This window comes from Ictalurus punctatus, chromosome 8 (assembly GCF_001660625.3).
Source record: "Ictalurus punctatus breed USDA103 chromosome 8, Coco_2.0, whole genome shotgun sequence".
In the NCBI taxonomy this organism is placed as follows: Eukaryota; Metazoa; Chordata; class Actinopteri; order Siluriformes; family Ictaluridae; genus Ictalurus; species Ictalurus punctatus.
Genome location: NC_030423.2, coordinates 2,628,085 through 2,700,173, shown reverse-complemented (window position 1 = coordinate 2,700,173; position 72,089 = coordinate 2,628,085). Strand labels below are relative to the sequence as shown.

General features: G+C 40.7%; 4 protein-coding genes across 4 annotated transcripts; 3 read left to right on the top strand and 1 right to left on the bottom strand.

Annotated features, from left to right (window-relative positions):
* The first annotated feature begins 12,460 nt into the window (after nt 1-12,460).
* Nucleotides 12,461-22,449, top strand: lpar4 (lysophosphatidic acid receptor 4). Its single transcript, XM_017473399.3, has 2 exons — nt 12,461-13,283; nt 20,483-22,449. The coding sequence occupies exon 2, from the start codon at nt 20,639-20,641 to the stop codon at nt 21,698-21,700; it is 1,062 nt and encodes a 353-aa protein (XP_017328888.1). The 5' UTR covers nt 12,461-13,283; nt 20,483-20,638; the 3' UTR covers nt 21,701-22,449.
* Nucleotides 22,450-31,477: 9,028 nt separating this feature from the next.
* On the top strand, nt 31,478-39,100 carry p2ry10 (P2Y receptor family member 10). Its single transcript, XM_017475075.3, has 3 exons — nt 31,478-31,846; nt 36,643-36,863; nt 37,092-39,100. The coding sequence occupies exons 2-3, from the start codon at nt 36,682-36,684 to the stop codon at nt 37,933-37,935; spliced, it is 1,026 nt and encodes a 341-aa protein (XP_017330564.1). The 5' UTR covers nt 31,478-31,846; nt 36,643-36,681; the 3' UTR covers nt 37,936-39,100.
* A 2,722-nt stretch (nt 39,101-41,822) lies between these two features.
* On the top strand, nt 41,823-52,246 carry gpr174 (G protein-coupled receptor 174). Its single transcript, XM_017474736.3, has 2 exons — nt 41,823-43,068; nt 50,531-52,246. Exon 2 carries the CDS (start codon nt 50,755-50,757, stop codon nt 51,778-51,780), a length of 1,026 nt encoding a protein of 341 aa, XP_017330225.1. The 5' UTR covers nt 41,823-43,068; nt 50,531-50,754; the 3' UTR covers nt 51,781-52,246.
* A 1,656-nt stretch (nt 52,247-53,902) lies between these two features.
* LOC108269136 (integral membrane protein 2A) lies at nt 53,903-60,039 on the bottom strand. Its single transcript, XM_017474733.3, has 6 exons — nt 59,824-60,039; nt 58,710-58,844; nt 57,369-57,566; nt 56,978-57,088; nt 56,243-56,387; nt 53,903-55,676 (listed from the first exon to the last, which is right to left on the bottom strand). The coding sequence occupies exons 1-6, from the start codon at nt 59,893-59,895 to the stop codon at nt 55,588-55,590; spliced, it is 750 nt and encodes a 249-aa protein (XP_017330222.1). The 5' UTR covers nt 59,896-60,039; the 3' UTR covers nt 53,903-55,587.
* Nucleotides 60,040-72,089: the final 12,050 nt, after the last annotated feature.

Here is a 72,089-nt window from a genome sequence, read left to right as displayed (position 1 = left end):
ATTATTATTATTATTATTATTATTATTAAATGGCTACAAAAAAAGTTTGAATTAAATGACCGATATTTTAATCCAAGACGAACGTGTGTGATCTTTAAGTGGCCTCCAGGAACCGAGAGCTAAGGAGTTAGTGTACTTGTCCATTCTGTCCTCGCTGCTAGGTTACCGTGCCAATTAGCATGGCCACCACAGAGCGAGAATTGTTCACGAGTTCCCGGAACAAATCCATTAAAGCGAGGGCCTGGGGGGAGGGTCGTGGGTAGAATCATGCTTTTCTCTGTATGCTCTTTTAGGGCCTGACAATAGTAGCCTAAGTGGTACGGTATGCTAACGTCTTAAGTAGTGTACAGCCTCAAGATGCATCTTTCGCTTCACTACGACTATTCTGTTCACCCTGGAATTTCTCCAGCATTCCTTTTTTGAGAACGTTTTTGTTCTTGTTAGTATGTTTTAAGGCTTATTTCACACAAATTGGTGAGCAGTACGCATCTGAAGCTTTGCAGACACAGCTAGCATGTATTTGGAAGCAAGTATTTTTAGAAGACTTGCTTCACAGCCGTGGTTCTTCGTTGCATTTTTGCGTGGTTTAATGTTCTTCTACGTTACATTCACGTTTACTTTTATTCATTCAGCAGACACTTTTATCCGAAGCGACTTACGAATGAGAAAATGCAAGCAAAGCGATATATCAAGCGGAGAACGATACAGGCAAAGCGCGCAGAGTAGAGGTGTAAGAGCCAGAGTAAGTATTTTTTATATTTTATTTTGGTTATTTTTAAAGGATAATGTGAGGGCTGGCGTTTTAGGGGGTGAGTTACGTGCTCACGGAAGAGGTGGGTGTTTAGCTGGGTTTTTTTGAAGATAGTGACAGATTCTACGGTCCGGATTGAGGTTGGAAGTTCATTCCACCATTGAAGGACAGTTAGTGTGAAGGTTCCGGAAAGAGACCTTGAGCCACGCCGAGTAGGCACTACTCATTGATCGATCGCGGGTTGCGTGAGGGAACGTAAGCGTTCAGGAGAGTGTCGAGGTAGGACGGTGCCGTTCCAGACAAGATCTTGTACGTGAGCATCAAGGCGTTGAATTTGATCCGTGCGGCTACAGGAAGCCGGTGGAAGGAGATGACGAGGGGTGTGACGTGGGTTCTTTTGGGCTGGTTGAAGACGATGCGTGCTGCTGCATTCTGAATCATCTGAAGGGCTTCCACGGCGCTTCTATATCTACCCGTGAAGAGTTTGATAGTTTCATGGCATGCCCAGGCATTTCCGTGCAGTTTTCTTGCGTTCGTTGTTACTCGATGCTTACTCTGTCATAGGATTCAATGATCTGAATTTAGGAGTAAATCTTTTGAAATGTAAACAAAAAAAAAAATGTCTAGGATTGTCACAAACTTGATGTGTATTACTCGCTCAAATGGTTGTGATGATCGGTGAAGCGCTTATTTGTGTCTGTCATGTGTGCTGAATGGCAAAAACTACGGTGAAAATTGGCTACGTTTGTGGTAGATACATATTAAATGATAGAGGCTGATGATAAAATATAGCCAGAGTATGTTGCTTTATTGTATAAGATGCAGCGCCTACTGGATTATTATCTGCCAGTAATTAATAGCACGACACACGTTTGTATCTCTGTAAGCAGTTTGAACCTGAGATCCTGCTGGATGGGAAGGGCGTGGAGAACTAGTGTCTATAGAGGGAAGGGGAAAAGCTGTATTCAGCATTCAGGGTAGGGTAGGCCCACTAGCTTTCCTCATGTTACTCATATCCTTTTCACTAAATACGGCTCCCGTGTTATGACTAGACGCAGGGCTGTGTCATGTGAGGGAATTTTAGAGGAGTATATTAGCACGTGCACATGCACACACACGCACAATATCCACTGAGTATTTCAGAATGGTAGTAGGGTATGTGGGCATTATAGGAGAAGACTAAGAGCTGTTATCTGAGAGTACTAAGAGTGAGGTAGCACCAAGTATTGACTAAAAGGGTGCCAATAATTGATGCACGCCCATATTTAATAAAGAGATTTTTTTTTTTTTTTATAAACCTGTGTTTTGTTTTGTCAATTGTTTGATCTCCATGACAACAGATTAAAAGGTTAAACAATGAAGAGAATTTTTCACTGCTTTCTTTGCTCATATTTACCAAGTGTGCCAATATTAGTAGAGTAGACTGTAGCATTGAGTCATCTAGTGAATGCCAATGCCTTTGCGTTTCATGGCATTGTGAATTGTTTTCAGACAATTCGCCATCCTTGGGCAGGTCAGAGATCAGGTCTGAATGACAGGAAAAGAGAGCCACCCTTAACAACAAGGAACAGAGGAGATGGACCTTGGCAGCCAGGGGTTATAAATACCCACTCTGGTCTAGTAATGCAGATCAGAACAGCAGAGGAAGCAGCACACTGGAAAAGTAAGTCAGCCACCTCCCGTGTGTAGCGTATTTAATTTGAGAGCATTAGCTCAGCAACGTGTCACGTGTTTAACTTAAGATGAGTAGTGTTTGATTAAAAAAAAGAAAAGCTCCACTTCGTTGGTGTAATAAGGAATACAAAAAGAATCTGTTATTCAGTAGAGGTTTGGGTTGACATTCTGCAAATTGGCTCGTCACTGGAGACTGGAAAGCAAAAAATACCTTGTCCCAGGTTCTCCTGCTTACTGAAGTTTACAAAATCAATCGTTACATATTCCACCCTTAAAGGCAGTACAGTTTTCCATCCGACCAATGTTTTACGCACTGTAGAACCTTGAAAAATGAAACAAAATTTTAGTCTCACGAAACGTGTGACATTTCTACCTACGTGCTTTTATCAGACATGCACATGTCCCGAATCATAGCCAATAAATACCCCACACATCTAAATAGAACTCACAACTGGGAGTTCTATCAGAGAAGGTTCCATGAAGAACTTATATAACCACTCTTCATAAATAAGAAGTCCTGAGTCTTCTCCTGTAATGTTTGACGAGGTTGGAGAATACATGGCAAGGGATCTGAGACCGTTCCTCCATACAGAATCTCTCCAGATCCTTCACATTTATATCTACGATCATATCTTCATATGTTCATTCTGGTCCTCTGTAGTTTCTATACCAATTCTCAAAGCCCTGTCATTCTCCAGGTCCTCAAAAAAAATAATAAACCACATGGCATGAGAAGTTAGTAGGAGTGGTGACATTAGAATACGATAGAGGTTGACTAGAGTAGACATGGAAATCACGATCAGGAAGCGGTTATCAGAGCCGAGGTGGAGGAAGAGTGAGCCAAGCAGCACTTGAAAGTCACCATGCTATGAGCATTCAGTACGGTATAAGGCATTTAAACAGGGACTGATTTCCTTAGTTCCAGAACCCAGCAGGTTAAGACAGGTGGGTCTACTTTTGAAAAAAAATATTACTTCAAATCTTCTCCTAAACATCTGGAAGACAAAGGAGATGTCTATTGATTTCAGACAGCAAAAAATATCACATCCTACATGAATTAGGATGAGCGGCTGGGGCTCAGGTGGTAGAGCGGGTCGTCCACTAATCGTAGGGTTGGTGGTTCGATTCCCGGCCCACGTGACTCCACATACCGAAGTGTCCTTGGGCGAGATGCTGAACCCCAAGTTGCTCCCGATGGTAAGTTAGCGCCTTGCACGGCAGCTCTGCTACCGTTGCTATGGGTGAATGAGACACGGTGTAAAGCGCTTTGGATAAAAGCGCTATATAAGTGCACCATTTGGGGGGCCAAATCTTTCAAACTTATAAATACCTAGATATAGTGCTTGACCACAAGCTTATATGGGACATATGGACCAATTATATAAATAAGCAGACACAAAATATGTCTTTAATGTCCACAACAGAATGCTTTTGATGTTGTATGGTGCTTTTAGTGAAAGTGTTATGACATTCTGTATTATTAATTGTTACGCTAATGCTACCGAGGTGCAGAAGATATCAGCAAGGAAAGTGGTAACTATGGCAAGATAATTGTTATCGATTACGTTACCGAGTATATAAAGCATTTATAAAGAGAGAGTGTTAAATAAGGCAAATGATATCGTGAGTGACAAGAGGCATCCTTCGGCCTCTGCTTTCGAATCGTTGCCGTCTGGTCGACGGTATCGTGTTCGCAGTTGTATGAAAAACAGGTCCGGATGATCTTTTATCGCTCGAGCTATTACATTTTTAAATCCTTCTTTTAATAGTTGTCCACCGATGACCAGCTGTTCTCATCATCCATTCATTCCATTCATTATTCTATTTATTTATTTATTTATTTATTTATTATACTGTGTATGTTGTTTATATATGCCAATCGTGATTTCTGATGTCTGTGTGATTATGCTGCAAACTAACTAACTAGCTAACTAACACACAAAGCTGACATCCTGATTGACAGGAACCTGTGTGGCACTTGGGAAGCTCACCTCAGCCTCTGACCCACAGAACTAGAATTCCACGACGTTCTCTTCTGCTCTCTACCCCAGCGATCGCACATCTCCTGGGAAGCTCCGAAAGTTTTCTGTAAACAGAACCCAAGAACAGCTGGCGTCCTGCTATATTTTCAAGTGAAACGCTCGGTGCGAATGCTCATGGAATCCAGGATAAAACCTTCGTCTCCGTTTCCCCTAATTATCAGCGTCTCGCTTGTCACCCCAGTAAAAGTCTTTTGAAATCACCGGATCAATGTCGTGGACGAACAACAAGGATTACTTCAAAAGGAAGGCGTTAATGACAGAAGTCTATTCAGCAACTCTGTCTTTCCTCACATCATATCGGAATGCTAACTGGTCTAAGAGCACAATGAGAAAGGCGGAAACGTTAGCCCATCTGAACTTTTACCACCACTTTTAACTTCAAATCCAACATAATTAGAGACCAGTTAACATCAAAACCAGCTGCGTTTGCAGCCTTTGTCTTTAACGATGAAGTGCCAAGGCATACTAACAAGCACAGCAAGGGACCGAAACCTCAAGTGAGGATAAAATCCCACAGCATTAACATTACAATACAGTATTCCTGCTTGTATATTTATTACACCACATTTATTGTTTGGTGGAACCTTTTATAGACCAGTGCATCTCTGGCAGGCTTGTGATTTCACTGACATTCTTCTGACAATTCATTTTCAAATGCTTTTAAAGAGTAGACATCATCACAACGAAGCTTTACAGAAATTTTTGTAATGATTTCGTAATGATTAAACCAGAGGTGACGGTGGGAAGAAAAAAACAACACCGCCCCCAGAGAAAGAAGCTTTGTGAGGAACCAGACTCAAAAAGGGAATATTAGATCTCTTCTGGGTTCGTTACGGTATACAGTCATGTAAAGTAAAGTAAAACCAAGCGACGCTAAATAAGTTAAACGGATGCACAATGATTGAGCTTATTATTAAAAGGGATCCTGGGATGAACATAGGATAGTGTTTATGACTACAGCAGCAGCTTTTAGGTACAAGTCTATAATGCGTATGATGGGGGGATTATGCATTGAAGCATAAACTGTTTTTTTTTTTTTTTTTGGGGGGGGTGCAGATCCTTGTGAGATTATCCACAACTACAATCACGAGTGCAGAAATATCCAGTCGAAGAAGCAGGAGTAAAGAATCAGGATAAATCATTGAGGTACAGTGCATCAGGATCTGGCATCTAAGTCCTGTGTACAGCTATATAGAATACACACGTACTTAGTTTAAATACTTTCAATAAAGTACAAAGTGCAATATATTGGCTCTAGGTGTGACTCTCAGGACACCCTAGATGAGACCAGTACCCAGAACACCACACAGCTGGGTTTAATATCCCAAATCTTCAAGTCCATGCTAGAACATGTTTAAATAGTGGGAAGAAAAGGCTGCGTATGCACCATCGATGTGTTACAGTCCCCCCAACTGTGAGCAGCTGCTGGCAGTTTTAACTTGGCCAATGGGTAGTTTTCTTTCATCTCTTCTTACCTTTGACCTCATCGTGAGTGGCCCCTGGTGACCAAAGAGATTTTAAGCACTGTTGAAGAGCTCATTCCACACTCAACCCAGTCTAACCCTAGGACCTTGGTAGGTTGTATACAAACACAAATACCACCCCCCACCCCCCCAACCACTCCCCACCCCCATCTCCTTTTCCTCTTCTATCCATCCAAATGCTCTCACGAAAATTTTGCAGGAAATCGTATAAATATACAGCTCTACGTTGTCAGGATTTGTTTATACACCATGTTAGGCCTCGGGAATGTATCTACGTGTTAAACTGCTGTAATGTATCATGTAAGCAAGAGACACATGGGCCACCGCTCTCATTGTTTCAGCTTCCCCTTTCGTTCGAGATCTCCCCCATTAGGTCACTACCCAGCCCTGACACACACACACACACACACACACACACACACACACACACACACACACACACACACACACACACACACACACACACACACACACAACCCAACCTTAGACCCTATGTACAATACCAAAAAGCTGCCATGGAGGTCAAGTGCCTCTGTCCCAAATCCTAAGCAGCCTTGCAGCGTATACAAACATCCCTTGAAATACATAAAGGCCACTACGGGAATTTAGAGAGTTTTGCCTTTGGCCACGATCCCAGCAGTGCATCTTATCAGCCAGGAAAAGAGCTTGCACTTCAATTTAGGTCAGGGGTGTTCAAAATTGTATTATTGAGATACCGATGAAATGGAGTAACACGCCATAGATGATCTATTATTATCAAAATGAACAGTCATTTTGCAATATTTACCAGGGGTCAAGTCTTCTTCATTCCTCTCATCACATGCAGCGGGAATGTTAGGAATGAAATATTGTTCCACCAGAACAGTACCATGGACTGAGTCGTCGATTCGACGAATCGCTCTCACGGACAGTCAGTCCAATCTTGAACCACAGGACCGACCTGTTTTTTATTTGTTAATGGTCCACATTACACTAAGTCCAATGTCGAGATGTTCCATCGGTCGAACTCCGCTTAAATGCGTCCGTTTATCAGCATTCTGAAAGCTGCATTATGAATGCACAAATGGATCAAATCTATATATCACCTCCAAAACACGTGAACACACTGCAGCTCATTATATATATATATATATATATATATATATATATATATATATATAAAGCGCTAATAAAACCCATTATACTGAAGTTGGATCATTAAACCCCCATTTTGGTTCTTTTGAAAAGAAACATGGTTACTGCATCAAATGTTCTGCTTGCTAATGAAGAATTACATATTTTAGCACATTTTCTCACTAGCTTATGCTTAGGACCATGGGTTTACTGCTGTTTATTTTTTTTTTTACCCCTAATGGAATAACAGAGACCCCCCCTCCCCCTCCCATCCCCCAACCTCCACCCTCTCCCCAATCCATCCCGCCCGCACCCCCCTTCTGCCAAAATCTTTTAATTCATTTAAAGTTCATAGGAGGGTTTTATTTCGCTCTAAATTCATTTGGTGGGGCAGATTAGAAACTTTATCCGGCTGGTCCAGATAGCGTTTGACACCTCAGGACTAGAGGACACAGTGGCAGTATGAAAAGTGTAACGCGACATAGACGTGTGGATTTGGTAAATGACTTTTAACGTTTACTCTGGTAAATAACTTTGGTAAATAACTCTTAAAATATGATTGCTTTTCTTTTTTTCCTAGCTTATTGCACATCCACTCTGACTAAAATCTAAGGACGGACGTGCACCTGCATTGATAAGCAAATCAACCTGAACAAAGAATGTTGGCTGAACCCAAGGCGCATTGCTGAATCACAGGCAACCCCCAAATGTCAGCCTTTACAAGCTCACGGGTCGGTTCAAGCTCAACTTTTAAAGATGTTGTCAAGCTGAAACTATGTGTGCAAATGTAGACAGCTTGGGAATGGTGGTCTGTGGCACGGTGTTTCGAATCCAAGCACTAACTGACATCCAAACAGTCAAATATACTGTACTGCTAGAGCTGGAGAAGGAGAACTGTGTGGACTTTGTGGGCAGCAAGAGCTAAGTGCAAACAGAGGACCTGCTGTACTCAGACTGTTACAAGGGAACAGTTCAGGTGTCTGTGTTAAAAAAAAACCCAAACGGTTAATGCATGCATTAACAGTGAATGTACGTCTGTGTCCATAACATTTGATGGGTCTCTCTTACAATGAACCATATTCAGCGATGGATGGTCAAGATATTAGATGGGAGGGCGAAAATCGAATTCTTTCGATCTAAATCTTTCAATAGTTCAACAATGAAATTATTAAGGTGAGCAATGCGTTACATCCTAAAGAGTCGATGATATAATAAGAATGATGTGAGTCAAACTATTACACACAAAGCAAATAGTCCGCTCCATTCATGATTTATACATTTTAAGTGTTTTCAATTCATACCAGGGCCTACTGGCTTCATGCTGTGTTTACTCTGAATACCAAACCAAACATGTTAAACTGACATCGGTCACTGCTGATGTTATGGGTGTGTTAGCGAAATGGTCTGGAAAAATATCAGCGCAAATGGAGATCAAATCTAGGGGTGGGATCACCTGACATGACTGTCACTGATAGGTTGTATGCATTTATAGTCTTAGTTAGAGAGAAGTCAGCCCCAACATTGCTATTCTGTGTTTTCCTTATGACCGTATTTGGTTCTTAAAAAAAGAAAACATCCCTTAGACGTCTTCTATCAACGTCTTTTTATGTTTGAAAGATAAATCCGTGGCGCTGACCCCGCTCAGGAGTTCCAGTTTCACACGTACACACTAGAATTTACACACGCTGACTGATATTTTTCCAGTAAACAAGATAAAGCAGATCTAAATCTTTGCATCTGGATGCTGTAAACAAGATTAGAAACAGCTGGATCCGACTCGAGCGCAGTATTCTCTAATGAAAGACTCAAAGACTCAAACATAGTTCATTTCGTGATCATATCAAATCCGTAAAGCACTACAGAAATTGCTTTACGGGACTTTAGAATGGTCCGTCTACAGGCCCGCTGAACGATTTCCATTTTTATGGAAATCTGCGCTCGGTTAAACAATGAATCCTTTCTTTGTGCAGAGGTTTGCAAATAATTGGCCCTTGTTTTTGTTGATAATCCATTAAATCCCCTTGATTACAGTTGAGCTGTGGTTGTGTTTCGGTGAACCGGACACAGGAAAGACGATCATCGGAATATTTTCGCTTGTATTATGAAACAGTTAACAATGCAAAAGACTATCGGGGATGGTTTAATACTTTAGTGTCGGAGTCTGGCGGAAGCATTTTCTCTGGTTAGCGCTGAGCAAATCTGAAAAAGGATGAACTTCTTAAAGCCAATATGTCGCGTCATGACTCAAAAGAAAGCCAAGATTTCCAAGGGGGGATTTATAAAGTGTTTAACACCCATGGGTAAACTAGCGTAGGCTCCAGCCCCCTCGACTGGGAATTCATCTGCCAAGAAAACAGATCCCGCCAAACCCGGACTTCCATGAAAACAAGCAATAAAAGACACCAGGCTTTCACTGCATGCTTCCTGATATCAATCTTTTGACATCTGGGGCCTCCCTGGTCCACCTCAAAAAGCTTACTCAGGGTCTTTCTCAGAGAGATTCACTCACAGGAATAAACAAATAAAGGCACGTGAAGGGTGTATAATTCCCAGCCATTCTCACAGCATATAGTCTCTTATATAGCCATAAAGTGTATATCAGCATGATGGCTTGGTAGTATTTGGTTCACATGCTACGATTATCCTACCGGTTCTTCTGTGTACTTCCAGATGTATTTATGCAATGCTGCATCTTGGTATAATTATGACTCCAAAGCAAATCTGCTTTCGAATTTGAAAAGAACTGTTTACATTCAGTTACACTCGGATTGACTGCCCTTTCTCTTTTCGGTGCGCTTTCTCTACTGAAACAGCAAGACAGAGAGGACAGCCATGACGGAAGGCTCGGTTTGCAGAATAGGGCTGGAGGTGAGTGGAGAACAGGATGTCCTGTGCTCTCCAGCACCATTGTGCAGAATCTCTGCCTACATGAGTCCCGGGCTCAAGGACAACATCCCGTCTGTCACCGAGCCCCCTACTACTACACATACACACACACACACATATAGACTCACAATCACTCTCAGACCCATGCTGGCTATCACACAATGGGAACTTCTCCAAAAACACCCCATGGCAGGCTATAAATAGAGCGCTTAGATTAGCTTACTACAGTTTTACAGAAGTGGAAGTTAATGGTAGGTTTTAATCGGCTATTTTGGGACAGATTTGTCACACCTAAAATTAGTGTGAGACTCAAAATAACTCAGCATTTCATCTGAGAAAAACACAGTCGAGTGTTTGCTGAGGTAAAGCTTATTATTCAAGGTTTGTAAGGGTTTGGACATATGGGTGGCAGTTGAAATAGGCCTTACTACCCCAGGTCCATTAGTCCTACAGGTATGTTTTTCATACATATACAATATATGGTAAAAAGTTTGTGGACACCTGACCTTTATACCCAAATTTTTCCTTGAACATCCTATCCCATACCCATGAGCATTAATGTGGACCCACAATGCTCCACTCTTCTGGGAAGGCTTTGCGTTAGATTTTAGAGCGTGGCTCAGTGGCTCATTCAACCACTGAGGGTAGGTTCTGATGTCGCGTAAGGAAGAGTTCCAGTTCATCTCATATGTGTTCAGTTGAGGTGAAGTCAGGGTTCTGTGTAGGCCACTCCAGTTCTTACACACCGACCTTGGGAAACCACGTCTTTATGGAGCTTGCATTATCACATAATGTACACATATTACTGAGACGGAGGTGTATTGTCTCTCGGATTAATTCAGCCGTTTTTCAGGGATGAGCTTTTTCCAACAATTCCAACAGGCGCTCTGAAATTTCTTACAGTATACATGCTTCTTCCACCCCTGCTGTGAGTTAGTGTAGCCAATCCTAAGTCAGGATCGAACTAGAGACCCTGGAGCAATGGGGCACCAACACTATCTGGTACACTACGCAACCACAATGCGGCAGAAATCACGGACCCCCTGTCTATGCCTCCCAGACAATATTTTGAGAACTATAGCTCTAAAGAATGAATGCAAACACCATCTATTTTGCTAAAGGTGTGTATTTTTACGGGAATCATAAATCTATTTTAAACTAGGTACACAAAATAGTTACACTCAGGACCTTAAGGACAAAAATGGCCCCATTGAAACCCATTCAAACTGCAATTTTTAATCCCTGTGACGTTTAAGTACAAAATTATGTGTTCTGTGTTAACAGGCTTTTATTTTGTTGACAAGGTTTTAAAACATTTTTTAAAAATGAATTTAAAAAAAATTATTAATTCTGAAATGTGTAGTATTTTCTCAGGTTTATCCTGTGGGGAAAATCCAGAAATCCAGAGCGCCGTAGACCAACTGAATAAATGATGCAGGGGCAGTGGTGGCTTCTGGGTTACTGATCAGAAGGTCAGGGGTTCAAGCTGCCACTGTTGGGCCCTTGAGCAAGGTCCTTAACCCTCTCTGCTGTATCATGGCTGACCCCAACTTCCCGGCATGCTAGGGTATGTGAAGAAAAGAATTTCACTTTGCTGTAATGTATACGCCATCAGTAAAGACTCATTATCATTATGCAGCTATAATTGTGTGGATGTGTTTATATGGATATCTGAGTTGTGGTTTGTTTGTGTGTGTGTGTACTGAAAATTTTATGTGTGTGTCAACAGTTTGAAAGAAAGAAAGGATGTCGTACTGGAAATCACAAAGGCCACCCCATGTATACGAGTCAAAGAAGCTTCCTGAGCTTTGAAGATTTTTGCATTATGTAAAGAAGCCGGCGATTAAAAGGTTAAAATTCTGAAAATGAACGAATGTTTGGTAACTTTGATCAGAACTGATTGATGAAAGTGGAAATTTTTTTTAAAATATAAGCTATATTTCTATGACAGTTTTTTTTGACATGGACATTTTTGTCCTTTATGGACCTGAGTGATAGGATTTTTTTTTTTTTTTTCATTTTTAACTATCCATCCATCCATCCATCCATCTTCTATACCGCTTTATGCTTTTCAGGGTCACGGGGAAACCTGGAGTCTATCCCAGGGAGCATCGGGTACAAGGCGGGGTACACCCTGGACAGGGTGCCAGTCCATCGCAGGGCACAATCACATACACACTCACACACCCATTCATACACTATGGACACTTTAGACACGCCGATCAGCCTACCGTGCATGTCTTTGGACTGGGGGAGGAAACCGGAGTACCCGGAGGAAACCCCCGCAACACGGGGAGAACATGCAAACTCCGCACACACAGGGCCACGGTGGGAATTGAACATTATGCATTATGTAAACAAACCAGCATTTAAAGGGTTACAATTCTGAAAATGACTGAATGTTTGGTAACTATCAGAACTGTCGCTGGTAAAAATAAGTAAATAAATAAATAAATAAATAAATCTAAGTCAGTGAAAGCGGAAAGAGAGTATTCATATATAATATTTGTTATGGCAGGTTTTGGACATATTTGTCCTCTATGGACCTATGCGTAACGTTTTCTAATTGACGCACGAGGGTTAAGCAATGACTCCAGTATATAATCTCAATATGTGGCCATTCATTTCATACCAAATCAGATCTATAGCCTACACAGTGAGATCATAGTTCATTTAAAAACCTCAACATATGACAAATTGAAATTAAACTTGGCTTTTCCATTATTTTTCAGAGCAGCGCATCATCCATCTATCTATTTATTTATTTATTTATTTATTTATTTACATGTAGGCCTACTATAGAGGGACGACACTAATTTGGAAACCTCCACTGGAGGCACCTTCTCGCCTCATTTGTGCTCCTCCCCTCCTCCTAACCTCAGAGGCTCAATCCTAAATCGTGCCCTGCTCCCTATATAAGTGCACTCCATCGGCTCGGAATGAATGGTTTCTGCGTCATATGGTGCGCTATATGTCCAATAGGGAGCGATTCGGTATTCAGCTGAAAGTCCTATTGTTTCGTTTCCTGTGGCTGTTCACTTGTCCACTTGACTTGGTTTGGCTGAGAGAAGCTCCACATCTCCAATAGGAGCAGAGTAACGGTTTCTCACAGCTCTCTGCTCCGTCTGCTTCAGAGGTTTAACACAACCGATTATCACCCCTCAACCCCCCTTCCCCCCCAAAACAACAACAACAAAAAAAACAACAAAACAAAACAAAAAAACAACTCTACATAATGCTTTGTGCATTTCTGGAAGCTTAATCAAATCGAATTGTGGTCTTCTCTCAAGAGCTCACTCACTTTTTCAACAACATGAAGGAACTGGAGCAGAGGTAAGTGACACTGTTCCATTAATTGCTTTAAACTACTGTATATTTCACTAAAATGCCTCCTTAAGCTCAGTACTTATTTATTTATTTGCTTGTTTTAGACATACTTTCCTTAAATTTCATTCTTGCCAAAAATCATCCTGAAGCACAAAGTTCTGTATGCTAGGTGTTCATCTCTCAGATATATAAATTGATTAATATATATATATATATATATATATATATATATATATATATATATATATATATATATGTATATATATATCCATGAGAGTATAATATGACTCCATATTCACGATTTCATCACGTCCTCATGTCATCTAGCTTTATTGATTGATTGATTGATTGATTGATGTATTTATTGATTCGTTTATTTATCGATGTATGTATTTATCTAGACAAATAATTCTCAAGTGTCACCACAGGCACAACATAAATATAAACATGATGAAAGACGAATCTGGCGTTTAAAACTGAGGAATGATGTCGAGTAGATTATACCACAGCAGTGTGCATGATAAGATTTTCTATAATAATAATAACGTACACAGGTTATTCGCATCTTTGATATGGTGAAGCAAGGAGATTTTTTATTTTTATTTTTTAAATAAAAAAAAAATGACATTTAAAAAAAAAAAAAAAAAAAAAAGAGATTTATGGAAGGAGTCTCCAGTGTCAGCGTTTGTACGTTCTTTCCTCCATGGGAGAGTTTTCAAGACAGAGGATGCTGTGGTTTCTTGTTTGTTTGTTTGTTTGTGAGTATCATGACAAGTTAAATAGTTTTGTGTATCTATATGTGTGTATTTATACAGTACTGTGCAAAAGTCTTGGGCACCCTATTTTTTTTTTTTTGTTATAGATTTTTTATCTTATGACGTCTACTTTATCGAGTCAGTACAAAAACATTTTAGATTTCCAAGCATTAGTTTTCCAGCACAAAATTCAACGTGTTTGTATGTCTGTAAAGAACGCCACATATTAAGTGGTAAAAGACACTTTTCAGACACAAAAACATAATGAAGGCTGCTGGGTTTTGCTGCAAAAATAAGAATAAAGTGCGACAGTCAAAGTCTCCAGAAGAGCCGTGGCTGGTTATCCAAGACGCTCGATAAACCTTACGCCTCATTTCCCTTATAAAACCGCACTAATTCTACCTGAGACTAAAGGGTCGTCACACCAAATATCATTTAATTCTTCTTGAAGGCGTCTTTCCTTTGCCGCACTTCTTTCCATGTGCCTAAAACTTTTGCGCAACACTGTATAACGTCAAGAGCGAGAAACAAAAGAGAGGCAGGTGAGGAAACGACTGTTTATAGGTGCAATGACATAAGTGATAACAGGAACGAACCTGTTTCCTGGACGTTCCACGACATTCAGTTTAACTACAAACCGACACTAGTATGATGCGTTTAACGTTTACGTGTTGCTGTGGTATAACAGAAGTAAAACACTTTCATTTCAACCAGGACCGTTTGTACCTTGGCATGTCCGTTATACTCTCCCAGAATTCATAATGAAGGCGTCACTACCCGTGTTGCATTCAGAAGAGCTTTCATCTCACAGCTAACCTTTCCTTTATTTATTTATTTATTTTATATTAAGAGTCATTAGCTACAGTAATGCAAACTGACAGGCAGCGTATGACTTACTAGATGATATTATTTAGCATCAGCTGTCTGAATGTGACGGGCAAACACAGGTAACTTTTTAAAGAAGAATCAAAACATAAGATTGTGAGCTGTGGTAAATATTTGGGAGTTTTTATGTGATACGCAGTCATAGCTGGTTTCATTGTGGAGGAATCATGCAGCAAATGAAGTGTTGAGAAGCGCAAGTTGTTTGGGTTTTACTTCATCTAGGAGCAAATGGTCTAACCTTGAAAGCTGCCGGCTGCCAGTGAGTGACTAAATTGGATCCGTTTTGTGGAGGCTGCACCAGTACACTGACTGTATTGTATAGTACAGTACAGTACAGGCTTTGTAAGGGGCATGTGAGAACCCAGTAAAGATGTCACATCTCAGCTGAGCTTGACAGACTGTATGTACTGATATTTCCATTTTCATACGATGATAACCTAGATTTTTAGCATGATTCGCCATATGATCATATTTTAACATATTAACACCGTACAGTACTGTGCAAACTTGCAGCTCTGACCAATGCCTATATGTTTTCATTTTTAACGTAAGTGATGCAGATGCAGCTGGCAAAACGTATTCGTTTGCGCTTCTACAGTAACATTAATGTTATGTCGGGCCATAGCAAAAGTCCACGTACTTTACAGACGTACTTTACTACGTACAAACTTGCTTTTTAATCAGGTGTTTGGCTCATACAACTGACCGAGCCACAGTCATGTTCTATTGCTTAACTCGGTAAAAGATTTTGGCTAATTTTAGCTAAGAGGCTGTCAACGAGACAGCTGTCCTTGTAGCATGGCTTCACTGGAAAGCAACCAAGTGCTGCAAATAGCAAGCGCAGACTCAGAGGGTTAAAACCAGTCACTTTTGTAGAACTAGATAACTAATTTTCTTTACCTAGCAAAAATAGATTGTAATAAAGCAATCTGTAGCTACAAATTTCGAAAACAAAGTTACGTTTTTATTTAAAATGACTTTCATTTTAACTTACCAGTTCTGCAAGTAAAGGCCAATTCTGAGAGCGCCTCTGAAAATCCAAACTGGTATTTATGCTAGCTTTAGTTTGGGCTAAGTCACGCTACGTTTTTCTTTTTTCTTGCGGGACCTCTGGCTTTACTCACAGCCATGTTATATTGTTTAACTAGGTGATTTTAGTCAAGCAGACACCTTGCAATGCTGCCTGGTAGCTTGTGAGAAGGCAGTATAACTGTAGGGAGGAAGAAGAAGGAAGAAAAAGAATGTAGGTAGCACTAGAAAGTGTCCGGGAATAGTAGCTAGCTGGCCAGCTATGCAAGCAATCAATAATTAACTAGACATATATATTTACATAGTGCATTTCTTACACTTGATATTCACTCACTAGTATGGAGGTTTATTGTTTATTCATAATTTTCTGCCCCTTTTTACTTTCTGAGGGACTAAAAGTTTACAAACCTGTTACAATTTGAAATAATTGTTCTCAAAATAAGAACCTAAAATGCTAGCTAAATTCTGACTGGAGAAGCCAAACCTACTACATGACAAATTTTCAGATTCATACCAAACCTGCACATTAGAATAACGACTGTAAATAATGTAGTAGTTGTAAAGTTGTAGTAAGTAACTTTTTAGCTCCTCAGAAAACATGAATAAACAATAAACCGCCACACTAGTAAATGAAATACGGTACAAAAAGTCATTACCTCTGCTGGCAATATTTTTGAAATGTCCACAATGAAATAAATATTGTATATTGTATAGCATACAACTGATTATATAAGGTCTGGAGCCACTAGGTCTGTTGCAAAAGGGAATTTCCAGAATGCTTGAAAGAACAGGCTTGGCCAGACAGCCATAGTTTGGCAAAGAAATAGTCAGCATGATGATGTGTTTTATACAGTTGCCATGCTTCTTCTTAGCAGGCTAGTGGGGCTCTAGAGGCTTGTTTGTATTACTGTCACTGGAAAACTGTTGACAGTTTTGTGCCATGAAAGCAGATCTGTGAGGAAGTATCCTCCCAGTGTCAGACATGCTAAAAGAGCTTAGTCATTTGGATAGTAAACAAGTTAAACAGTTTTGAATCCAAGAAAAAAAAAAAAAAAAAACTTTCTTTCCAGCACAAGTTTAAGTTGTTATATAAAGGCCTGTGCAAAGCTACCACTCAAGTTTCGGTTAAAAGCATTAATTGTAATGCCAAAGCAGTACCAATACTTGTATGTCTACCACCACTCTGTAGAAATGTATTCCCGCATGTAGCATTGTAGCTTCCTAGAATGTAGAAAAAAATATGCTAACACTCTATTTGAGTCTCTTTCCTGATTCTTCTTTCACAGTACCATTCAGCCATGAGGAACATACCATACCATGTGGCCTCATAAAAGCTTTAGGCTTCTATAAGGGTAAAAATAGGGAGAATCATTAACAATGGGATGAATAATATAACGATATATAGTCATGTGATAAAATAAGTACACCCCATGGAAATGGTTGGGTTTTTTTTTTTCTTTCCATATTTGGACAAGCAAACATGTGATCATCTGTGAATCAGTGCCTATTAATAAAGTTGATAGACTTGAATAAAATCACAAGGAATATTAGCTTTTTCAGTCATTTATTCAACAGAAATATATGTGATATTCCTTTATGGAAAAAAGTAAGTACACCCTTGGCCTAAGAAGCTAGTATTGCTCCCTTTAGCAGAAATGATTTCTTGCAGGCTTTATGCATGACTGTCCACCGGTCTCTGACATCGGCTTGCTGGAATTTCTGACCACTCTTCCGTGCAATATTCTTTCAGTTGCAAGATGTTTCAGAATTTTCTTGCATGTACTGTACGTTTCAAACCCCCCCCACAACATTTCAATAGGATTCAAATCCAGGCTTTGACTAGGCCATTCCATAACCCTCCATTTCTTCTTTTTGAGCCGTTCCTTGGTGGATTTGCTCGTGCGCTTAGGATCATTATCCTGTTGCAAGGTCCACTTTCGGTTCAACTTTCGGACAGATGTCGTCACGTTATCTTCAAGCAGTCTTTGATATGATGCAGAATTCATAGTCGAATCAATGAATGCAAGCTGTCCAGTCCCTGAGGCAGTGAAGCAACCCCAAACCGTAACATTTCCACCACCGTGCTTCACAGTTGGTATGAGGTGCTTCTCCTGAAAAGCTGTCTTTGGTCTGTGCGAAACATGTCTGCTGTTACTGTGGCCAAACAACTCTATCTTTGATTCGTATGTCCAGAGCACATTATTCCAAAAGACCTGGTCTTTGCCTATATGCTCACTGGCAAACTGTAGTCTTGCGCTAATGTTCTTTTTAGACAAAGGCTTTTTCCTGGCACGCCTACCATGCAGGTCAAATTTGTGCAATCTCTTCCTGATTGTAGAAGCATGCACTTTGACACCAACTTTTACTAGACTTACTAGCAGATCCTGTGATTAAATTTTGCTGTTCTTGGAGAATTAACTTTGCATCAGACGGTCTGCTCTAGGGCTGAATTTGCTCGGATGGCCAGTCCTGGACAAATTGGCATCAGTTTGAAATCTGCGCCATTTGTAGATGATTTTCCTTACAGTGGAATGATGTATTTCAAATAATTTGGAGATCTTTTTAAATCCTTTGCCAGACTCATAGGCATTTGCAACCTTTTTTCTGAAGGCCTTACAGAACTCTTCAGATCTTGGCATGATGACACCACACACCTCGATAACAAAGGGAACACCAGACACTATATATGAGAGGGGTATAAATAAGACCGGGTTCCACCTGCACTCACTAAGCAGGTTCTAACCACTGGCACCCAATCCTGAACACCTGAATCTAATTTGATAGATTTGAAGGTGTGATAAATGTAGGGGTGTACTTGATTTTTTTTGTTCATTTAAATTGTAAAAATTACTACAAAATGCCAATTTTATGTGTCATTTGATCGAGTGTATCACCTTTATTAACAGGCACTGTTTCAAAGATGATCAAACGTTTGCTTGTCCAAATATGTCAAAAAAGCCAAGCATTTCCATGGGGTGTACTTATTTTTTCACATGACTGTATAACCATGTCCTTGTCTTTTTTCTTTTCTTTTTTTTTTTTTTACAGGAAATGTTATAATTGCTGCAGTACAGAAACAGATGACGTTTCCACAGCTTCAGGGTGTGGAAATCCTATAAATAATTGTTAGCTAATTAATTACCAAAATAGCCTACCACGACTGTACACCATGTTTCCATGGTAGAAATCATAATAATTCTGAATGATAGTTTCCCTTGACGACATTCATTAGTAACATATGTCTAGTGTCCAACGTTAAAAAAGCTTCGAAATAAATGCACACTAACAAGATAAGCATACACTCGCCGGTCACTTTATTAGGAACACCTGTACACCTGCTAATTTATGCGATTATCTAATCAGCCAATCATCACCACCAGATTGGTTTGAGCTATCAGGAAGGATATAGTAACTCAAATAATGAGTCTACAACTGTGGTGAGTAGAAAAGCATCTCAGCACGAACAAAACACTGAGCCGTGAGGTGGATGAGCTACAACAGCAGAAGACCACATCAGGTTCCACTCCTGTCAGCCAAGAACAAGAATCTGAGGCTATTATGGGCACAGACTCACTGAAACTGGACAGTAGAAGATAAGAAGAAGAAAAAAAGTTGTAGCCCATTCACTGCAATGTATTCTGAGTTCTGAGAGTGCTTATTTGAGTACTTCCTGTCTTACTATAGACTTCCTGTCAGCTCAAACCAGTTGGGTCATTGGGTCCTCTGATCTCTCTCATCAACAAGGTGTTTCAGCCTGCAGACCCTCTGCTCACAGGATGTCCCCCCCCCGCTGCATACTGTATAATCTCTAGATACTGTGTTGTGTGACAATCCCAGGAGATCATCCATCCATCCATCCATCTTCTATACCGCTCATCATTCTTCAGGGTCATGGGGGAACCTGGAGCCTATCCCCAGGAGATCATCCGTTTCTGAAATACTCAAACCAGCCCATCAACATGACACCAACAACCATGCCATGATCAAAGTCACAGAGATCACTCTGAGCTCTTGATCTGTATCCGCATGATTTTTTTTTCCCCCCATTGCGCTGCTGCTACACGATTGGCTGAATAGATCACTGCACGAATGTGAAGGTGTTCAGGTGTTCCTAATAAAGTGGATGATGAGTGTAAACGATCAAAGCAAGTCTAGAGCAGTTTCCCGTACACTGATTCCCTTTTCTAATACACCAAATTCCACCTAAGACAGCCTTAGATAGGTGATGAGTTAAATCTGGTTTGTTAAATGAAGTGGAATTTGAAACTCGGCAGTGTTGAGGCCTTAACACGCTTGGACCAAAGTCATATTCAGTCATATTTCTAATTCTATTCTATAGTTTTGAATAATTACTTTAAAACATACTGTCCGCGACAGATTTGAGAATGTCTTCTTTCGTTGATGAATCTGTAAATGGGGGGGGGGGGGTGGGGGGTGGGGGTGGAAATTCACAGATGGCCAGACATCATAATTCTGCCAAGAATGCTCATGTTCTTACTAAAGTTGTCCTTTTTGTTGTTTTGTCCCCTCCTACAGAAAGCAAAAAGTGACCGTCTACGTGCACTAAAGATGATAAGAGCGCATCTGAGTGTGTGTCGATGATGGGCTGGGAAGTACACTGCAGCTAATACACTTTCTGACAGCTGGGAATTCGCCAGAAGCAAAACTCCTCCACTGTCCTCTGATGCCACAATGGCAAGTCTGGCTCTTAACGAGACTGGGCTGGAGGACTGCGGAATTGACGACTCCTTCAAGTACAACTTGTACGGTGTAGTGTACAGCATTGCCTTTGTGTTGGGCCTCATCACCAACTGTGCTTCACTCTTTGTTTTCTGCTGTCGTATGAAGATACGCAACGAGACCACTCTCTTCATGACCAACTTGGCATTATCGGACTTGATATTTGTATTTACTCTACCTTTTAAAATCTACTATAACGTCAGGCGCCACTGGCCGTTTGGCGACGGGCTCTGCAAGATCTCCGGAGGAGCCTTCATCACCAACATCTACGGCAGCATGCTCTTCCTCACCTGCATCAGTGTGGACCGCTTCCTGGCTATAGTTTACCCATTTAGATCGCGCTCCATCCGCACTCGCCGCAACGCTGGCATTGTATGCGCTCTGATCTGGTTGCTGATCCTGGGTGGAGGCATGTCTGTGACCTTCTTCTCTGCAACCAACCAGGCCAAAACCATCACCACTTGCTTCGAGGGCTTCTCCCAGAAAACCTGGAAGACCTACCTGTCTAAGATCACCATTTTCATTGAGGTAGTCGGTTTCCTCATTCCGTTGCTCATCAACCTGGCCTGTTCGTCCATGGTGCTACGAACACTGCGTAAGCCGGCTACACTTTGCCAAATTGGAACCAACAAGAAACGTGTCCTGCGCATGATCGTGGTGCATTTAGCCATCTTCATTGTCTGCTTTGTGCCATATAACTCTGTTCTTTTTGTTTACGCCATGGTGCGCACCCAAGCCTTGGCAAGCTGCTGGCTCGAACGATTGGCACGGACTCTTTATCCTGTAACGCTCTGTGTGGCCACCCTCAACTGCTGCTTTGATCCAGTGGTATACTACTTCACCTCAGAGTCTTTTAAGAAGTCTCTGACCACAGGGAAATGTCAAAATAAGCTGGAAAGTACACCACGCACTGAAGGGCCTGTGTCTAGCAAAGAGAACATAGAGACTGAAAAAGTAGAAGCTAACAGAGTGTCCAGCAATGGAAAAGAACAGGTTACGGAGACTCAGTTCTGAGTGGACGGAATATACAACGGCACCGGTATCCACCAGTAATTAAGAGGAGCTTTGCTAAGGACTTAGCACTAATTATTTTGCTCAGCCAGAGGAAATGTCTGGAATTTGAAGCCTTCAAGCTCTCAGGCTGAATGCTTACAGAGATCAGTATTTAAATTTGACTGTAAAGGTCCAACACTGTTTTATGCCTCTCAACTGTATGTTGAATAAAGTGGCTCCACACAAGTAGTGGCGAATGCTACAGTGCCTTCCACTAATATCGGCACCCTTGGTAAATATCAGTTTGAAATCCGTGAGAGCAGAGTATTTGTGTGAATTTTTTGAACGAAAGACCACAAGGTTAAACGATAAAGACAATTTTTCACAGCCTTCTTTGCTCATGTTTACCAAAAGGGTGCCGATATTAATAGAGCGCACCGTGTATTAATGATTATATTCAGTCGATCAGTCTTTTTTTTTTTTCTTTTAAACGAATTAGCACTCCTTAACTTAACTGATAGACATGTATACATGAAGAGTGTGTGACTGTTAACCGCTAAACATTTAAATATGTTGGTGTGCACTTACACGCACGGATGCACTGAAGTAATGTTCCTTATTTTTATATTATGATCAACGTTTTTGTATGAAAGATAGGATTGAAGAACTGTCGGCTCCTAACGAAGCAGCACTTTTACACGTGGGATCTCCGAATGTCTTTTTACTGTAGATGCTGTAGGTTTTCAGGCAATTAAAAGGTTTAAGACTGATTAAGTCTGTCTTATCATTCCGCTACAGCACGAAGATCGAATACGTTCAGGAACTGTGATTTGAAATTCCTAAGCTGAATCACTGCGACTTCACCCAGCAGCTGCAGAAGTGGCCCACTTGAAATTTTTTTTTATCCGTATACATGCTGACTCCCAGGCTTATCCCCACCCCCAGTGTGCTGATCTAGGGCAAAGCTGGGAGAAATCATATGACTTTAAGGTTTCCCTAAGAGAGCTCAGAGGACAAAATCTACAATGGCTAACTCATGCAAGTGTATGTTGGAGATTAGAAATAAATAAATTACAGGCTTTCTGCAAAGCAAAGGGAAAAAGTTCAGTGTTCCCCAAATGCTTATTAAGATACCAGCAATGGGTTATTGTCTTGGGATTAGTCGTGCTGAGATTCAAGGAGCTGCCTTAATTCTCTTAATCGTGTTGTTATGGGTGCTTTCAGGCACGTACCCTGCACTTGATTAGCATGCGGTCTCCAAATAAATGATTATTTATTGAACCAGACACACGAACACCAGGAGGACTGCAAGCTCTCTGGTTAAACATGTAAGAGCTCACTGAGTGAAGAAAAGTCACGTATTAAAGGGTGAACAAAGGAAGTAAAGATTTAACGTCAGTTACTGGCGATATTAGTGAGACGTGGTATAATCCTGAAGACTTTTTTTGTCAGCGCTCGGACGATTGGAAAATCGTAGACGAGTTTATAACAGTCCGGTCACTTAAATGTGTCAACAGAATGACTGAAAGCTTATGGAGGACCAAACCTGTGGAAATTAAAAATAAATAAATAAATAAATAAATAAATAAATAAATGTAATAGGAAAACAAACAAAGGAATAAATGACTTGATAAAACAAATATACATCATTTTTAATTCAATTGAATCCGAAATGTATTTTTCCTTCATTTATTTTTTTCCTGTATTTCCTTGTAACTTTTATTTGTTTATTCCTTTATCTTTATATTTCTTTATGCGTTCATTTATTTTGATATTTATTGACTCTCGCATGTACCCCCCACCACCACCACCACCACCAATTTTGATTATGTATGCATTTATTTATTTCAACATTTTTTATTTGTTTTTTGTATTTATTCTTACATTTCTCTGTCTTGTATGGTAATTAGGTGGGTTGGTCTTGCCTACCATGGTGAAGTGTGTGAAGAGTGAAGTGTGCGCTCGATGGGTCTTCACTTGTTTTGGAGTGACGCCGGGGCGGACGCTTAGAGAGTTATAGCAAATAGCTAGAGAGTTGCGCAACCCTTAGCAGACGAAGTGGATAACCAGGCATCAGATGACTGTGTTATTTAGAGTAGAGGTGCTTATTGATGTTTTAGGAGAGCTGTGTGCTCATACGAACGTCGAAGTACAGCCTGAACTGTTGCCCTGTATATTCAGAATCTGTTCAGTTCGAGTCCATCTTATTTACTTACGATAAGCACTATTGAAACTTATCTCTCACTGCGTCAAACTGCTGGAAACTTTGCAGTGTTTGGTGGACGTGAAAAGAACTCTCCAGCACCTTTTTTCCAGCAACTTGCACATGTATTCGTGTTCATTTCTGTCTGTGTTGTGTGGTTAATAATGAGTTTGTGATTTATTCTCTTAGACCTGACGCTTATACATGAGCTCTCGACCAATGATAATGAGTCTTTATCGGTCACATATACATTACAGCACATTCGCACACTCCAGCATGTTAGGAGGTTGGGGTCGGAGTGCAGGGTCAGCCATGATACAGCGCCCCCTGGAGCAGAGAGGGTTAAGGGCCTTGCTCACAGGCCCAACAGTGGCAGCTTGGCAGTGCTGGGGCTTGAAGCCCCGACCTTCTGATCAAGCAGGGACCGCCTCCCTCATTTCCATATTGTACAGGTAAAAGTAAAAATAAATGAACGCATAAATAAATACATATTAAAAATAAATGGATTTAAAAAAAAAAAAAAAAGAATAAATAAATGAAAGTTAAAAAGAATTAAAATAAATGGAAAAATAAATCCAGAAAATAATAAATGAAGGAAAAAAGTGATTCAAAAAATACTTGTAGGATTAAATTAAATTAAAAATGAATTATATTTGTTTTATCAAGTTGTTTATTCCTTTATTTATTTTCCTATTATTACATTTATTTATCTAGTTATTTATATATGTATGTATGTATGTATGTATGTATTTATTTATTTATTTATCATTTCTGCAGGTTTGATCCTACATAGAAAGCCCCAAAAACAATGCTTTACTTGCTCTGAGCTTTGGATGCAGTCACATGACGAAGTGCTTAGAGAAATTGGACGAAACCACCCACTCTCCTAAACTTATCTTAAGAAAAAAATCCATATCTGGCTCGGTGTTTAGCAACCTGATATCAGTTGACCTTATTCGTGTTTGAGTGACACACACATCTGTATACGTGCACTGCTAAATTACAAACGCACTAGAAGGGTGTTTCGTGTGGAAATATGAGTTTTATGGAAGAAATTCACCGACCATACAGGAGGTTTTAAGAGCAGCTAGTGTGACAGTAGAGAGCAACAGTTTGGGTTCCTGAGAATTTGTGATGGACAGACAGGAGAAGGAAGCCATATATAGGAAGGCCTTGGCTAATCCAGGGGCAAAGTCAAGGCATGAAGAGGCAACAGAGAGAGCTTGTACATCTCATACTTCTTAAATGGGGCACCTGACAGACAGACAGACAGGTCCCAGGAAGGGATACGTGATCTGCTGATGTGTCTCAGCCGCCTGACACCACACATAAACATCATTGATGGAAGATGTTGCCCAACAGATGTTCCATCAATAGGGGTGTGGCAGAAATAACCATGTTACCAATAACCACTTGAGTGCATACAATTTTCTGCTCTAGCCTACAACATGGTCTCTCTTTATATATATATATATATATATATATATATATATATATATATATATATATATATATATATATATATATAACTGTATTACTGTACTCTATTACTCTATTATGGTGTAATGTAATGTAAAGTGTGTTGTAATGCTTCTCCCGGGAGACTAGTGTAAATTGACCGATAGCGCCATCTGTTGGTTTGGAAGAGGAAGCTGCTTAGCTGCATTTGTGAGAAAATCGCTTTCACAGACTGAAAACACGTTTAAGACTGAAACCAAGCTTAATGGAGCTCTAGGCCTTTTCAGGAACCGATACATTAAAACCAAAGGATTATTTTGAAGCCAGCCCTAATTGGTGGCTGAAAGACAATCATTTCTCTCCTATTAAGAACCTTTTAGAGATAGCGATGATTTTAGCCCCACCTCTTCCGCTTCCATTTTCATCATACAATTGGCCATGGGAAAAGCCTTCTAGCTCCATTACATCACTCTCGTCAGTAGGAGGCGCTGTTTTACAACAATCAAATGCTATTCGTAGCACAAAATATATTTTTTTTATCCGTACAGATTCCTAATTTCTTATTTTCTTTTAGTTACAATGTTGTCTTAGGTCTACATACAGTGGTGCTTGAAGGTTTATGAACCCCTTAGAATTTTCTCGAGTTCTGCATAAATATGACCAAAAAACGTCATCAGATTTTCACACGAGTCCTAAATGTAGACAACAATCAACTAATAAAACCAGTGAGACAAAAATATTATCCGTCTATCTCACTATCTCACTATCTATCTATCTATCTATCTATCTATCTATCTCACTATTTGAATCTATCTACTGTATCCATTTGAATATGGATAAATATATAGTGAACTGTCTAGATAGATAGATAGATAGATAGATAGATAGAGCACTGTTCAGCAACAAACTCATGTCTTGTTTTTGTCGAACGTCTCCTTGGTAACGCACTGCAATTGCATTTGTACATGTGTGCAACGGCATATTTGGTCAATAGAGTAGGTCAAAGGAAGAAAAAAGATTCTGCATTGCTGAGAACAATGAGAAATATGCTTTCTTGGAGGAAAGGTAAATAGTTTCTCAAATTGTTGGTGTGCAAAATGTTCTTCTTAATACATTCCAAAAAAAAAAAAAAAAAAAAAAAGCAAAGTGCTTCTGAATTTGCAGCAGGTGAAACCAGTTGATATTCAAATTTGAGTCGCATTGTTGTGAAGGGAAGTTATTTACATCAAGCTCAATCATCGACCGGAATATTAACTTCACATTTCTTAGCATTTTATGCATTTCTACAGGATATAATGCAACGCTAAACGCAATTATTAATAATAATCAATGTGAAATTTTGCCCTCACATCTTCATGACATGCAGAAGTATTGGGCAACCTTGTGGTTTATTGATTCTCTTGAACAGACAGGGGGTTACAAAACACAAATATGTCAGCACTGAAATCCTGTGGTTAACTTGCAGCTAAGCAGCCACCACTGACTCACATTGAAATACATGTGTAAATGGCGCACTTATATCCAAAGCGCTTTACACTGTGTCTCATTCACTCATTCACACACCAATGGTAGCAGGAGCTGCCACACAAGGCGCTAGCTTACCATCGGGAGCAACTTGGGGTTCAGTGTCTTGCCCAAGGACACTTCTACATGTGGAGTCACCCGGGCCAGGAATCGAACCGCCAACCCTACGATTAGTGGACAACCCGCTCTACCAACGGAGCCACAGCCGCCCCTATGTGTATGTAGTTCCGTACAGTTTTTATACCAACATTTGTATGTGACAGGTTTTGTTTTTTTGTTTTTTTCTTCCAATTGCTAACATGCATCGGTCAAAACTGAAGTCACATTGTCAAAACACTTCACACAGTCAGCGAGACTGAAGTGTATGCGGACCAAACCGTGAGTCGTGTTTCATTGCGTTCTCATTCATACTCCACCACGTTTTTTCAAACGCTATCACACAGTTCCCAAAAACTCTTAAAAACACATTCAAAACAGAACGATGGCCAACATGTCGGTGCGTTTCTGCGGTAACAGGATCGAAATAACAGGTTAGTGTTGAAAGAAGAGTGAGAGGGAGCGGTAGAATACATGGAGGACAAAGGAGAGGAAGACCAAGAGCAGTGGTCTTATCTCTGATGAGATAAGGGGCACAATTATTGACCATGTTGTAAACCGTGGTCTCTTTTTGAGAGATTTACGGATGCAGCCGAATCCGCAGCGTTCACGTTGCATCAGTAGTACAGATTTTCCGGCAAAACAGGTGAGATGTGCACCCTTCAGTGATAATTGAACTACATATTACAGTATGTTCCCTTATTTATTTATTTATTTATTTATTTTTACATGTACTGACATTTTGAAATATATTGATTGTTTTGTGATTTTCAGTTAGGATCCCACATTCAGGTTCCCTCCAACAGGAGGAAGAGGAAGAGTATTATCAGATACGCAGGAAATTGCCATTGTTGACATGGTAATTGGCAACAATGCAATAAAACCGAATCCTCCGTAGCTCATCAACGAATGCTTAAATACTGAATACGCTAATCTGTAGGAAGGAAAAGACACATGTAAAGTACACGGACATTCCAGGGCAGGCTGAGTGAAAATGCACCATCATCAGACAAGTTGTTTTAAATAAAATTGTACAGTTCCTCCTTGGGAGGTTCACGTGAGAATATCTGACAATCTGAGGCAAGTGGAAAGTTTACGCCCACATCGGGTTTTGCAAAGATTTCAGTTTTGGTTCTCTTGTAAGGTAAATACCCACCAACACACACACACACACACACACACACACACACACACACACACACACACACACACTGTGGCCATATGAATATATTACAGCCCACCATGCCACCTGTTGAAACATCTACATCTACATCTGCGCCTGAGCCATTTGAAATACCACCGAGCTCGAAAAGACCCTGCCCCCAAACTTCTAAAAGTAGTGCACTTGCGCTCTTCCAGACATGACTCAGAAGTGTGTATCTGCTGTCTCACACCACAATGTTCAGTTGTTGTGCAATGAAAGAGTAGTTTGCAAGGATGAGATTTTTTATTTATTTATTTATTTTTTAAACTTGTCATCTTGAAAACTAGGTTATTAATTCTTTACATTTCCATATTTCTGCTCTGAAACTTCCCTTTGAATGGCGGCTTGTGATACTTACACGCCCTTCCTGTGGAGGTTGTTTGTGATGACAGGGACTGTTGTTTTGGGGGTTTATCTTCACAGCGCTCACAATGTTTCACTCATCAACTGCTGTTGTTTTCCTTGGCCAGCCTGTTCGATGTGTGGTTGTCAGTACACCGGTGGTTTCTTTCTTGTTCAGGGCATTCCAAATGGTTGTGTCGGCTATGCCAGTTTTCGTGCAGTGTTGCCGATCGATTTTCCCTCGTTCCTCAGCTTCAAAAACGGCTTGCCGTTCTCCCATAGACAGCTCTCTGATCTTCAAGTTGGTTTATCCTTTTTTAACAGCAAATGCAGTCTTCGCAGGTGAAACCAAAGGGCTCAAAGCAAGAGCAGACATTCAGAACTGTTAATTGTTTAAGCAATCAATCAAGCCGGGCAACAAGAAACACTTGTTGTTTCTCATATCACTTGAATAATGGGCGGGTTCGAACGAAACGTGGCATGTTTTAAAACTGTTTAACACATCTAGATGTAAATATCAGGAAATGAAAGCTGATATTCTGATCTATCGTCTTATAGTCATCGGTTTGATCTCACACCCAAACGTCTCAGAAAAATTGGTCTTGCCATTCTGAAACTTTTGGAGGGGGCTGTATATTATTTTGTACAGTATATGTATTAGTATTAAACATTACTGTTCTTGTTTGTGAGCATACATAACTTCCTTAGATATCAGAATTAGGGAAGTTCTGCTGTAAAAAAAAAAAAAAAAAAAAAAAAAAAAAAAAAAAAAGAAAGCAACACTCATGGTGAATTTGGTCATCAAATTTTACTCGCCATTTACTGCCACATAGGCTGTAACTGAATTCAAGAGTTCATACATTAATCAGAAATCGTACGTCTTGCTGCCTATGGCCCAAGTCAAGGCACTACAGTATTGACAGAATTCAGTAAGAAGAGGTTACTTAGCAAACAGTGGCTACAGTTTTGCTTGAAATATTGTGAACCCTTTCGAATTTTCTAGAATTTTCTTAGAATTTTCGCTATATCTGCATAAATATGACCCGAAACATCATCAGCTTTTCACACTCGGGTGTGTCAATCAGGTGTGAGCATTTAAAGAACAGGTACCTATCAAAGTCCGATCTTCACGACACGTGTTTGTGGAAGTGTATCATGGCATAAACAAAAGGAGATTTCTGAGGACCTCATCAGACGGGAAAAGATTACGCAACCATTTCTAAAGAGTTTCGACTCCACCAATCTACACTCAGACAGACTGTGTAGCAATGGAGGAAATTCAAGACCGTTGTTACCCTCCACAGGAGCGAAGACCAATAAAGATCACTCCAAAAGCAAGACGTATAATAGTCTGCGGTACACAGAGAAACGATTGCGTTGGCTTTATACTGGAGTGTAGTGGCTCTGATGTTCTTAATACTCAGGGGACCTGGTCGAAATAGCTTCCACTCTACAACGAGGATTTCAATCAACATGAGCTTGACTCATATGACTCGTTTGCATGAATTACATCGCTGTAATACAATAGGAAATAGACTTTATTGCAAGCCTAGTGAGTGTATACTTGCAGTGTATACAATGGAGGTATCTCAGGCTGCCATGTGAGAAAATCCATGATGTTTGGGAATTTCTTTGATTATTTAATAATGCAAAAGACCAGGGAAATAAAACAGGTTGATAAACAGTATTAGAAATGAAGAACTGAGGGGCTCACATATAACTGGTGGTAAAGTGCACAGTCACACACTCTCACACTCATTACAGTACTTCAGTATACCTGGTTCTGCATCTGTAGTTCTTTAATAGTATAATGAACCACAGTAGTTTTACTTGAGTTTTTAAAATAATAAAATCCCACACCATTACAGTAAAAAAAAAATATATATATATATATATATATATATATATATATATATATATATATATATATATAATGCATTTCACACCAGTACACTGTATTTGCACAGTTTGAAATAATTCAATTTCGTGACCTGATCAAAATAACGGAGTGTCGTGTCGAAAGTTGACACTTCAGGAGCCAAAATGCTTAATCAGCAGAAACATCTGAGATAGAGGAGACGGATGTTGATGCTCAGTTTATCGGGTATCTTCAGTTAAAAACCAAAATAAAGAACAAAAACAACAACAACAAAAAAACCCAGAGTGGTAATGAGCTGAAAATTACGCTGGCCAAAACCAGAGTAGAGACGTCGGCATATCACGCTTCGACATCTAAATAGCTGAAAGGTGTACAGATAAACCCTTCGCTAGCTGTGCGAGCTAGAATAGCTAGCCAGATCTTTGGATGTTTTACAGTAAGCTTTGTATTAAACTCAAGATGTCAGAATACTCAGAATAACGTATAAGGGCATCGTTGATATATTAAAACGCGATGATTTACTTATTTATGTTCTCCCCGTGCTGCAAGGGTTTCCTCTGGGTACTCCGGTTTCCTCCCCCAGTCCAAAGACATGCACGGTAGGCTGATCGGCGTGTCTAAAGTGTCCGTAGTGTATGAATGGGTGTGTGAGTGTGTATGTGATTGTGCCCTGCGATGGATTGGCACCCTGTCCAGGGTGTACCCCGCCTTGTACCCGATGCTCCCTGCGATAGACTCCAGGTTTCCCCGTGACCCTGAAAAGCATAACGCGGTATAGAAGATGGATGGATGGATGTAAAGGCGATCACTTGTCTGAGACCATGTACGAATGAGAAAAAGACTTGCTTTTTAATGCTGTGCTTAGTTTGTAATCTGACCATTTGACCTGCCAACGACACTTAGCGTTCGGACAAAATGATCGAACCTCTGGCATCATGTCTTGTCAATTACAGAGTAAAGCTGCTTCCAAGCCTGTCCCAGGAACAGAGAAATCACAATTATTTATGTATTTCACCTTCATGAGTGTGACTCACAACTCAAGTGGGAGACTTAAACAAACTAGTAACCGGTTTTACAGCCATGCAGTCAAAGCTCAGAGGCAATGACACAAACAAAGCCAGGCTTTGAGGAGCAGCAGGGAGTTACATGGCGTTACACGAGCACTCGGAGATAAAGACTCTAAAAAGGCATTTGTACTCTATCTTCGGAAAGTCCACGCAGAGGCAGGAGCTGAATTCTGGAGTACCGTTTATTCAGCGGACAATGGCTGTTAATACGAAAACGCACTCGGGAAGATAATAAAACTGCATCAGACAGCACATACGGGGTAAATCTGATAACACACCACTTCCTCTTTGGGGAGGTGAAGAGAAAACGGTAGCATTTTTCGCGCGTAAGTGTTTGACATCAACACTGCTGGAAGCCACAGTCTCTGAATTCTGCACTCTCTGCACCTGAAAGGTAGGGCTTCCACCACACACGACAGCAACAACTAAAGCTAAAAAGGGAACTGATTGTGTATTCTTTGGTTATTTGAACATACGACCATTTTCACAAAGTAGATTAGGTTAAAAGTAGCCGTCGTTCATCAATCTTTTGACTGAAGGCGTAAACGAAAATGATTGTTTTGGTTGTTGTTGTTGTTATTGTTTTTTTCTGCGGTAACCTGCTCATTCTAGTTACGTACTGTCACGTGTACTAAGATGGAGAGAGAAACAAAAACGCCTTAGAACAGAAATCTGTCGAGACACAGAGTATTTCTGCGATGAAAAACGGTGTATTCATAAACGAGGTATTTTTCAATAACGTTCATAGTCGTCCGCGTCAGTCGAATGAATACATGGCGAAGCGCGTCACGTGAACCTTTTAGAGTCGATCCAAAAGTAAATTGATAGCACACCTGTAGAAGATGGCTTTGGGTAGAAATGCTTTGAAATCTGGAGCAGTAATTGTCAAAAGTTCAGAGAGTAGACGTTAGCTCGTGTGAAGAGCAAGTTCCTCAATGAGATCAGTGGCTGGGCAAAAAAACACATCTTGTGTACAGTACAACCTCAATCAAACGCTCGATTTAAGTAAGAGAACCCGTCTTGTAGCATCATGTTGTCATGGTTTAAATACAATATAGTAACCGGAGTTCAAAATAGCGCCATGCGTTGTAGCAGTCATCACACCACACACCGTTACTATGACAAACGAATGCAATAGCATTACACTAGCAATACATCGTCAGTGCATGGTTATGCTCTTGTGCGTTTTCTTCATGCCACCTTGCAATTGCCCAACCGCTCTGAAACCTCCTTTATGAAACCAGTGCAGGAAGGGAGTTGGCAGTTGCGAAAGATGATTTAAAGCTTCTGTTGAGTGAAAGTAACCTTGCTTTGCTGCATGGGTTTGCATACGTGATAGAACCGATCTCTGTTCGCAAGCCATTCAAAATGACCATGGTAAATTCGTTGTGAGCAGTAAAAAGAAAAGTAGTCTGTGCTCGGCGTCTGTTCCGTCACCGTTTCCCTCTAGAAATCGTTCGGCTCGAGTAACAACCAAGTGTCATTTAACGTCTCGATACCAGATTGAACAAGAATCGTTGATTCCTTGCAAGCATTGAAAATAAATCAATAAACCAATAAATAAACGCATCGTGTCATGAATCATTTTAAAACCATGTGTTTAAAACCGTAACGACTTGTGAACAGTAATTAAGCAACTGTAATATTTATTAATAATTCTAAAATAAATTTTAAAAAATGATCAGAATGTAAAACGCCTGAATAAAGTGAATCCCTTAAGTGATTCCTTGTTTTTATGTAAGCTATAGCTAAGCCGCGAATGATTTATGGAATGTTATCGAAATCAGAATTGTATTATTTCTCTTATAATGTAACATGGAAACACAAAATTCGAAATCAGATTGTTGTGCACAGGTTTGTTCAAAACAAAGTGTGTGCATCTATGTATAGTCCTTTTATGCAGTGATAACAGGAAGCAGTGTGGTAGTAAAGCTCAGGGGAGGAGGGACCTCTGCCGTGAGGGGCAGACATGACCTTGTAGAGCACAGAACATGGCGTTATAATAAATAGCGACACTTACATTACAACTTGATGATGCGATCAACTCATTACTCATACTGAGTGAATACCAGCACATTACACTTGAAAATGTGATCGTAGTGTATACACGATCAATCTTACACTGGACTATCCGAGTGGCGAGGCCAGAAATGGAATAGCAGGTGGGCCAGGGTTAAACAGGGTGGGCAAGGGTTTGGAAAGCAAACTCAGACCCACATGTCACTCAAAAGACCTGAAACGATTGTAGAATGTGGCCAACAGCCTACGTCACTTCAGTTCACACGACACATAGTGCTATCAACATTCGTACCTCACACCAGCAAAACATTGCCATAGATACAGTAGATAAATCCACACATTTCGCACTCTATAGACTTAACCCGTGCACAATGATAAACGCATAAAACGAAGACCTAAAAAACGCTAATAACACAGAGCATCACACAATGGTTTTTTTTGTTGTTGTTGTTGTTGTTGTTTTTTTAAAATTTCATTGCAAAACAAGAATGTCACTCGTTACTGTTTCGAATTCACTGCAGTATATATTACAGGAATTAATCAGGCAAGGTTCAATAAGTTTTACGCCGCTGTTTTTGATGACCATTTCAACGAGTGCAGCTTCTTGTACATGAGTGAACATCCCAGCTAGGGTTAGGGTTAGGGTTAACCCTAACCCTGACCGTAACCTCCAACCTGCTTAGGTCCTGAGCAGAATTACAAACGCAGTTACACGCAAGTGGGTTTGGAGGCTTTGCTCAGTGTACTTCTTTCACTTCTTTCTCTAAATATATATATATATATATATATACACACACACATATACATATATATATATATATATTTCGTGGTGCGATGCTAAAACAAAGTCATTTCTATCTGTAATAAAAGCGATTAAGAAAATGATTTGAAATGTCATATATATATATATATATATATATATATATATATATATATATATATATATATATATATATATATATAGAGTATATGTTTCAATTCGTTCAATGGGAGCATATATTTCAATATATGTTAGCACGTTCGCCTCACACCTCCAGAATCGTGGGTTCGATTCCCACCGTGGCCCTGTGTGTGTGGAGTCTGCATGTTCTCCCCGTGCTGCGGGGGTTTCCTCCGGGTACTCCGGTTTCCTCCCCCAGTCCAAAGACATGCATGGTAGGCTGATTGGCGTGTCTAAAGTGTCCGTAGTGTATGAATGTGTATGTGAGTGTGTATGTGATTGTGCCCTGCGATGGATTGGCACCCTGTCCAGGGTGTACCCCGCCTCGTGGGATAGGCTCCAGGTTTCCCCGTGACCCTGAAAAGGATAAAGCGGTATAGAAGATGTATGGATGTTTCGATACAGAAATGTAGCGAATTGCTGTCTTATTCAGGTTTGTGTTGAACAGTTTTGAAAAGAGTAGGCCTACGTAAATATGTGCAAATTGGCCTGTGGGTGAATAGAGTTTTGCTGATGGTTGTGTTTAAGTGAGAAAAGAATTCACGTCATTCGGAAGATGTAGCGATTGTAAAAAACAACAACAACAAAAAATGTAGACAACTGAAATGAAGCGTGGCTCCTGCTTGGTTGGAATGAAAGCCTGCTCGTTGTGGATACTATTGAACGCCTCTGCTATATGTGGCAGGGTAAGTGATTTGGCTATCCTGTTGGCTCTGCTCGGGGTATGGCTTCGGCAGACCAATACGGTGGGAGCTAATAAGGGTCCTTAAATAATCGGGTAGCTCCCACCCTATTGGTCTGCCGAAGCCATACCCCGAGCAGAGCCAATAGGATAGCCAAATCACTTACCCTGCCACATATAGACTATATAGGCTTATGACTATTGCTTATTAAATTGCAAGGGAACATTTAACCAATGAAATCAGGACAAAATATTGTTTCAGAACAAACCAACAAATCACACAAACTGTTGTAGCGAACAAGTCTTTTAAACCTAGTAGGGGAACCGTCACTGTCCGTCTGACATTTCAAATCATTTTCTTAATCGCTTTTATTACAGCTAGAAATGACTTTGTTTTAGCATCGCACCACGAAATCCTCAACAAACCGCAGTTCTGTTCTTTCAGAAGGTTTATATGGGATTACATGCTGTGAATCTACACAAAAGTGCCCATAATACTGATATTTGTGATTGCATAAATCCAATCCCCCCCCCACCGCATTCCAAAGTGCACAGTAAAGGGGTCATGTGATCCCAGTATGAACATACCTACTCCTAAGTCTCAGAACATTCCAGCAAACAGCACCATGAGGGCCAAGACCAAGGCGGTATCATGGACAAAGTTCAGCCAGGACTGGTTATATATATAAAAAAAAAAAAAAAAAACTCTGAACATCCTGTAACGCAGCATTGCTACAATTTTTTTTTTTTTTTTTTTTTTTTTTTTTTTGTTTATCTTATTTAACTTTTCTTTCATTAATCGCTAATACCTTTCACGACCCAGTTTTTATTCGTTCATTTACTATGAATTATCCATTACTTTTATTCCACTATATACATGATTCTGTTCTGAAAATGTCACAGAAACACCAGAGCCTTGCAAGAGTAACATTTAAAAAACAAAACAAAAATGCATTCCTAGCAGTGGTTAAAAGTGAACGCTCATAGAGTCTAAGATGTACCGACTGACACGAGAAAAACATTAAACATCAACAACAGGCCCTGCATGCTAATGAGGGCCGGCACACCCACATGTTCTCCACTGCATGCGGAAACCACACTTAAACAAGCCGCGCTGTATTCTCACTCTGCGTCAAAAGCTACAACAAATATACTGTTACATTTCAGAGCTAAACGTTTCAACCGATGACTTTTGGAACTGGAAAAGAGATATTTCCGTTCCAAACGAGATATTCCTCACGGGATTCTCTCGTCTCATCAGCTCTCGGACGTCATCGTGAATAAGCTGACGTACAATGTTATATTTTAGATGCTTCTGAAATGTTTCGTTCGGAATGAATTTCATACAACCGCTAGAAACGAACCACTTCGGTAGAATGTTGCTCTACAGATATTATACAATATGTTATGAATAGTCATATTTTTGCATGAGCACTTTGTCTTCTTGTACTCCTGCGACTTTGCTCTGTGTGATTGATGAAATGATGTCGATCTGTGTGGGGCAGCGATGACAAAAAAAGCTCTCTTTTTTTTTTTGTTGCACTTCCAGCTATCACGAAAGAGCTCTGATAAATGACTCTACAGTGTCATGATGTCTTCCACGAATGCCTCAGATATAGAGGTCATCGATTCCAATTGTACGAATGAAACTGCAGATAAACAGTGGCAAGAGAGCATGAATACGCTCTACACCTACGTCTACCTGTTCATCTTCATCCCAGGCTTGATAGGGAACAGCCTTGCTCTCTGGGTGCTGTGTCGCTTTATAAGGTCAGTTTCTCTTAAATTGCTTTCTCATGATTCTTCTCAATCATATTAAAGATCTGCCGTGTGAACTACTTCGTACACCCGCGACTCGCTTACTTAATGACTGTAAACCTGACTGTAAACCTCCTAATAACATTTTGACTCATGATGTTTGATACACTTCATTCACGTAATGACAGTATTACACTATCATATACGAGAAAGTCACTCGGTTGCTTCTATGATTTACAGCAAGAAGACCAAAGCCATCATCTTCATGATCAACCTGGCCATTGCTGACCTGGCGCATGTCTTGTCCCTGCCGCTGCGCATCTACTACTACATCCACGGCACCTGGCCTTTTGGAAAGGGGCTGTGCTTGCTCTGCTTCTACCTGAAATATCTTAACATGTACGCCAGCATTGCCTTCCTGGTCTGCATCAGTATCCAACGGTGTGCCTTTCTGATGCGCCCCTTCTGCGCCAGACAGTGGATGCGGCGCTATGATGTTCGCATTAGCGTAGCTGTGTGGTTGGTGGTTGGTTTATGCTGCAGTCCGTTCATCCTGATGAGAAGCTCCTCGTCAAACACCAATAAAACTGAAACCTGCTTCAAGGACTTGCCCACGCGGAAGCTGAACCTGGGAAAGGCAGTGGCCATAATGTCATTCGCCGAGCTCCTGGGCTTCGTGGTCCCGCTGACCATCATCATCTTATGCTCCTACTTCATCATTCAATCTTTGAAGCAGAGCTCGAGGCCGGGTATTTCAGTCAACGACGTGAGAAAGGCCCTGCGCATGGTCTTAGTGTGTACCGGCGTGTTCCTTTTCTGTTTCGCCCCCTACCATATCAACTTCTTAATGTACATGATGGTTTCTCAGGGCCTCATTACCCACTGTCCTTTGCAGCAGGCGGTTAACAAGTTCCATCCAATCTCACTGTGCATTGCCAGCCTCAACTGCTGCCTGAATCCACTCATATACTACTTCCTGACCACAGAGTTCCAGCAGCAGCTCAGTCGCCAGGGCAGCTCTATATTAAGAGGGCGGCTGATGAGTATGGAGAGCACCTCTTCGTATAGAGAAGCGCTTCCCTGATGGCCATGGAGAGCTCTTCCTCCTACAGAAAAGCACTTCTTTGAGGAACATAGCAAGGACCTCCTCCCATAGAGAAACACTTCCCTGATGAGCATGAAGAGCACCTTTTTATATAGACAAGAACTTCCTGATAAAGAGGTGGAGAATGATAATGATAATGAGTCTTTATTGGTCACATCTACAGCGACCAATACACAGTGAAATTGTTTTCTTCGCATACCCCAGTCTGTCAGGAAGCTGGGGTCAGAGCACAGGTCAGCCATGATACGGCGCCCCTGGAGCGGAGAGGGTTAAGGGCCTCGCTCAAGGGCCCAACAGTGGCAGCTTGGCAGTGCTGAGTCTTGAACGCCCGACCTTCCGATCAGTAACCCAGAGCCTTCACTGCTACACATTGCCCCACACTGAACACCTCCCTTATATATATATATAAAAAAAAAAGAGATGGTGTCGATTGAAGTACAACACAAAAGGAAATAAGAGAAAACATTATTTGCAATGAACAATAAAACTAAAGAAATACTGTGACTAGATTAAGCGCAGATATTGACTATTTAGTTGCTGAAAAGTAGGCGCACCAACAAACAAACACATCAACCAACAAACAAAGTCTTGTGCAAGAACCGTACAGGGACTAAATTGCAAAATGCTTCACCATATCGTCATACCGCGTCACGGTGCGTCACAGAGACAGGCGCAGGAAACCACAGGACCAAAGCCAGACATGGTCGGATTCATCAGGTAGATCATACTGAAAAACAATTCTGCTTTAAAATGTACGGCTTTTAAGGACTTTCCCATATTCCAATCCACTGCATCCTTTAAAGGGCTCGAAAGACAAATGGCATCAACTGGCAACCCTGATCAAATGTGCCCTGAATACTGCACGTGTATAAACGAGCGTGCTGTAAATAAGGACTTATAGAAAGTATACATGCTTCCGATAATACAAAGCTGAATAGAGTCATACCTTGTGTCATAAAATCACCGACAGTAGTGAATTGAAATGGAAATGTTTTCCGTGGAGTCACTTTGATGTCGTGTTTAGTGTTTTGCTCGTGTATTGAAAGGCGGTTTAAAATGCACAAAGATCTTCATCTGAAATGATGGACCAAAACTGAAATGTCTGTAAGCATCAGTGTAAATAAAATCAAGCAGTGCATCCAGATTGTCTGTCACACAATGCGTGATTTCTCGTCCGACGTATCTGATAAATACTCGCTGATACATCTGTCTGGGTTCTTTTATTAAGGCTCAAATATCAGCTTCTAATGTGGTGCAGGTTTCCTGGGTGTATTTTCCACCAACCTCTCTCAGGAGATTACCCCAGAGTTCAATAGAAAATGAGATATTACTGATCTTTGCTGTGACTCACTCATCCGCTTGTTTTTGCTTCGTGTACTTGTACATCGTAACGTGTGCAAGTGGAGGAAATGTGTGGGCAAACCATGCGCATTGCTGTGAATGTGCCATATTTCGCTTCAAACTGTGCAGGACTGACTGGGTAAAGTAAACTCATGCATGTAACAGCTGAACATGAGCCTTGAGGTTTACAGTTAAACTGTCACTTCACAAGCACACACACACACACACTGGCAAATAATGAACTTGGCTTGCTCACATGCACCATATTGACACAGTAAACAGTGGTGTTATATATATATATATATATGTGTGTGTGTGTGTGTGTGTGTGTGTGTGTGTATATATATATATATATATATATATTCAGTAACAGTGAATTAACATATTACAAGAGTAAGGACCCTGTGTGTACAGAGGGTTTAAAGGGTTAAACAAAATCTAACAACATATAGTTTTACCAGGTTAAGCTGCTATGAACTGCTCTGTCTTCAACAGATGAAAAATCACACATGGCCACCCTTATCGCTGACTTTTAATTAAACCGATCAACCGTGGCATCGTAAAGCTGCTTGACGGACCTCCAAAAGAGTCGCATGGCGATTTATGATATGTTTTTCGATCCTATTGTGTAATGTCAAACCACTGTCACGCCTATACAATATGACCTTAGCCACAAAGTTTACAGATGAAACAAATGATGATCTGAAAGTATCTTACAGTTTAAAAAAAGAAAAAAAAAAAAAAACTCTTTCATTTTCACTTCTGCCTACCTCCTGTGAGCAAAATAAATGATGGTGTGTTCAACAGGAAAGGTATGAGGAGATATATATAGTATCTGATCGTTTTTGCTGATTCTCTGAAATAACCCGACGGCTTGAAAATGAAAAGTGTCATATTAACTGTAATGAACACTTTTGACACGTAATGATCCACTGCAATCAGTGCATCAGAAGACATACTAGCTGAGAAATAAATGATGAAATACATGTGACATATGGCCGACCTGAACATCACACCCATTTATGGTTCTTCCCCAAACTGCTGCTATAAAGTTGGAAGCACGGAGTTATATAAAATGTCTTTGTTTGCTGTAGCATTACGTTCCAGCATGACAAGTGAGGTCCAAAAAGTCACAAAGTGAGCTCCATGAAAACATGGACCAAGGTCAGCGTGGAAGAACTTGCCAATTTCAGCAGGAACGGTTTGAGGAACATGACACAGAGTTCAAGGTGTTGACTTGGCCTCCGAATTCCCCAGATCTCAATCCCATCGAGCGTCTGTTGGTTCGGCTGGACAAACAAGTCGGCTCCATGGAGACCCAATCTTGCGATTTACAGTACTTAAAGGATCTGCTGCTAACGTCTTGGTGCCAGATACCACAGCACACCTTCAGAGGTCTTGTGGAGTCCATGCCTCACAGGGTCAAAGCTGTTTTGGTGGCACAAGGAGTATGAGCACAATATTAGGCAGGTGATTTATGGCTGAACGGTGTATGTACAGTAGTGCTGGAAAATTTGAATTTTCTATATTTCTGCATAAATATGACCGAAAACATCGTAAGCTTTTCGCACAAGCTCTAAAAGTAGTCAAGGAGAATATATATATATATATATATATATATATATATATATATATATATATATATATATATATATATATGAGAGAGAGAGAGAGAGAGAGAGAGAGAGAGAGAGAGAGAGAGAGAGAGAGAGAGAGAGAGGTAATATACAAAAAGTTACATTGTGTCTTTATCAAATACAAGTCTTTAGATGCAGTGTCTAGGGCGATGGATAAGAAAGAAAAAAAAAAAAAGGTTAATCGTATTTGAGCCAGGAATATATGCATGAACTTTTCCCCATCACTGGAATATAATTCAAGTTTGTAAAGGCTAAGGTATTAAATTTAGCTGTAAGGACCTGCAGCGGCATCTTGTGGCTGAATGAGGGAATACACCGACCATTCACTGGCATATTTAAGTCATACACATACCCTTACTTTAATAAATGAACAAGAATTATCCACTAATTGATCTTCTTTTTCCTGGTCAGGTTTATCAGGTTTAATAATTGTGTAATAAATAAAACATTTGGGGATGTCATTTTCGATGCATCCTAAAGTGTTTTAATTATAGCTCTTATAGCACAAACAATTTGCTAACAGTTAAACTTTGTATTAATTAAAGAATTATACAACCTTTTATCAGGTTTATAGTTAATAGTGTGGAATGTCTGCAAAAACGAGTTAGCTCCTGTTATCACTCGTCAGCGCTATAGACAGTTGCTCCTGCACCATAGGTTTCCTCACCTAGCTCTTGACATTAATAAGACCAAAAAAGAGCGTCTTGTGGTGTTACTGAGGAACCGTAAACTGTAAAGTCCTCTATTTCGAAGACTTTCCCCTAGTCCAAACGTACTGAAGTGCTAACACAGGTGACTCCTTCTATAAATTATTACAAACAAACAACAATAATAATCATCATATTAATAATAATAATACAATTTTTGTATATCAAGAGCACACGGTGGCTTAGTGGTTCTCCTCACACCTCCAGGGTCGGGGGTTCGATTCCCGCCGTGGCCCTGTGTGTGCGGAGTTTGCATGTTCTCCCCGTGCTGCGGGGGTTTCCTCCGGGGACTCCGGTTTCCTCCCCCAGTCCAAAGACATGCATGGTAGGCTGATTGGCGAGTCTATATCGTCCGTAGTGTGTAAATGTGTGTATGTGATTGTGCCCTGTGATGGATTGGCACCCTGTCCAGGGTGTACCCCGCCTCGTGCCCGATGCTCCCTGGGATAGGCTCCAGGTTTCCCCGTGACCCTGAAAAGGATAAGCGGAAGAAGATGGATGGGATGGGATGCATGTATATCATAAAACTTTACCATATCAACAGTTTCTTTGTTAAGAAAACATTTTAAAATGAGCAATTTTTTTCATAGATTATGTAGAGTGTCCATTATACAAGTCCCAGTGAAGGAGCTGTTACTATAGAAACAATAACAGACTACAAATAAGACTTGTGCACTGAACGCTTTTAGTAAAATCGGCTCTCTCTGAAACAGAAGGTTTCGCTGTTGGAGTGGGTTTGAGTTTGGAGTTATATCCCCCGTATGAATTAAAGCAGCAGTTGGAGTAATGATCAAAGGAACATTTGAGGAACGCTCTTTATTGATTTACAGTATACTGCTCTCATAACGTAAGTACACATTCATGGCTCGGTACAAGAGATATTTCTTTTGCTAAGTGATAGGAAACATGGAAAAGCATCTTTCAAACAAGGAAGAAATGGGTATCAAGAAATAGCAGAAGTAGGAGAGTTCGAGCAAGCGTCACGTCCCTCAGTGAACGCCCCCACAGCGAGGCAGGAAACTCTATCAGAAGTGATAAACGAATGAGTGTGAGGCAACAAACAGCACCAGAAAACCACAGGGGTGAACAGAAAGAAAGGCAACCGTAAGTTAAAAGATTGAAAATATTACAGAAAAGCAAATATATAAAAAATAATAAAAAATCATTTAAAAAAAAACAACAACAACCAGAAACCCAAATATCAATTGAAAGAGGAAGTGTGAGTGAGAAAGAAGAAAAGAGAGAGAGAGAGAGAGAGAGAGAGAGAGAGAGAGAGAGAGGGAAAAAAACTAAAGGACTTGACTGCCTCAGTCATCGTGTAGTTACAGTTCTGGTTGGAGATCACATGGATGGATGTCACCTTGCACTGTGATTTCCCACCGACTCTTCGATAACAACCGAAACACCTCTGCTCTTCTAGCGATACGGTAAGACACTACACTTTTAAAAGAGTTACTGTTTTAGAACAAATGAGGTTGTGTGAGGACGGTCTGACGAGGAGAGCCATGGCCTTTCTTGAGGTTTTTCTACACACACACAAAAAACTAAAGAATCCTAAACATTTCAGTACACCCCAGGAGTTCGGTACTAAGGGGGGGAAGAAGCAGGGAGTGGGGGAGATAGGGATGGGATCTGACACTGGCCAAGAAACAGCCGAGATATGGATACACCAACAACCCCACTGAGAATAAGCGCTTAGGCAACATTGTTCATTTCTTTCATTCTTTTTGTAAGTGAAGGACTCTATACGTGAAGGATTTCACTGACAACTGACGAATAGAAAATAAATAATGCCATTGTGTTTTCTTTAGGCCTGAAAGGCCTTCGTATAACAGCACATCCTTTCAAGTGTCAGACATTTCCATTGTACTTTAATCTGAGAATGAATCCAGACCCTGTCTGTGACGGGTTAAAGATTTCAGAGGTGATTCAGTCCATATAACGTTAATGTATAATATAAATAGAATTTCCAATTTTATTTTTAAAGCTTTATTTTTACACAGTGATGGAAAGTAGAACTGGTCACCTCCCACCAAAAAAAAGAACCAAAAGAAACAAACTCATTATCATATTATGTTCCATAGCAACAAAAAAAAAAAAAAAAAAAAAAAAAAGGTACTGTTCTATTAATCAGAAATGGAAAGAAAGGTGATTCATTTAAAGAGAACATGTGTCAGACTCCCACAGAAAAAGTAACACGGTTTGCAAGGGATTTCCCACAGACAACTTGTTGAGATCAATTAAGCCTCAAACTTTTATGCCAAAGGGGTGTGTGTATGTGACCACCAATGAACGTAGTTCTTCGCTGTTCTGACATGTAGACGAGAGAGCACTTTGCTTCTCAGAATGATCTGGACGTTTTTTGGCAGCCTTCAGTAACTCAGCTCCGGGGAGTCTGCTTAAAACATCCTTTCTGGCTCCTCTTTCCCCCACATTCAATCTGTTTGGCGCTCTGAATTCTCCAGAGTATCCTTCATCAGTGAAAGGCCTTCTGTCCTCCGGGACACTAGAGAGCTCATCGCTGTTGCCTAAACTAAACAACACCTCTGGATTAAAGGGCAGAGGAGGTTGGTGAAATATTCCACACACAGTGCATTAATAAGAAAAACATCTAGTTTTTGCTGTAGGAAGATGACATGCTGGTCAGATTGTGAGCAAACTGAGGAGCTGTGAGGTGCCAAAATTGTACTCGGTTAATAGTCTGAGTAGCTGCGGTAGTCCAAATGATACTTTTTTTTCCCCCGATTTTAAATTCTACACAATTCAACTGAAAATGCAACTTATAATGGCTTCTCCAGTCTCAAATTATTCACCCCCTTCGTGGCGAGCATCTTTAGTACTTAGTAGATCATCCTTTTGCTGTTATGACCTTCTGTAAACAAGATGCGGAGCTTCTGCAGCGTTCCGGAGGAATCTTCTCCCATTCTTCATGAGCAATGGCATCCAGTTCAGTAATATTCTTGGGTTTGAGTGGTGCAACCGCCTTCTTCAAATCCCACCAGAGATTTTCTATGGGGTTCAAGTCCCCATATGGCCTTGTAGAATCATCCAGAACTTCTTCTGCAACCAAGTCTTGGTGGAATTTGAGGTATGCTTGGGATCATTGTCCTGTTGGAAGGTCCGATGACGTCCAAGCTTCAGCTTCCTCACAGACGGCGTGACGTTTTCTCCTAGGATTTCCTGATACTTCAATGAATCCATCTCACTTTCCACACGCTGCAGGTTTCCAGTGCCAGAGGATGCAAAGCAGCCTCGGAGCATCACCGATCCACCACCATGCTCGACTGTGGACAGAGTGTTCTTTCTTCATTCTTCTTCCTCCAGACATACCGCTGATCCATCGCGCCAAAAAGTTCCAGTTTAGTTTCTTCGCTCCACAGAACAGAATCCCAAAACTTCTGTGGCTTATTTAAACGATTTCGAGCCAAATTTTCTTGAGCTTTTGGGTCAGTAGCGGTGAACGTCTTGGAGTGCCGGCAGGGAAACCTTCTGCGTTTAGTACACACCTTACTGTGCTCACTGAAACCTCAGTGCCTGTTACACCGAGTCTTTCTGCAGGTCTTTTGCAGTCTCTCGAGGGTTTTCCACAACCTGCCTTCTCAGAAATCTGTCTGCAGCCATTTATAGCCTCCTTTTTCCGCCCCGTCCAGCTATTTCATCAATTTTCTGCCCCGAGCCAGTTCAGGTGTTTCATATGTTTCACCTCATGCATACCTGGTGCAACTAATGAAGCCCTTGATTAGTTTAGCATCAGGTGTGCATGAGACAACACCTGTTTTGCATATTTGTGCTGTTGTGAGGGATTCTATTCGGGGGGGGTGAATAATTTTGAAACTGGAGAAGTCATTATAAGTTGCATTTTCAGTTGAATGTATTGAAACCACTTGGAGCGTCCGTTTCAATCGCTTTTGTCTGATTTGTTCATCGCAAACAGCTGAAAATCTGTACATTTTCACAATAAACCTGATTTGCACTGGGGGTTGAATAAGTTTGATTGCAACCGGTATAGTGAATATATCAAATTATAGTGAACATTATAAAATTATAGCATGTTATAGCAACCCCAACAAAACCACCAAAACAAATAGAAATGTAAAAATTTGGATATTTCTTATGTTTTATACAGCTAAAAGAGCCTGGGATCTTGACATTTATACGATTAAGGGTTAAAGGCCTTACGCAAGGGCCCAACAGATTTAGCTTGGCAGTGTTGGCGCATGAACTCCTGATCAGTACCCCAGAACCTTTAATCACCGAGCCACCATTGCCCCCATCCCAGTATTTTCAACAACACTTACTAAAGACAGTGTTTTAACTGTCTGCTCAGTTCTGTGCAACATCTAAAATCTACATTAATAACTTGTCCTGATGGCTTTATTTTCCTTCCAGCCCATACATAGTATATACAATATATTGAATATGCCTCAATATACCATTACTAGTGATCAAATATGCATGTTACATATTAAATCTAGCATACCAAATGACAATTTCTACATGTCCTGTACAACAATCCTACACAACATTATACGCTGTCATTTTGCAATATGTTTTTTCTTTGCCAGTGGAGATCCTTGGCCAAGGATTTGCATACAAACCCAACCTACTCATCATTGGACATAACGTACAGAGCTAAAATGAATCTCCTATAAACTTAAAGTAACTAAAGAAACGACAATCATAACTTTTGCTCCATGACTCTACCTTTTATTTATGTCATCACCAACCAGATGCGCGGGCCACTGGTAGCAGTCATCAGTGTTCAATTTCTTGTGTGTTTCTATTTGTTTACTTTTATAGTATTATTGTACCTAGAAAACAAATGTACATTGCGCTGGATGAAGGCCAAATGTAGCACTGCATGTTCTCCAGATTCACATAGCACAAACCGATTATTTTACAGATCTGACACAAACCATGTTCAACACCGGAGTAGATTAACAAAGAATGTTGTTAGAGCTGGTCCAAAGGTGGTGCAGGCTCAAATGTTAGTTTTAATATCTGACCCGAATGTGGCACAGGGACCCCAATTCAAACTCAAGACAACACTGGCTCTGTAGTCACATCCGGCATAACCATTTATGACAGCAAAAATGATTCAAAAATACGGAGGAAACTGGAGATCCCAGAACATGGGGAGAAGACGTTCAACTCCACACAGGCAGTAATTTAAGTTCGGGATTGAACCAGGGTCCCTGGATCTGTGAGATGGCAACACTACCCACTATGCCAGAATGCCACCTCTTTATTCATACTTTCATTAAAAAAATTTTTGGCCAATATAAGGGAGGCATACTGGCATAGTGGTTAGCACGTTTGCCTCGCAAATCTGATTGGGGTTCGATTCCTGCCTCTACACACACACACACACACACACACACACACAGTTTACATGTTCTCCCAGTAGTCTGGGGGTTTCTAACTTGTCCGTAGTGTCTGAATGGCTGTGTGAGCGATTGTGCCCTGTGATGCGTTGGCACCTTGTCCAGGGTGTCCCCTGCCTCCTTCCCTGAGTCCTCTGGGATAAGCTCCAGGCTCCCCTCAACCCTGTGAAGGACAAGCAGTACAGAAAATGGATGGATAGCCAATATAACACAAGTGCTTCTGCCATGTTTTGAGAATGGTTGTTGTAGACAAGCAGGTTCGGGGAGTCACTCTTTTAAATTATATATACAGTGCGTCCGGAAAAGTATTCACAGCGCTTCACTTTTCCCACAATTTGTTATGTTACAGCCTTATTCCCAAATGGATTCAATTCATTATTTTCCTCATAATTCTACAAACAATACCCCGTAATGACAACATGAAAGAAGTTTGCTGGAAATCTTTGCAAATTTATTAAAAAAATAAAAAAAAAGAAACAAACAAAAAAAAGCACATGTACATAAGTATTCCCAGCCTTTGCGCAATACTTTGTTGAAGCACCTTTGGCACCAATTACAGCCTCAAGTCTTTTTGAGAATAATACTACAAGCTTGACACACCTGTTTTTGGGCAGTTTCTCCCATTCTTCTTTGCAGGAAAGGTGCCAAAGGTGCTTCAACAAAGTATTGCGCAAAGGCTGTGAATACTTATGTACATGTACTTTTATTTATTTATTAATTATTTTTTTTAAATAAATTTGCACAGATTTCAAACAAACTTCTTTTATGTTGTCATTACGGGGTATTGTTTGTAGAATTATGAGGAAAATAATGAACTGAATCCATTTTGGAATAAGGCTGTAACATAACAAAATGCGGCGAAAGTGACGCACTGTATACATATATTTTTTTTTTCATACTCCCCACAGTAAACGGGTACACTTGTGTCACATGTAAAAGTGACACGAAGACAATAACTAAAAACCAAGAAGTGCCTGGACATACAGTCGTGTGAAAAAATAAGTACACCCCGTGGTCGTTTTTTTTTTATTACGATTATTACATACTTGGACAAGCAAACGTTTGATCATCTTTGAAACGGTGCCTATTAATAAAGTTGATAGACTTGAACAAAACCACAAGGAAAATTAGCTTCTTCAATCATTTATTCAACAGAAATATCAACAGATATTGTGATATCCTTCTGTGGAAAAAGTAAGTACACCCTTGGCTCAGAAGCTAGTATCGCCCCCTTTAGCAGAAATAACTTCTCGTAGGCGTTTTGCATAACTGTCCACCACGCTGTCTGGAAATTCTGACCAGCTTTCCATGCAATATTCTTTCAGTCGCAAGACGTTTGAGAGTTTTCTTACATGTACCGCAGGTTTCAAATCCCCTCACAAAATTTCAATCGGATTCAAATCCGTGCTTCGACTCGGCCGTCCCATAACCATCCATTTCTTCTTTTTGAGCCGTTCCTCGGTGGGTTTGCCCGTGTGCTCAGGATCATCATCCTGTTGAAAGGTCCGATTTCGCTTCAACAGTTGCACCTCACATTTTTTAAAAAAAAGAAAAGAAAAAAAAAGAAAAAAAGGGCAGTGTGAAGTGCTTTCCCAGGCAGGCCACCATACATATAATCATCTCTTATGGTATAAGTTAAGCATTTATTTTTTTCTTTAAAATGTCTTCAAACGTTGTAATATTCGTTGTCTGTCTCTGTGTGTGTGTGTGTGTGTGTGGAAGGTCAAAAGTGTCAAAACACGACCCTAAAAAGGTGTTACACTTGACAACTGATCAAATCAGCTGTCGCATCTTCAGACCTGTGAACCGTCACGTTTGCACTTTCCCCCCATTTTATTACGCCCCAGTTTCCTTAATACAATATTTTGGGTTATTTTGTGCAGAGTAAAACATCACCATAAAGATTCCAGAGCAATATCTAGTAAATAAGACAACATAATTCGATTATAATTCAGTTTCGTTTCAACTTGGAGCCAAAAAATCCTCTGATCAGAGACAAGATGATGTGTCTAATATGCATCGATATTCATCTGTTCTCACTGATGAGAAAGATCGACCTTTCAAATACGACATGCGTGAAATCTGCTGTAGGCTGCGGAGACTTTCACACCTTGTGGTGTAATCTTTAAGCATTCGTGAGCTTGTTGTTAAATCGGTTTCTGGATTATTCTTCAGAATTTTCATGATATACCCCCGTCTTAAACATCTTAAACCCACTTCATTGGTCATCACAACATAATTTGTTAAATGTCAAAGCAAGCACCACGTGCCAGTTCAACGTAAAATTCTGATGATTTTTGGAGACAGCGCTCTAGTCGTCGGTGATTATTAGGTGGACCCATGTTTGCTTTCACTCACACGAATTTAACAAAAGTTCGTGCCGTGATACTCGAAGAAAGCGGAAGCAATTCTTTCATTTCAGCATCCAAATTGCTCGACTTTCTCCAGTTCTCGATTTAACGTGGGTTCGTGCCGAATACCCAATAAGCAAATACAGAAAGAGAGATCACCCAGATTGAACCAATCTTCCATTCCGAAACGGTTCAGTACACAACGTTGTCCTTACTGTCCCGACACCTTTTCAGCACACTCTTCAATGCACAATTCTGTAATGCAACCACAACCACCAAACATATTGTTCAGCACGTGCAGAGCGTGTGGTTGCGCATAAAAAAAAAAAAAAAAAAAAACCATTGGTACAGGCAGCTGTGAATATGGAAAGCCCCATTATGCTGAGGTGTGAAGTGTAGGAGCCAGAGATGATTTTTTTTTTTTAAGAACACTTGTTTTAACAGCCCACAAGCTGACAAACAGTAAGATTCGTTATGAGAAAACCATCTAACTGGAAGTCAAATGGACCTCCGCTGAATTCTCTTACTTTTAACAGCGCGAGTGCATACATTAGTTGTAACAGGAAACGATAGCTGGCTGGTTGGTTAATTATTTACAAGATAGACTTGAATTTATTTAAAATAGTTTTTTTTTTTTTTAAACATATCGACAGAGCGTAACTATTCAAAGTCTGCGGCTCGACGTGTGTAACGTTAAAGCTGAATTGATTCGATATCTAGGATCGTTTTCTCAGACGTGTGTATTAAATTCACAGTCTGTGGCACGGTCTGTGCAGGTCGGCACTTCCTCACTGGGGCTTGGATTTATACTTGATTGAATTCTCAGGGTGTCTTGATGTCGGCTATGACTGAAGCATGCTGTTATTAGTAATCGAGTAAACTTTAGAATATGAGTAATGTATGCGAGCTCAGTGTGTGTTATGCTTTCCCCCCCCCCCCCTTGTGAAATATGAAAAGAAGATGCAAATGATGGATCGGCCATTCGTATCAATCCGTACCTCGATCCTGCTTCAGAAACATACACCAGCTGTTATTTAACCATCACCTATGCAAATTCTGGGTTTAGAGCATATCTGACTGGCCATACAAGGACTTTGGTTTCCTTTCCCTGCAGACAAACTGTTCCTAATCTGTCAACGTATGTTGTTTTTCAGGACTGGATACACTAAAGTGACACCATGGTACTTCTAGGACATTAAGACGACTGCTCGTTTCCCCCCGAATGGCAACCTAATGGAACAGCGTGAGTTTTTTTGCACCGAGTTTGGATAATATATTTGGGACAACGGGTGTCTGAGGAGCGCGGCGTAAACAAATAAGGATCGACGTCCGTCAGTGCTTTGGAGCAGACATTCAGACCGGGACCAATGACAGGAAAATGAATGAGAGCACTCCTGCATGTGAAAATGACACAATATACAAGGATATTAAAGAATACCAGCGTTACACCTATGCAATCATCTACACAGTAATCCTGGTCCCAGGGTTGATCAGTAATGTCTTGGCACTTTGGGTTTTCCATGTGTATGTGAAGGAAACCAAGAAAGCTGTGATCTTCATGATCAACCTGGCCATTGCTGATCTGCTCCAAGTACTTTCATTGCCTCTGCGCATCTACTACTACCTGAACCAATCCTGGCCCTTTGGCCATGCTGTCTGCATGTTCTGCTTCTACCTGAAATATGTCAACATGTACGCCAGCATTTACTTCCTGGCATGCATAAGCATAAGACGGTGCTTGCTTATCATCTATCCGCTGCGATACAAAGGAACGAAACGACGACGAGACCGCACGTGGTGCGCGATAGGCTGGTTCATCGTGTGTGTTGGATGCCTGCCCTTTCCGCTGCTGAGAAAAAACATCGACTCCTCCAAGTCAGGAGAATCTGCCATCTGCTTCTCAGAGCTACCTATGGTGTCTCTATCCTCGGCAAGCGGTGTGACTCTCGTCACGCTGGCAGAACTCGTCGGTTTTCTGTTACCTCTAGCAGTGGTCCTCACTTGCACGTGGTTGACTGCCGCAAGTCTGAGAGAAAAAAACTGTGTCCTTCAAGACGCTGGTGAAAAGCGCAAAGCTCTCAAGATGGTGCTGAGCTGTGCAGGTGTCTTCCTGTTCTGTTTCATGCCTTATCACGTCACCTTTCCTTTGGACTTTTTAACCAAATTGAATAAGCAAATGAGCTGCGCGTTTAAGAACGCCGTCCAACGCTCCCATCCCATCACCTTGTGTCTGGCCAGCTTTAACTCCTGCCTGGACCCGGTGATGTACTACTTCACCACTGATGAATTCAAGAGGCGTCTCTCGAGGCCCGAATTGCCCGAAAGCTTCCATTTGCACCGCAGGATGTCGTGTTCAACAACCGAGGTGAAAGCTTTGCAGTCCGAGCAAGAAGATGAAATATGAAGACGTGAACTTCTTTAACAAGAGGAAAGGCCTTACTGTTGTCATTAACACTGAGAGTATGATCCCATAAAGACTGTAGACAAACAATGAGAATAAATCCCAAAGATTAAAATGGATTGGCGTTGTCCTTATCAATGGAAATGACTATGATGAAGACCTAAAAATATGAATAACCTGCACTGAGCCCAATAATGTAATACTGAACATAGCCAATGTTAAATAATTTATGATTGAATGCTGTCATGGCCTGATAACTGCGTGGTGTGGTGCGAGCTATGTATTATTGTTAAAGCAGATTGATTCACGCGTATTTCGAGAATCGTATGATGACTGTGAACAGTATGTGATGTTTCAATACTAAGACGAATATTCATTTTTTGTAAATATGGGGAAAATACTGAAGAAATGTGACGAATAAATTCTGTGAAAGTTCATTCAAATACACACGTGAACGGCTGAACTACAATTACAACGCGTTGGATACATTCTTGTTCTCTTACAAGCTAATGAAATAGCTACCGCGAAGACACACTACTGTCTACTGGCTGTTAATGTTCACTAGATGTGCTGTGGTAAAAGTGTTACCCAACGGTAGTTAGTTTACATGCTCAGACGAAGGAGTACGTGTTTATTTCAAAATCATCGCTCGGGTAGAAGACGTGAAAATGGATCTTCGAGGGAATTTGAAGTTAATGTCACAACGTGCCGGGGTTTAGAGCTGGGACATTTTATATACGACCAAATAATTGGGGGTGGGGTGAAGGAGGAGGAAATAACCAGGGACAAACTGAAACTGGGTGCAATAAAGATATGCAAAATTCTGACTACACGAGTGTTCGCTATGAGGGTTCCAACATGGAATGTTGAAATCGGTCATGGACATTTTTTTTTTTCCTGCTTATTTAGAACTTACGCAATTAACGTTGGAGCTGGAATGGGGCGTAAATATTATAAACGTAGAAATACACCAATCTGACAGAACATAAAAACTACTGAAAGGTGAAGAGAATGACGTTGATTATCTCATTATAGTGGCACCTATAATGTGGAGGGGTGGGATATTACTTATATATATATATATAAAGCAAGTGAACGGTCAAGTTCTCAAAGTTGATGTGTTGGAAGTAGGAAAAATGGGCGACTTTGACAAGGGCCAAATTGTGATGGCCAGACGACTGGGTCAGAGCATCTCCAAAACGGCAGGGGTGTTGTGTGGTGTTCCCGGTATACAGTGGTTAGTACTTACCAAATGTCGTTTTGTGGGTGCGTGTGTGTCGCTCACCTGGGGAAGAAGGCAAGGCGGTGGAGGAAGTGTGATGTTCTGGACAATGTTCTGCCGGGACACCTTGGGTCCTGGCATTCACGTGGATGTTACTTTCACACGTCCCACCTACTACCTAAACACTGCTGCAGACCGAGTACACCTCTTCATGGCAACGGTATTCCCTGACGTCATTTGCGTCGTTGAGCAGGATAACGCGCCGAGACACTGATCAGGAACGGTTTGAGGAACATGACAAAGAGTTCAAGGTGTTGACTCGGCCTCCGAATTCCCTAGATCGCAATCCGATCGGGCGTCTGTGACGTGCTGGACAAACAGTCCTGCAAGTTAGGATTTGATTGGAGGCACATATTGGACTTTCTCCTACTCCAGTTGTCAGAGCCGGTTTATTCAGTTCTTTTAAGTGGGCCTGTGCTCGTTTGGTTGTTGATGTCAACAGCCCAGCAAAGTCGATGCAAGATCAGAGAGCAATAAGAGCTCTGCATGAAGCTGGCTGACCACAAAGAGCTGGCTAGTCTTCACACATCAACCTTGTCAGGAAGTTAGTGGCTGCTGCACTTCCATGAAAGTGTATGGAGGAAAAAAGAAAAAAAAAAAACAAAACCCACACACACACACACACACGGGTATTTTCAAAAAATGTAGTTCCGCTATGCAGTTACTAATTTCAAACAACTTAAATGGCAGCTCCAACGTCTGAAAGATTTAAGGATTGCTTACAAAAAGCCTAGCGAAATGTAAATAAACGTAAAAAGAAATGATTTGCTGATGAAATGCGTTCATGTTCAGATGACGGTCCAAACTCTAACCAATGAACACAGAGTTCTTGAAGTAAAGAAATGCATTTTTAAAATTTTTTTTTTATTTCCAAACAAACTTCAATCAGCAGTTTAACGTTTCAGTAGTACATTATTTTTATTCAGTCAAGCATCTTTCGCGTCTGGTTTTTTCTGAATCGGGTCGAGCAGAAAATACAGCAACAGAGACTCCAGTCTTGATTGTCATTTTCTGAGCAGCAGTTAAACTACTGGATCTTTCCAAAATATACATGTAACTTTTTTTTTTTTTTTTTTTTTTAGAACGCGGGGAATTTCGAAACAATTGAACAACCACGGTGCCGTGCGGGGTTACGCCAGAATGTTGCAATGGAAAACTATTGTGGGGAGAGAAAAAAAAAAGGTGACAGGTCTGGTGGCTTTGGGTAGATTTACACCAATACGGAGTGAACACATGTTTATATTGACTTGTGCGGGTGGGTTGGGTGAACCTGCTGGTAATTATTTGTATCATATCAATGCTACATCCTTTTGCTGAAGGATGTACATCAAGTCCAACACCAAAACAAAACAAATTTTTATTTATTTATTCATTTTTTTAAACGGCCTGAGTAGTGGGTTCAAGTCGCTGATCAGTCGAGTGATTGTTAACACACCACCGTGTCCCAGCGGTGACATTTTACAACGTGACGCCACAAGAATTCTTCAGGCCAGAGTTCATGAGATAAGACGCAAGACGACAAAGATGGTCAGGCAAGACCATGTGTGAAATCATGCAAGGAAGCTGTTCACGGTCCTAATCTGTGAAACTTCTAAAATCTTACCGTAGTGCATTTGTACTGACTAGCCTTCATTATGAGGCATGTAGAATTTGGATCGGGAGGTATAATTTACAAAAATCGAGCCATGTCTAACGGACACCATAACGTGTATAAACGGTAGCAGGGACACTATTAGGAAGCAGCGCCACAGTGGTCTGCTAGATGCAAAAAAAAAAAAAATTTAATAAATAAATTAAATTGAAAAAAACAACACGTGCAGAGATGACACGACACGTCATACGTGGTTCGTTCCTAAAATACATGAACGCAAAGGGTCGCACTTTAAGAGCTGCAAGCTGATCAGACCTCTAGAGACCAAGTGGGTCTTTATACACTGATAAGTAATTACCGGGAAATAGCAAAAAAGAATAGACTAGAGGTGTATCACCGTGTGCTTAGATAGAAATACTTCTGCAGAAGGAAATAAACAAACCAAAAAAAAAAAAAAAAAAAAAAAAAGTTCACCAAGGTTAACATTTTGCACAGTTCACAAATCATTACCCACAAAAAAAATGGTGACAAAGAAAAGGACACACACACACACACACACACACACACACACACACACACACACACACACACACACACACACACACACACACACACACACACACACACAAAACAAGGTTTGAGCTGCAGGCAGGCTGAAGAGGGAATCATGGTGTACAGTGACAAACGTGTAAGAAATCACAAACTGCTTTAGGAGAGCTACATCACTACACCGCAAAGGGGGAGAAGAGAAACGTCTGCTGTCTCGAAATTAATACAAAAAAAAAAAAGACACCCTATGCTAAACACTACAGCAGGAGATGGAAGACAGGCCCTTTCCTCTCAGACCTCCCTTGCTCCCTCCTTCAGCTCACTTCACATCTCTCTACCCTGCCACGAAAGGGGGTGGATGTCTGTCCCCTCCTGACCTCCCGCTTGCTCAGGCACGGCAGATCCTCGTTTCGGTGACGAATTTATTCTCAAAGTGGCGGATTATGCTGCAATCCTCCACGGAGCGCTTCTGGAAGCCTGCAACAGATACCAACGTTACAATTTAGACCCCCCAAAAAAATACTGCATTAGATATAGCTAGGCAACAAGGCACGCCAAATTAAATACGTCCGTCGTTAAATACACAATTAAATCTTTAATACATCCTTGAACAAATAAGTGAACTAGGCAACAAATCCGTTAAGATATTTAAGAAGTTATCCATCTATAACGTATCTATTTATCCATTATATCTTGATGGATTTACACTATATGGCCGAACGCATGTGGACACCAGACCACCACACCCATATGCTTCCAGTCCCATTGCAGAGTATTTTACTTTATGATCAGTGAAACCCTTCAATGGGTCCCAAATTAAATCCCCTCAATAAATGCTTACATACATTATTAAATAGACTGGTGTACTTCTATATTGTTTTAAGGATATTTTGCAGGATACATGAATAAATGTATTGACGCATACGTTTTTAACTTGGTGTGCCGGGTCATACTCGGATGCCTGAGGGGGGGGGCGGGGGATGTTAGTTAGCACCCACACCAAAAACCACCAACACTTAAAATAAACAGTCAAACCCTTTTACCCATTATCTCGCTGCGGCGTTGCATCTTGTATGTTGGCCTGTCCTCACACAGGCTGTAAATATAATAGCCCAAGGGGGTAAGGTCATCAATGCGCTCGGTCACCACCAGATCCTCATGCACCAAGTGAGTTTTGTACGAGCCAGACTGATGACGGAAAACGGAGAACAAAAATCCATTTACATCACATGATCAGGTAATGATAATTTATTTATAATAATAAAATAACTGTAGCTCTATCCAAGTAATTCAGTAGTTACACAAAATGACAAACACCGATATTTGTTGAAGGATTTGATCCGGACCTGTTTATATACATCATGTGGGGTAAGACAACCAGTTTACATATAATTATGACATTAAACATCCCAGACGGGTCGTGTCCTGGTCTACTTTATCCACCAATCAGAGCAATTTTTGAATCCTAAAACTGTCGTGATATCTTATTACTCAAGGATATGGATAGGGCTCACATATACTGGTTTGTGAGCAGCGCCATGACTCAGTATGCACAGAGGCCTTGTGTAACCTAGTGGTAAAGTTACCAGCACTGTATGGTTTCTCATTTTCACATCCTGCAAGCTGCAAAAGTGACCAAAGCGTCAGTGTTTTATGAAAACGTTAACAAGTTATATATATATGTTTTTTTTCCAACCCTCTCACCTTTCTTTACAGCTTTTGCACTTAAGCTGCAAAAGCTGCTTAAGCCCCCCCGTCCCCGCACCGTATGCACGCACCATGAGCTGCAAGAATAAATCCAAGAGGTCCTGGGGCTGCATCACCACAGAGGTGTTGAGTGGGATCACAAAGCATGTCTTCAGAGTTAGGTCCAAATAAGCAGTCAGCTTCTGTTGACAGAAAATCACATGCAGCTAGTGACAGTAATTACCGATTACGACAAAACACAGGCCAACTTTACATATGCAGGCCCAACACAATTAATATTCAAGTGTATGAATTGAAGTATACTAAATAAGTCAGGTCCTCCCACCATACCACCGCAGCTTAGTAGCCCCGCCCCCTCCCCAAATACAAATCATTACTCGTGCACGACAAAGCCTGACGCGTGCTTTAGAACATCAACTAGATCATACACTTGATCGCTAGCGACCTGGCTGCATTGATTACCCTCTTAAAATCATGCAGGATGTAAGCTGGATCCCCGGCCCCAAAGCGAGGAGCTGGGACGTTAATGATGGCCACGTTGTCACGGATCTCCACGTCCTCGTCAACACGGGGTAGGTAGTAAGGCGCGTGGGCCTCCATGTCCATGGGCATATCGGCGCTGTCGATATCCGTGAACTGCATGGATCCGTGATAGAGCTTCTGCAGAGCAGATAACGAGACCAGATAAGTCAATAATGGCACAAGGTTAGAAGCGAGGAAAGGAAGTGCAACTTAGACAGAATATATGATCATGTTTTCACACTTTCAAGTGTGACAGCGAAAGAGGAACCTGGATCAAACCGGTCTTTATAACACAGTACAGTTATATCCACGTACTCCCTGAAACATGCAAACGAAGCCCATACGTTATAAAAAAATCTCTCTCACTAGAAGAGAAACCAAGCAATCCATCAAGCAGACTCGGCTCGGTTAACTGTTCGTTTTTCTTTTTATATGCAGAAGGGGGCGCTAATTGCACAACATACTAAAACTGCCTACCTGATTCGGGTTTCTTCTATTATCACAATTCACTTATTTTATTGCACACCAAATAAGCTAATATGCAAGTTCATTTATTATAATCGAGATTCGTGTGTATCTGACCAAGGAAAACACAAGGTTCTGCCCCTGCCTAGTAAAATTAAAAAAGAAGAGGGAAAAAAAAAAAAAGGGGGTGGCTCTGGATCAGGTGGTAGAGCGGGTTGTCCACTGGCGGTTCGATTCCCGGCCCACGTGACTCCACATGCTGAAGTGTCCTTGGGCAAGACGCTGAACCACAAGTTGCTCCCGATGCACACCATTGGAACACACCAATGTGTGTGAATGAGAACCAGTGTAAAGCGCTTTGCAGAACCTCGAAGGTTAAAAAAAATGTTTAAAAAAATAAATAAAAAAAAGAAAAGTGCTATATAAGTGCAGACCATTTACCAGAAAAATTTATAATAATAAATAAGTAAATAAATATCCTAGAATGATCCTAATACAGCACAACATCGCCAAGTAGCTTGAAAGACTCTACCAGAGCACGTAAAACTCAGGCCTACATCCTGTATCTTTAATACTTCTACCATTATCCACGCCAATAATGTATATTCATTTATTATTCCCCCCCAACAGTTTTGGACCAGGAAACTGAACACCTTCTCTTTACCCATATGATTTCCTGAGATCCTCTTGCAGACGTGCGATACACGAGACACATTCGCACACGAACTCAAAAACATGGCGGAGAAAGACATTTTCCAAAATTGACAGAACACGTGCAAAGGAATACATGCACAAGGAACCTCGATGGAGACGTACCTTGGGTGTAAAATACCTGTACACACAGGCTCCGCCGACAACGAGGCCTGAAATGATGAAGGCCAGGCCGAGCAGAGTGAGCAGACAGCGGCCGGTGGAACTCTCGCTGCTGTACACCGAGCCGGTCTCAGGGTCCTGGCCATTAAACGTCACAAAACAAATACAAATTAGTCAATAAACTGAAATCGACCGCATGGCTGTCTTGTATTCGCTGTTGTACAGAGATGTCATGAGAACTATTTCAGCTTCTCGCTGATGAGTCTCTATCTTTGTGCTGGGAATTTGTCATTCAAAGAAAGAGATCTGGTGGATGAAGAAAAAGAAATACAGCAAGCATTACAGTAGACTCAGAACACCGGGGAAAACAAACAAACAGGTAAACAGCCAAAGGGTATTAAACTGTACTCGTCCCCAAGCCAACACCACAATTTTATCTAGAAACATACAGCACATGTATTCTACCTTTAAAACTTGAATAAATATGCACCATTTCGACATGTTAAACTGTTGTGTTTTTATTATTATTAGAAATTAATCCTGTATGTGAAGTTGTACTACAGGCATTGTGAATTAGTCCCATCAACCTATCTGATTTTACACAGATGAATGCAAAACTGACTGAAATGTTCGAGCATTAAAACAAAAAAAACAAAAAAAGAGTATATTTTATTTAAAAAAAAAAAAAAAAGTTAACTTGGCGACAGAGGAGGCCGTGATACAGGACCAAGGTTTCACTACAACTGCCAGCAGTTTAAAATGGAGGACCAAAACCTAGTCAACTTCATCGCTCAGGCCGTGTTCCAATCGGCTCTCAATTGAGCACGAAGGGCACTAGGGCGAGTGTACATCCTGTTATTTCGCAGCTTATGTAGTGCGCCTACGTAGTGTAGAATATTCCATTTGGAATTCAGCCTCGGCTTTAGCGTTTATGTGCGCACGGCTTACGCAACAACGACATTCAAATGCGTCCGTTTAACTCGGTTTTTGATATAAACCGATATGTATATCTATATTTAAGGTCACAATATATCAGTGTCAACAATAAAGCCTAAAAATATAAAATTCCCCAAGAATGACAGTGCAAGCGTCTGCAGCAAAAGGAAAAAAATCTCACCTTCTCTGAGACCGGTACTTCTTTTCCAAGCGCTTTCTGCGCCAGAGCGGAATTAAATGCTATCTTCACCATATTTTTAAAGCAGTGCTGCAACAACAACAACAAATACCAAGTAAAATTCTATATTCGGTTTGTTGTAACGAAAACACAACCGTATAGCGACAGTCCTGCAGTGTTGTGGTGACGCACTTTTGTTTGCGATTCTACACGCGAGACTTCCGGTTCCGGTTTTCCATATAAGGAAACAAGGGGGGGGGGGGATCCTTATTAATTTTCCATAAACTCTAAGGATTAGGATATTAATAGACAAGTGATGCATTTGTCAAGTAGCTTTTTGGCCACTAAAATTAAATTAGGATGGTTAGTACAATTAGAGTATTCTGAAGCATGGCTTACACTTGAATCAAAACGGACTGAAAGCCATTTTACAGCAATAACAACAATAAGAGGGTTTAGAAAGTCTGCAATATACTCCAAATTCATATGTTTTCTAAAAATTCAGTAGATTAAGTAATAATCACAGTAGGTAAAGCACCACTCTTGGTGCCAGATACCACAGCAGAGGTCTTGTGGAGTCGATGGATCACAGCTATTTTGGTGGCACAAGGCGGACCTACACAATATTAGGCAGGTGGTTATGGCTGGTTATGTTATTTTCCTGACCATAACCCTGATAAATAAAAACATAGAACGGAAGGCGTTGTACTTTCTTTTCCCCATGAATATACTGTATTTATGACTAATGACTTTTGACCTGTTATTTCTCCATGTTTAACCACCCCAGATGTCAATTGAACCACAGGCGATTGCTTTAAGAATACATACGAAGCATGGCCTCCCCTAAAATGTCTCACGGCAATATCACACTGTTCGTTCATTAACGCAAACTGTTCTCTGCGAATAGCACAGCCTGCATGAAAAGCTTCTTTGAAGCCTATAGATGCACCATGGATAGAACTCTATTGACGCACGACTTCACTGGGATCCTATGGCAGATTCATTCAATTGTGTTCGGCAAAGAATAGAAATCTCGATATTCCTTGGACAGTATGCCCTTTGCTTGTCATGCCCATGCACATGGCTTCTCCATATGATGATTGGTAGACCTCTCAATGTGGATGAACCTCATAATGGTAGTGGTAATGGGGGAAGAAGCTTCTTAAAGTTCTCAGGGTCAACATTATTTAACTACATTTGAGTGTAAAAAGCTAGAGAGCCATAGCAAATATCATAAACATCTCTTTCAGTATAACTGGTCCAATAATACGCAGGTGGGAAGTTCATGGATTGGCACCCTGTCCAGGGTGTACCCCGCCTTGTGCCCGATGCTCCCTGGGATAGGCTCCAGGTTTCCCCGTGACCCTGAAGGAAGGATAAGCGGTATAGAAGATGGATGGATGGATGGAAGTTCATAGAACTCCAACTAATTGTCCCTGGACATGTGCACAACGCAATATTTCACAACGTGCTCTCAGACTAATGATAAGAAAGTTAAGAGAGAAGACAGCAGTCACTCAAAATAGAGTTGCAGGACAACCTGAAAGCAGCAGGAACCACAGGCACACACAGAACAATAAGCAATGAACTGCACCGCAATAATGTCAGTTCGTACACCTCACAGACGAATCTTCAAATCTTTTAGACCGATCTGAACTCTTATGGAACAGTATACTTTGGCCAGACGAAATAAAAATAGGCCTTTTTAGCAATACAGCTTGTCATGTTTGGAGAATAAAGAGTTGTGATGGGAGCATCATGGTATTGGGCTGCTTCTCTGCAAATAGTTCTGGGGCATTATATGTCATTGAAGGAAACATGAATAGAGAGATGTACCAGAATAGAGAGATAAGAAATCTGAGGAGAAACTGAATCTGAGGAGGTGGTGGATGTTTCACCGAGACAATGACCCCAAGCATACAGTCAAATTAATTCAAGAAGGCCTTGCGTGGCCGAGCCAGTCTCCTGACTTGAATCCCATTGAAAACGTATGAATGAATTTTGACTTTGGGTCAAACAGGGGACCCCTATAACCTTGGGCAAATGAAGACGATTTGCCAAGAGGAACGAGCCGAACGCTGCAAAATGAGCGATGCTGCAAAAAAGCTCATTATTTCTGACCAGACTTTTTCCCCGCTATCAATTTTGTTTGTTAAACATATCTTTTTTTTTTTTATGCTTATGATTATATACGAACATACAATGTACTTTCTCAGCTGCCGAAAATCCTTTCGATACTTTTGTTCATCTAATACAAGCCGAATCTCTTGGAGCGACCTGGGCGAATTCAGAAGATCTGTAAAATGTATTCTATCATAAAATGGTCCTGGATCACTTTTCTACACTGGAGATTTTCACACAGAGTAATGAAAATTAAATGAAAGAGTAATTAAATTAGTGGTTAGACTCGGTATCGCAGTAAATTCCGTGTATCGGAATATTTCCATCGTTTTATTGATTTTTTCTACAGTGATAGAAAAAAATGAAGCCCCAACAAATCAGTCTTTTTTAAAAAATACCTTCACTCAGAAGATAATCAACAACATGCTGCTCGAATTATAATCATAGCAGTTGAACCCGACCATCCGTTATTCCACCGTTCAAGCTTTGCTGATATAATTTCATCCATATATTTTATATTTTGTATAAATACTCCTACTTTTGCTTTCCATACTGAATTTCTGCATACCTTATAGTGTTAAAGTACTCTATTCCATCTGTTGCTTCTCGTTAAGTTCAATATGCCTGCTCTCCTTCAAGCCCTACGCTCCAGGTACTCAGCAGTGCCTTTAATATGTCTGTAGAAGTGAGCTGCATAAATAGCACAGTGGGAGTTGTGGCTATAGCCATGCTAGCTTGTGACAAAATTAAAATCTGACAGAGTGCCTTCTTGTTTGCAGAAAAAATATAAATGATCTGCTGGCCTACTCATGTGCTACTTCCTGTGGAGGATGAATTGGGAACTCTGGGTCTATATAAAATAAAATAAAAAAAAAAGTCTTAAATCTTTAAACATCAATATAAAATTACTGCTAGAGTTCAAGGTGGTCCTCTGGTTTTACTTTCCTGATTCTAGAAGGTAAATAAACACGTCGAGAACACTTGCTGCGAGCCCTAGACCTGGCTATTCGACCTTTCTACTGTACATCTGACATCGTATCTTTTTATACACACACACCGGACTTTGACGTTTCCGTGTTTAACAGGAGAACCGTGGCCGGTAATTACAACTGGCTTGCAAATAAACAAAGGAGCTGATTTTTGCTGTCTCACGTTCATTCTCACGTGCTCCAATGCACACAAGGTAAAGTGGTCCTGAAGGGCTGTGTATAGGCTCAACTTACAATTTGCTTGAACTTGTTAATCCTGCTTGCATACACACCAAAAAGGAAGGATTAACAGGCACTTATGAAAAGGCAAAAAAAAAAAAAAAAAAAATCAGGTATGTACCTTGTATCTTACGGAACAACTTACCGCATTTTAAAAGAGGACGCTTGTAAAAAATAAATAAATAAATAAAATAAAAATACTCTGCATTCTGCAAGGCACACGAAGAGGTCTTATGTATATACACTCAGAGGCAAATGCAATAATATTGTGTTTTCTGATGCGGGATTTGGTTTACTATGGAGCTAATTAACAACAGATTAAGTGTGCCAGCTTGGACAAAAGGAACGAGGTTCATATATGCCATCTGCCATATTTCCCAAGAAGTAGGGAACGAAATAATAATAAATAAAGCAATTCATTTGGTTAGGTAATTGTGACGATGCCAAATTGTACAGGATGGGAGTAAATTCATGGAATTAACGGTCCCCTGAAAACTTCTCTTCACTTACACACCTCTTTTAAATTCAATATTATATTGTCAGAAATCCACATGTAACAAAGATTTAGATCCCTGACCATGAAGAATCAAAAGTACGCATCCCGGTAGATGGTCTATAGTAGCAGTTAATGAAATACTCTGGCACTAAAACAACAACGACGCCACGTATTGTAATGACCAGCCCCAGGCGCTCTCAATACCAACGTACACTTCCACCACTCTTTATAAATATTGCTGAGCTGGCAGAACGCAGCAAGGATGTCTACCAAACCTGCTCACACACAACCCGTACGAGAAGCACAAAGAAAGTGAACTAAGAGTACCATCTCATAATATAATAACCCTAGGTTTAACATAAAGCAAGAAATATGTGAAAACAACCGTTCCATAATGCTGCAGATTAAATTATTGTGTATAACGGTGGGAAGTAGAGTGTGTTATTAGACAGTGGTGACGTCTGTGGGGGGAAAGAGCTGTCATTCAGTCTGGTGGTAAGTGTCTGTGTGCCTGTCTGATGGTGAAGGGGTGAAAAGTTTATATCTGGGGTAATTAGTGTCATTGATGATTAAATGAGCAATATTCTGATTATCATCGAGTCATGTAAACGCCGCAATTCAATCGCCCGATTCAGATTAAGACAATATTCCCAAATTCTGATTCCCACCCCCGTAATATGCCTGTTTTAATCGGCATATTTATTCAGAATATCCACTGAAAGGAGATATGCACACATGCTCAGTCCGCAAGGAATTGTGGGTGCTAACAGATGCTTAGCTGTAGGCTAGGTATTTAGGAATGGCAACTCAGGCATACTTATATACTTACAAGCACGTATACAGGAATATCCCAAATCCTGTACACATATACTCTAAACATGAAACGTATTTGGAATATGGCTGCAACCCGAATATAGAGCTTCAAAGGAATTTGATGTGCATGTGAACGTAGTCAATGATACCAAAGCTGAGAATGCTCCAAGTAATGCAGTGGTGGAAGTCCACCAGCAGAGCTGTTGGCATCCCCGATCACTGGTTAGCATCTCAGGAAATAAAGGCGCTGGTGGGTTTTTTCAAGCACTGCATCAGTGTTCACAGGCCACATCAGATTATCAGACATGTTCGCCACTAGAAAAGTGAAGCTCTTGAATTCACTTCCTGGACACTGATATTGATCGTGGTTGTATATTTTCGTCATGAAGTAAAAGTTAAATGTAGGAGACTAGTGTGACACGACCTCAGCAGCTGTTTGAAATGTAGCTCGTCAATTATCCAATCAATTATCCAATCAGCCAATCGTGTTACAGCAGTGCAATGCATAAAATGCGCTTCAGTGAACGGTCACGTGGAACATCAGAATGAAGAAAAATGTGATCTCAGGACTTGTGGCATGGCTGTGCCTGATGGGTTAGTTGGAGTATTTAAGAAACGGTTAATCTCTTGGGATTTTCACACACAACTGTCTATAGATTTTACACATAATTGTCCAAACAACAAAAAACTTCCAGTGAACAGCAGTTCTGCAGATGGAAGAGCCTTGATGATGATGATGATGATGATGATGAAGTCAGAGCAGAATGGTCAGGTTCAAATCCACCTGGTTGTATCTGTTTAAGAAAATGCATAGGCAGCGTCTAGTACACAGGTTTTTGATTTTGATGAGGAAATCAGTGAAATGTATTCTGTTGGATTGGGGTGAAGGATGCTATACAGATGTTGGTCCAAAACGAGTCATCAAATTTCCTGACTAAATGAATACTCTGAATCTTCTGTCTAATGTTTTCCCCAAGTTGCTCCCGAGGGCAAGTTAGCGCCTTGCATGGCAGCTCTACAACCATTATTGAGTGTGTGAATGGGTGAATGAGAACCAGTGTAAAGTGCTTTGTAACCGCTCAGGGTGGGGAGATAAGCTGATGTAGCAGCAGATTTAATAAGAGGCTTTCAACAGTTACGAAGGCTCTCTTACAATGAAATGTGGAATACGGTATGAAGTCATTTATGCTCCAACACTTGAGTAGTAAACATTATAACAAGTGAAATGTTAACTCACTTAGACACTTCATCAAGTTCTGTAGGGTCAGAGGGCAACCCTGAGAGAAGTGGGAGCTCAGAGATTAAGGAGGGGTGTCGATATGGGGCAGGTTTCCGTTCCAAACGAGCAGAAGCCATTCAGTACCTGAGTCTATTGAACGCCAAGATCAACTGGGTAAACAGGTGGAATCAGGTGTGGTTCCTGCTTGATTGGAATGAAAACATGCACCAACACCAGCCCTTTCCAGATAAGATTGGACACCCCTGGGTTAAAACTTGGGGCTGCTGGGATACTAATCAAAAGGTAGTGATTTCAAATCCCAGTATCACCAAGCTGCCACTGTTGGGCCCCTAACCCACAACTGCCCAGTTGTACACTGTCTCGGTTGTAAGTCGCTTAGGACAAAATCGTCAGCCAAATGAGATGAGTAAGTAAGTATAGGGGGCAGTGGGCAGCTCAGATGTTAAGACAGTGGACTCCTGATCAGAAGGTCGTGGGTTCTAATCCCAGCGCTACCTGTCAATCCCAGCCACTGCTGGGCCCTTGAGCAAGGCCCTTAACTCTCAACTGCTCAGTTGTATAAAATGTGATAAAACGTAAGTCGTGCTAGATAAGGGTGTCTGCCAAATGCCGTAAACGTAAAGTATAACCAAATCAAAGTTCAATAAAGCAGGCTAGGTGAAATGATTATACATTTGAGGCAGCAGCAAGGTAAAGTGCATGTAGTGTATTATGAGTGCATGTTAAATTACATTAGTTACCGACAAGCGATGATTTCAGACTGACCTACGGTATTGTTACAAATAGTTGCAGTACCTCTCGGCCAGTTAGCTAAGGGCGTTGTATATAGCTGTGTCTAGGATGGCTAGTTTCATTTAAAACTATATACTAATTCGGTCTCATTGACGTTTCTGTTCAACTACGTACGTTAAATCCTCGAACAGTTGGAGTTTTATTTATTTAAAAATGTGCTTTGAATCTAATATTTAGCAGTCCTACTTTGGTATGAGGTGCTGGCTGTAAATTTGGTATGATCTAATATAATGTTTATTAGACTAAACTAATTCGAACAAACTTTCTGAGATTTTCTCCATTTTTGTTTATGTGGAACCACATAAACAAATGGGACGGTTTAGCCTTTTCATCCGCTGCCTGGCTCCAACTCTGCATTGTCGCTGATTACCTGATTAGATTATGGTAGAAGAAACGAGAACAGTGTCTTCCCAAGTGGAATGGATACTCTCCTGCCCTTAAAGGCCAGATTTGCAAGCAAACGTTTTTAAATTATCTTGTAAATTGCCTTTTCAGCACCTACTGATACTGAAAATAAGTTTAAAAATGGCCAGACTAACAAGCAATCGTCGATTTGTTAGCTCTGAGTCCACAAAAGCTCTCTTATAACAACGACAATAAAAGGAAACGTGGGAAAGGTACCATATAAAACACGTACATATAAACCAACAAAACGGTCGTGACTGAAGCGTTACGCTTACCATGAACTCTTCTAAGATTTGGAGACGACATGTGTTTGATATTGTGCATTTCCAAGAAAGAGCATATGAACAGATATCTGAGATGCAAGGTAATGATTCCCCAAAAGACAAGTGAAGACAAGGAAGAAAAATGGCTGTACTGCGCATGTATCACTTTCAAAAGACAGTGCTCGCCACATTTTTCTGTCTGAGGACATTCGTGCATAACCTGATCATGCTAGCCGCTTGTAGATTGATATTTCAGACATCATTTGCAGTTTGTCATCGGAATCTGTGCGTACACCTGGGATCGTGTGCATCTCTGTAATTGCTTCAAGTTCTCGAGGAAGGCTCAAGGCACATAATCAGGACGTTTCCGAAGAATGGAAATGTTCTGTCAAAATACTTCCCATCTTAGTTGTTACACTAATGCACTGACTCCTCTTCCTTATTTCAGACATTTCACCACAGGTTTCTCATTTCATGGATCTGCCCCCAAAATGTAGGATATAACTTCCTGCGGTCTCATAATCATATTTATTTGGTTTGTATTTTTGAATCGTAAGAATGGCCATCGCTTATGACAGACGCTACTCATCGTGGACCTGCTAAGTATAGCAGAAACAAATGCGGTGTAGTAGCATAGGCACTTCAATCAGTCTTATTCAGAAAATTACTGTAGCTAGACAGTAAGATCGATGAGCTTTTCAGTCAAAATAATATGCCGTGAGATGTGGTGAGATGTTGTGTGTGTTGCTTCAGAGAATGTCGGATGAGCTCATGCAGCTCAGAAAGGGCTATCCAGCCCGAGGGAATTACGTGGACGGGACCACTGAATCAACTGGAAAGCAAGGCTGAGGTGTTAGCTTTCCAATCATTCACAGATGGTATGCTGACATTCAAACACTCTCGAAATATTGCTGATTAGATCGTGTCTAATGATGAAACACTGATGGAATTTTCATCGGGCGTAACAACCAGTGTTGAATTTTTTTTTTTTTTTTTTTTTTTCTCCAGATCTGGCCACAACTAGATCTTTTTCTTTTTTTTTTTTTAAATGCGTGAACAAGTGTATTACCAGAGACCATTTTAATATTGGTACAGCTAGTACAACCTAAACAAATTATTACCAAATGCATATAATACACATTATTTGTGTACTGAGGAATATTATTAAATATTACGTATCTGTGAGTGGGAAAAGTACATGAACCTTTTGCTTTCGGTATCTGGTGTGACCGCCTTGTGCAGTAATAACTGGAGATAAACGTTTGGGGTAACTGTTGATCAGTCCTGCTCGTCGGCTCGGAGGAATTTTAGCCCGTTCCTCAGTACAGAACAGCTTCAGCTCTGGGATGTTGGTGTGTTTCCTCACGTGAACCTCTCGCTTCAGGTCCTTCCACAACGTTTCTATTGGATTAAGGTCAGGACTTTGACTCGGCCGTTCCAAAACATTAACTTTACTCTTCTTTAACCGTTCTTTGATAGAACGACTCGTGTGTTTAGGGTCGTTATCCTGCTGCATGACCGACTTTCTATTGAGATTCAGTTCATGGACGGATGTTCTGACATTTTCCTGTAGAATTCTCTGGTATAACTCTGAATTCATTGTTCTATCAATGATGGCAAGCCGTCCTTGCCCAGATGCAGCAAAACAGGCCCAAGTCATGATACTACCACCAGCATGTTTCACAGATGGGTTCTTTGGGTTCTTATGCTAGAACGCAATATTTTCCTTTCTCCAAACATAACACTTCTCATTTAAACCAAAAAGTTCTATTTTGGTCTCATCCATCCACAAAACATTTTCCAATAGCCTTCTGGCTCGTCCACGTGATCAGCAGTTTGCTCAGAAGTTACCTCTGGGTTCCTTTGTGACCTCATCGACTATAACACGTCTTGCTCTTGGAGTGATCTCTGTTGGTCTCCACTCCTGTGGAGGGTAACAACGGTCGTAAATTTCTTCCATTTGTACATAATCTGTCTGACTGTGGATTGGTGGAGTCCAAACACTTTGGAGATGGTTTTGTAATCTTATCCATCATGATGAGCATCAACGGCTCTTTTTCTGAGGTCCTCAGAAATCTCCTTTTGTTTATGCCATGATACACTTCCAGCAAACGTGTCGTGAAGTTCAGACTTTGATAGATCCCTGTTCTTGTCAACCTGATTGTCATCCCATTGGCTGAAAACACCTGACTCTAATTTCACCTTCAAATTAACTGCTAATCCTAGACGTTCACATACTTTTGCCATTCACGGATATGCAATATCGGATCGATTTCCCCAGTAAATAAATGACCGAGTGTAATATTTTTGTCTCGTTTGTTTAATCGGGTTTTTGTTTGGTACTTTTAGGACTTGTGTGGAAATCTGATGATGTTTTAGGACATATTTATACAGATACAGTAATGGGGAAAAAATAAATAAGTACACCCTTTTTGTTGGCTCTTTTGACATATTTGGACAAGCAAACATTTGATCCTCTTTGAAACAGTACCTATTAATAAAGGTGATGTACTCTATCGTCGCACCATGCATATTCATGTCAAGTCAATGCACATTCATGGACTGTATAATCAAATCTGTGCCCCATAACACATACTATATATTAAGTAGCATGCCTAAATACAGTATTTATGACCACTGAAATATGATTTTGTGCATTCATGATTATTAAGATGTAATTATCTGACCAGTTATTATTTTGTCACTTTTCCAGGAGCATTATGAGAATAAAATCTTAGTGTCTGAAGTGTAACTGGGCTTGTTCTGTGGAATCTGTGTGTGTGTGTGTGTGTGTGTGTGTGTGTGTGTGCATTTGCATGTGTGTATGTTCAGACATAAATGCCCTTTTCATTGTTCATTTACGTTTGCCATAAACCTCGCAGTGAACCATTCAGTTCATAGAGGAAGACTGGAACTCGGAGCATGTGGTTTATTCGGAGCAACTCTGCATGCCATTTGCTGTAACCTCAGGGTCTTTATAGACCTCTGCAGACTTCAGGACCAGCCGTTTTATTAGAGTGAACTTCTTGAGTGTCATGTCATGAGCCGTATGATTGCCACAATAAAATCGTGCAAACTCTGTCCCGGGCAAGTATGACTTATAGTGCAATGTCTTAAATATCAAATTCTCAAAACAAACATAATGTTTCCTTGGTGATCGTGTAATGATTCCTTAGTGAGGCGGTTTTGTACAATAAAGGTAGATGGAGGAAATACTTTGCCTGTACTTTTTTAATTAGGATCAACGAAACAGATACCAAAACAGGTATTATATAAAGATAAGATCAAATAAATAAACAACTCTATGACATCTTAGACACAGAAAGAGCCTTTAGTGTGCAGGACGCAGTAATTGAAAGGAGTATCAACACCTATAACTTAAACGATTCCTGTGTTTCATTTTAAACGAACACATGAGCTATAGTGAATGAAGGATGTTGTAAGAGTGGGAATGGAACATACAGACTTGTTGGTGTACTGAAGGTCCTAAAAAGGGGGCTCTCTGAGCCCTGAGAAGCATCAAATGCAGCCACAGAGCACCGAGCTTGCCAAGCAAAGCATCCTCCCATCAGCACCCATCTCTGATAATGACTTACAGAAGCCACAGATGGCTGTGTGACGCGATCCACAGCTGACTTTTGAAGAAACAGCAAAAGAGGAAATAAATATTTCAGAGGGTGTTGAAGTGTGAACACAGACCCATAGACATTTGTACTGCTCATACACGTTTGTCTTATTGCAGCCTTTTTGGGAAAACAATTACCATGTTGTGTTCCATTTGAGTCTTTAGGTCTACTGTATCATATAGGCAGGCATGTGCAAGCCATAAAGGATGGCTCAGGGCAAAAGACCAGGCGAAAAGAAGGAGGGGGGAGAAGAAAAAAAAAGCAAAGGGACAGGAACGTTTGCCAAGAGTCCAAGAGGAATGGCCTTTACGTTTTCGAAGTGCAAAGCTCAAGGGAAATGACTTCATCACCAAGCTGCTCCAGACCATTGCGCGAAGACTGTGGCGTGGCCAACATGCAACCATGTTGACTTTACGCTGCTGGAGCCAATTCATCGGCGTTGCAATTGAATGAAATCACTTCCAGACCCTCAGCCTTTCTGAGTCTGGTTTCATCGCTTTCAGGTTCACAGTACAAGTGGTGCAGACAATGAGTCGAGGGACTTGCTGGAGAAAACCAACCAGCAGGGGACAAATTATGAGCAACACTAGATTTGGGGGCAAGGGCTGAGCTCAGACACTATTATAAATGGCACACTTTGATTGTAAGTCCAATGGTGCTAGTGGGATATTTCCAGAGCTTTGGAAGACTTGAGGCTGAATGCTGAATATATATATATATATTACAGTACTAGTGGTCCAGTAAAACATACTGCTCATGCACTTGAAGTGGTGATTTCATAGGTTACTTTAATATGGGTTTCACCTTATAGTCTATACTCTGTATAATCAAGCAATTTGTACAATTGTCTTTTTAACCCAGGGTTTTCTTTTACACTATGGTATTGATTGTTTTAGTTTTATTTGTATCGTATCAACAATTTGCAAGACTTTTCTAATTCAAGAAAAGTCTAATACTTTCCTAATTTGCTTCTGTTAAGCCTACATGTACCCTGATTGATAGCGAAAACATGTTGGGAGCTTAAATAATTTGCTTCCTCCTCGTAGATCAGTCAAAGATGTTTTGATGCTGTGAGGCGCATGTGTACGCGCGGCTGTGCGTCCCACCTGTCGACTACAAGGCTTAAAACAGCAAACCTCAACCAGAGGTCCTGACCCCTCTAACTCTTTCCAGTCCTTGGAAAGATGGCCTCTCCACCACGGAGCTACATAGCTGTTTTTATTTGTGCTCATTTGGTTGATCCTGCAGTTGGTTGAAACGCGATCGGTGAGGTTTATGCCTGAAGCACGCATTTTTCTTTGTCTC

What these genes read in the sequence shown, in the direction of transcription:
- lpar4 (XM_017473399.3), top strand. Translation starts at nt 20,639, where the DNA reads ATGGCAAGTCTGGCTCTTAACGAGACTGGGCTGGAGGACTGCGGAATT.
- LOC108269136 (XM_017474733.3), bottom strand. Translation starts at nt 59,895, where the DNA reads ATGGTGAAGATAGCATTTAATTCCGCTCTGGCGCAGAAAGCGCTTGGA. An exon ending in ACAGGTATTTTACACCCAAG is followed by an intron (nt 57,567 to 58,709) that starts GTACGTCTCCAT and finishes TCTGCTCTGCAG; the next exon opens with AAGCTCTATCACGGATCCAT. An exon ending in TCCTGCATGATTTTAAGAGG is followed by an intron (nt 57,089 to 57,368) that starts GTAATCAATGCA and finishes TTCTGTCAACAG; the next exon opens with AAGCTGACTGCTTATTTGGA.
- p2ry10 (XM_017475075.3), top strand. Translation starts at nt 36,682, where the DNA reads ATGATGTCTTCCACGAATGCCTCAGATATAGAGGTCATCGATTCCAAT. An exon ending in GTGCTGTGTCGCTTTATAAG is followed by an intron (nt 36,864 to 37,091) that starts GTCAGTTTCTCT and finishes TATGATTTACAG; the next exon opens with CAAGAAGACCAAAGCCATCA.
- gpr174 (XM_017474736.3), top strand. Translation starts at nt 50,755, where the DNA reads ATGAATGAGAGCACTCCTGCATGTGAAAATGACACAATATACAAGGAT.